At 40.2% G+C, this 60,948-nt stretch overlaps 1 protein-coding gene across 1 annotated transcript; it reads left to right on the top strand.

Moving 5' to 3' along the window:
- The first annotated feature begins 1,871 nt into the window (after positions 1-1,871).
- EPB41L5 (erythrocyte membrane protein band 4.1 like 5) lies at positions 1,872-58,366 on the top strand. Its single transcript, XM_082484227.1, has 26 exons — positions 1,872-1,935; positions 2,985-3,169; positions 13,619-13,723; positions 19,128-19,170; positions 20,304-20,382; positions 22,396-22,440; positions 22,762-22,814; positions 25,504-25,624; positions 26,026-26,113; positions 26,756-26,844; positions 28,313-28,382; positions 29,078-29,247; positions 30,385-30,491; positions 31,165-31,192; positions 33,636-33,678; positions 34,782-34,897; positions 45,339-45,505; positions 46,045-46,139; positions 51,414-51,542; positions 52,127-52,188; positions 52,844-52,954; positions 53,529-53,622; positions 54,565-54,642; positions 55,317-55,358; positions 55,754-55,884; positions 56,710-58,366. The coding sequence occupies exons 2-26, from the start codon at positions 2,990-2,992 to the stop codon at positions 56,765-56,767; spliced, it is 2,304 nt and encodes a 767-aa protein (XP_082340353.1). The 5' UTR covers positions 1,872-1,935; positions 2,985-2,989; the 3' UTR covers positions 56,768-58,366.
- The last annotated feature ends 2,582 nt before the right edge of the window (positions 58,367-60,948 follow it).

Below are 60,948 nucleotides of genomic sequence, written 5' to 3'. Positions count from 1 at the left end.
TTCCCCAAGCTTGCCTTGTTCCTTTTGCCTGTGGCAGGATTGGCCTGTTGTCCACAGAGGCGTGCTAAAATAACTGACATTTAACATTAAAATCAGCCTGTTGCTTTGTCAGCAAATACTGGGCAATTACCTGGCAGCTTTGTTTTTGCCATTTCAGCAAATGACATCAAGATAACTCGATGTATTTGGGCACTGGAGCCGATTTAGCCATATGGGTGTACTAAGAGGTTTCATTATGGCCATTCCTCTGTGTGGCAGGTGAGTGACCAGTTATCTCAGCCCGGGTTTCATAGACCAGGGTAGAAAATCATAGAATGGTTTAGGTTGGAAAGGACCTTGAAGATCATAGAGTTCCAACCCCTCTGCCATAGGCAGGGACACCTCCCACTAGACCAGGTTGCCCAAGGCCACGTCCAGCCTGGCCTTGAACACCTCCAGGGATGGGGCCTCAACAACCTCTCTGGGCAACCTGTTCCAGTGCCTCACCTCCCTCACAGTAAATAATTTCTTCCTAATATCTAGTCTAAATCTACCGTCTTTTGGTTTAAAACCATTACCCGCCGTCCTATCGCTACACTCCCTGATAGAGTCCCTCCCCATCTTTCCTTTGGGCCCCCTTTAAGTACTAGAAGGCTGCAATAAGGTCTCCCAAAGCCTTCTCTTCTCCAGGCTGAACAACCCCAACTCTCTCAGCCTGTCTTCATAGGAGAGGTGCTCCAGCCCTTGGATCATTTTCATGGCTCTCCTCTGGACCTGCTCCAACAGGTCCATGTCCTTATGTTGGGGGCTCCGGGGCTGGATGCAATACTCCAGGTGGGGTCTCACCAGAGTAGAGTAGAGGGGCAGAATCCCCTCCCTAAATGCGCATCACCGTTAGGAAAAGCACTCCCAGTCACAAGCCACAGTCCCCGCTGTCCCAGGCTCTCAGACAGGCTGGATTCCCAGCTCTCCTGGGCTTCTGATGGATCTTCCCCTTGGGCTGCAGGAACAAGAAAAACTATAAAAGCATCCACCATGGGGACTAACTACTTGTATGTCCAAAGGACTTTAGATCACAGACCGCATTTTGTCATCATGGTCTGCCCTGATAATCTTACTCCAGTCTGTTAATACCGACAGTGCTAGTTTGGGCGCAGTTCTGCTCTAGTTAGTACATTGCCACAGTTATCCTTTCAGGCAGTGTTTAAACACACGGTCGTCTTCTAAACTTCATAGTTTAAGAGCCTGAGGCTCCTTCTCCCTGCACAGAGCTGCTGAGGGAAAACTTCCGGAAATTTTAGCCAAATCATTTGAAAGCCACTCCGAAGGTTCGCATCGAAGCGCCGTCTCCTCAGCGCCTTCCCTGGTCGCCGTCGCCCCTGTTGTGTCACCCCCCTCACCCGGGCGGCTCTCTTCCCCGCCAGGCCCCATGTGGCGCTGCCCACCCACCCCACACACATACACCACCACACACCCCCCACCCGGGCAGCACGTGGGCCGCGCCGCTTCTCCCCCCCCCCCTCCCATCTCCGCGGCGGCCCTCGGCTGGGCGAAACCACCTGGCTCGGGGCGGGGGCGCCCCCTGCTCCGCTGGGATCCGCCCCTTTAAAGGGGCTCTGGTCACTCAGCACGGCGCGGACGGCAGCGCTCTCTTTACCCTCCTCCCGCCACTTATCCTTCCCTGCCGCCAGCCTCCTCCTCCATCTCCGCTCCTACGCCGAGCGGCAGAGAGCCCCGGCGGAAGCCGCCAGGTGAGTAAGCGTGGCGGGGAGGAAATAGGCGGCGAGTCGTTGCCCCTTTAAGGGCCTCCCACATCGCTCCGCCATGTTCGGACGCCCGCCCCCTCCCGGGGGCTCCCTCACCGCCCAGGGCCTTGAGGAGCCGCCGCGGGGACGTGCTCCCGGCCGCCCCCGGCTCCGCCGTTCCCGCCGCTCGGGCCGCGGGGCCGCCCGGCAGGTGAGAAGCGCGGGGGTACCCCTGCGACGTTCAGCGGCGGCGATACGGAAGGTCGGGGGGGAGGCGGGAGAGGACGCGGCGCGACCCCTGAGGCGAGGCGGGGCGGGAGCGGGCCGGGGCTGAGGGGAACGCCGGTCCTGGGGCCTTATGTAAGAGCCGGGGCACACCGGGAAGGGGGATTTGAGCGGCGCGGGGGCCGTTCCTTGCCGGAATCAAATCCCCCTTCCCGGTGAGTGGGGCTGTGCTGTGCTGGGTCGCGATCCGGGGGGGGACCGGGGAGGGGGACTGTTGGGTTTTCGGGGCCGTCACTCACGGCCCAGCGGCGGGTGTTTGCCGGTGAGAGGGCGGGAGACCGCCTGCCCCTGCCCGGCCGTGGCGGCGGAGAGACGGGAACCGCCTGTCCCTGCAAAGCCTTTCCCTGAGAAGGGGCTCCGGCAGCAGAGTCCCTGGTCTGTCAGCCGAGTTCTGGGGCGGGAAGGGCCGTTTATAACTTTATATTTTATTGTTTTCGATAACGGGGGGGGGGGGGGGGGGGAGTGTGTCCGCCAAGAAAATAGCTGGTGGTACGTAGTTCTTAGTTGCTTTCCAGCCTTGTGTTGGGAGAACGTCGCCTTCTCATCGAAGAGCGCGGTAGCGTTTCTGTTGCTGCAAGATTGCAATTAATTGCGTGAGAGCTACACAATCGCTGCTTTTTTTGCCCCTGGCGTGCTTTCAGGTTGTCCCAAAAATCACCCCAACCATCATCGAAGGTTTGAATTGAGTCTTTTTCAAAGAGCTTGGGTATTTAAATCCAAAGAAGTGAAATGGCTGTTGGTATCTTTAACAGTTCTTTACTAAACTCTGGCATTTTTCGAAGAACTTTTTTCTTTTTTTCCTGTGAAAAACTAGAATTGCAGAATGGTTTGGGTTGGAAGGGGCCTTAAAGATGATCTAGTTCCACCCCCCCCCTCCATGGGCAGGGACGCCTCCCACTAGACCAGGTTACTCAAAGCCCCATCCAACCTGGCCTTGATAACTAATGTGTTGTTTTTCTGTGCTGGATTTCGTAGCAAAGATGCTGAGCTTTTTTCGTCGAACCCTTGGGCGGCGGTCTATGCGTAAGCATGCGGAGAAGGAACGGCTAAGAGAGGCCCAAAGAGCTGCAACCCACATCCCTGCAGCTGGGGACGCAAAATCCATTATTACTTGCCGAGTAGCGCTGCTGGATGGAACAGATGTCAGCGTGGACTTACCGGTAGGAGTGATGAAGTTTGTTTTTTAAATCCTGTTGGCTTGTTTCAATCTGATTGTGCTCTTTGCTGTTTACAAGTTAGGTAAAAGTGTATCTGTTTGTTGTTGCAACTGACCCTGTGACTTGACATCCGCTAAGCTGCTGGTCATAAAAAGGTAGTGAAATAATAGTTAACTTTGTTATTCACTGAAACTAGAGAGTTTTGTTAGATGTCATTGCACCTTATACATAGAATGCTTTCTAGCATGTTAATGCAGTTGTTGTGCCAAAGCTTAATTTAGAGAGAGTAGCATTTTGAATTGATTGGATTTTCTTTTCAGGAAGCTATGTACGCATCTTGAGAAGTGAGGTAAATCTCTTGGTGTAATTTTGTTGAAGAGGAGGGATGAGCAGAAGTACTAGCAGTAACTTCCGTGTGGGTTTTGTTTGTTTTGATTTTGTGTCAGAGATGGATGGCGTTTTTAACGTTAACTTGAGAGGGGAAGGAAAGAGAAGAATTCTTCCTTCCCCTCCTCAGGGCAGATTATATAGCAGGGAATGTCTCATAGCATAGTGCTTTATTGGGAGTGAGGTGTTAGCCACTGTTTTACATTTCTAAAGCTTCCTTAATATACACGTGTCTGTTCTGCTCTGCTTAATTACATACCTGTTTTTTGCCAACAGGATGAACAGTAGCAATAGAAGCGATGTGCTCTGTTTTTCCATTACCATGTGTTGTAGTTGCTACTGACTTGTTTTGAGCTCATATAGCTGAGAGAAGCTGTGGGTCTGTGAGACCTTCTGACTAGTTCTGTAGGATTTGGGCTGCAATAACAGTTGCACTGACATTGGAGCTGCTGGCTAGAAAGAGCATGCAGAGCAGCCATTCTTGAAAAGGCTTTTCTTTCCTCCTTTCTTATTTTTAAGCACAATTTTAGAGTGTTTATAATTTTAGGTAGTCTGAGGAAGGCTCAACTTGTTAAAGTACTGAACGGTGTTGTTGACATAGTGAGTGGAAATAGCTCTTGTGATATCCAGAACCCAAAGTAATCTAGAGTTAAAGAAACAGCTTGCCATCTTTTTTTTTTTTTTTCAAAATTACTGTATAGATAGGTTTTTATAGAGGGCAGTAAAACTAATTTGTACATCTCTGAAACGAAGTAATGAACATACCCAGTGCTGCTTAGTGCCTAGGATGCTTGATTTGATGCCAGGAATGCCCACAAACACTTTATAGCAAGAGTTACACTTAAAAAGTACTCAAGTTTAAATTGGTGTCTCCACATAACCAGAGCAGTAATCTTTGGAGCTGGAGTTGGCTCTGTAGGCAAATTCCTGGCGCCTGTAACAACATTTCTTAGGCTTTGAGGAGCATAAATTGAACCTGAAGAAGTGTCACGACCTGCCATCTGGACTATAAAACTTAGATCAGGGTGCAACGGTAACTACTTATTTCTACAGGAAACTTTTTTCACTCTTGCTTCTTTTATAAGCCGACATAAAGCCTTGTCTGTGGGCATCTAAGTTATGAGTAACAGTAAACAAATATGCTAAATCTGCATAGCTATATGCAGTAATTACAGTGCATCATCAGTGGCTGATATGTACCAGTTGCTTTGGTGATTAAAATGCAATAAATTAAAAGTAGATTAAATGTTTCATTTCAGACTTCTTACTGTGTTTGTTCTTGTGTCTCCACTTGCATTGTTCGTATTTTGGGGTTGACTGTTAAAGAGGAAAGAAAAAAGGAGGGGGAGACAGGGGATGAAATGGAACGTACAAAATCCTGGCAAAACAACATTGCTTTCTAAAATCTAAAGCTAAGTTAAAAATACTTGTGTGTACATATATAGAGATTTTTTTTTTCTTTTACAAAACCTTTCCTTGAGAATCATTGTCCTCTTTGAGCTAACACCTTTTCCAAGACTGGTTCTGTTACTTTGTTGGCAGTAGTTTGGTTTCAAATGAACTCTTATCTCAAAGAGGTGCCCTCAGTCTGCTAGTTCAGTTGTGCATAGTCCCATTGTCTACCTAAGTTCTGTGAAGTTGTTTTATAAAAAAAAAAATAACAGAAAGTGTTTCTTAAGACTGAATCACTTTGCAAACAGGTTACTTCACAGCCAGAGAAAAAGTTGTCTTGGCAGGAACAAATGCGATACCTTTTTTAATCCATGGCTACATAAATACTTTACAGTGGCATAAGTTGTTGCTGCCACAGGAGGAAAAGATGTTGCCTTCATTATTGCATTTGTCTTTGTTTTCATGTATCCCCTGGCAGAAGAAACATTTTTTTTGGCAGCACGGCAGTAAGCTAAGTCAAGAAAATGCTGTGGCTGAAAATAATCAGTGTAATTTTCTTATGTTAGTTTCCAGCTGGAGCGATTCTCCAATCTGGTTCCCCATGTGCCTCCCCAAATGTGGTGAAGAAGCATGTAGAGGCGATATCAGGCTTATGTTTGCTTAAAATGTTTGTTGAGATATACCCTTACAGCGAATTTGCTACTGAAAGAAGAGTATTCTGGAGTTATGGTCCTTCATATAATTGAATCTGAGGTGGCTGAATTTCTGTTTAAATTATATTAAAAAAAATAAAAAAGGAAAAAAACAGACAAACAACCACAGGGAACATTATCATTTAAGCCAAACATATTTCAGAGTCTTATTAAGCAGCGAAGACTGATACTTTTTGAATATTGACAATGAGACAGAAGGGACATGTTGTAAATGATGCGGTTGAGATTAATTTATTAAACACAGAGCCAGGATTTGAGCAGTAACTCTGCTTTTTGTCCACTGATCTTATCTATGTTGTCTGTCAAGCCACTTAATCTGTCTGCTTTTCTATTTCTTCTGTTGTTTTTAATTACAAAATTGCCTGACTTGAACTGTTCATCAAAGCTACAGTCCTACATAGTACATAGACTGGATTCTTTTTAAGAATCTACTTGTTCAGTAGCCATGTCAAAGACTGAAGAATATCAGTGTTATGTATACTATTTACTGTCTCTTTGGTATGTTCAAAATGGGAGGCATGAACTACATGCCAGTTAGTAGTGTTCTTTCAGGGCAGATGGAAAGGTGTGGGTTTTTTTTTCCCCACCTTCATCTCGGATTCTAAAATGTTTCAACCTGGTAGTTTTCTTCATCTGTTACCACTTTTTTGAAGCTGTATATTTGCCCAAATGCATTCAGTGATTTTGACAGTTATGTGCTTAGTGAAACACTGAGACGCTTATTATTTTTTTTAATCTATGAAAAGTTTTTATAAAATATATGGTGTCTGTTAACTATGCTGCTGTTGATGTTGTTCATCATACGTGCTGTTTTACTGTTAACTTACCTCGAGTTCAACTTTGGACAAAAGTCAGGTTGTGCTTTTTCTTATAATTGTTTAAGATCTGTGGGTGGAATGTTTGTTTAGTGGTATGAGCAGTGAGCGGACAAGAACTCTGTTTTGCTGACATCCCTTATCTTACTTTTAATCCTGTTTCTATATGAAACTAAACTCCGTCTTCACCCACTGTACCTCTGGAGTTCCCAAAAGCTCAAAAGCCATGAACAGCCCTGGTTTAGTGCTTGAAGACTCCATCAGCCCAGTCATACCCATATGGGCTCCTGAGGGAACCCATCAACAGCTGGAATACCGGCTTTTCTGGTGGTCATGGTTCACGGGGAAAGACAGGTGAGGGGGAGGGAGGGCATCATGGAAGTATTTTTCCTTCAAAGCTGTTTTTAATTGAAGTCACCAACAGCTTATTAAATACTTGTGAACAAAAATTCAAGAATTTCAGATAAAGTGCTGTTTTGAGTACTGGAGAACTTCTGAGGATTTTTAAAACAGGAGAGTAAAAATTGAGTATTTGTTGTAGAGATAGTCAATTTCACGCTATTCATAGTAAAAATTGGGAGAGGGAAAAGATAACCTAAACAAAGTGGAAAGTTGGTAAAATGAATAAGGTAAATTAAATTACAGGGTTACACTTGGAATACACACCTTTTTTAAAATTTGTGGATAGCTTTCTGTGGGGGAACACAGTCAGCCTTACAATAGCAACAGATAGTAAGTGTGAGGTCTTACAGAAGCAGCACTGTACTTTGTGGAAGCCAGAGGTGTTTTGGTAAAAAAACCCTGACCCTGCTTAACCCACAATTTACATAATCTTCTCATGGATAATAGAGCGTTAATTGTATTCCAGTTTCTGTACATGCAACCTACGTTTCAGGCAAAAGCTTCCGAGTGGTACAAGGTGAAAGACACAAATTACGAGAATGGATGCTCTCTGGGTAGTTTTTCATCTTAAAATATTCCTTATTTACGCATGCATGAAATTTAATATGGAGATTGCAAAATGGATGTTTTTTCCCTTACTATAGTGAAGTATCATTAAAACAAGGTCTTATAAATGAATCCAAGAGCTCTGTGGAATAGCAGGAATTAGCTGAGCTGTTTACAATTTTGGAGTAATGCTTACAAAATAAGATAAAGAGGACTGTATTTGTAGTGATTATTTTAAATAGAATTAAAAAATCTATCTGGAATGCTAAAAATGTTGCTAGGAAACTGTTAACGAGTGCTGATGGCTTTTTGTGTGAAGGGAGATGATCTGTGTTGATCTGACTACAAGATCAGAGATGTATTGTGATAGTTGTTTTTACTCAGTAATCCACTTTGGTTTTTTTAAAAAGCTTGTAGAATATTTGTGGCTACTTGCTGAATATTTGTAGCTGTAAGTATGAAATACAGAATGCTGTCTGTGGCACAAATGCTGATTAAAAAGAAAATCTAGCAATGCTAAAAATGTTGGAATATCAGTCTGAATAAAATGAGTAATCTTGGTGTTCAAGGCTGGCCTTTAAATTTTCAAAATAAATCTCAGCTGATGAAAGGAATGAGTAAATATTTGCTTGCATGTGTGTGTTAATGCTATAAAGTTTTGGATTAAAACTTTTTTGCTATGTGGTCTTTGTCTTGAACTATTGAAATGCTTTTGATTATTTGCTTAAACTACTGAAAGACCTGTAGGGGGCTGAAACTGGAAAAATCAATCCCGAGCTGAGCATTACAAAGCAGAGGTGCTGTCTGTGTGGTGTAGGGGGGCCCAAGCTGTAGTGCAGGTTGATCAAGTGCTTCCTGAGGTGCCAGATAGATTTAAATGCATATTGAGATTGAATGTGAGACAGATGTAGTACATGCTGATTCGTTTCAGCGCTTCTGAGCAGCAGCAGCAGAATCGCAGACTGTGCCTGTACTGGGTGGTGCTGGGAGTCCAGTAGTTTTGGGTTAACAGCAGGTGAGCATTACAGAAAGGGAGGAAGGGAGCAGCTGGAAGCAAGCCAAGCAAGCCGGTGGCTGCTATGTTTGGCCCGAAGTGTTTCTGGGGACGGTGCTGCAGGCTGGTTTAGTTGCCTGAAGGTTTAGCATTCCTAACTCGCAGTGTAACAGCAAACTTTGTCTGAAGCCCTGCTTTGCTGCTGAACTGCCCCTGTAAAGAGCACAAAGACTGAGACTCTGGTATGCTCATAATCAAACTGCTCCTGAGAAAACTGCAGGTGGAACACCAAATAAAACTGAAGTGTTTGAGAATATACTGGGGAAAGTGTTTAGCCTCTAAACCTTCATGCGGGACAAGTAGTTTGGATGTATTCTGTATCAGAAAGAATATTAGGAGGTAGATTCAGAAATGGATTAAATCAAATGTGTAACCAGAAGATACAAACTTTCTGGGAGAGGAAAAATAAGAGACTTCTGGCAAAACAAACTGACAAGGATGAATGTTTTGAATCTTTATCTTTTTATGTATAGGGTCAACAAGCCTGAGCACAGTACATTAAAATCCTTCTATATAGTATTCTAGTAAACATACAGTTATGATGGGCATTGAAATAAATTCTTTATAAAGGTTTTTGGGACAGGCCTTTTTCTTTCTCCAGAGAATAACAGAACAAAATGTTTAGTCCCAAGTGCATATATTCCTATATTTGGGAGAGATTGGGTAAATAGAAGAATTGATAAGCTCTGTCTCTGGAGGTAGAAATTATTCTCTGCAGCCTTCCAGCCGGCAGGGCTTTTTACTCAATACAAGAATATATGGTACTTGTTAAAGGCTGGGGCTAAACCAGAGAGGGAAGCCAAACTGGTGTTTTGCTGCCAGTGACATCTTTAGATGAAGGAGAAAATTGGCTGGGAGTATGGAAAAGTTATTTGAGAGATTGATGCTTGGAGTTTGAGGAGAGGAGCAACTCCATTTGTAGGTCAGTACTTAAAGCCATAAGAAGATCAGGGTGATACAAATAATGTGTACTTCTAACACTGCCTTTGTAAAGATAAGGGGGTTTAACCCTCCAATTCTCCAGCAGACCTTAATGGTGTTAACTATAGATACTGTTGTCATGATACTGAGTTGAAGTCTTTTTCCTTTAAAGCTCAATGCTGGAGCTTTCTCGTGGCTTATTTTTTCAAAACGTGTTGTTTGGAAGAAGGGGGATTAACTTCATTAAAAAAAAAAAAAAAAAGGACAGGCTCATCTGCTGCTCCTGCACTGCCGTGGTCTGCAAACGTGCATAGGTGACATCCTAGCAGCTGGGTAGCTGTAAATCCTGAATATGGGTCCCTGGCTTCTTTGGGGTTGGGGGGTAAACGGGGTCTTTCTGAGGAAACTGGTATGAATGTGAATGGTAACCCTCCTAATGAGCTGACAAAAAACAGGAAGGGAGGTTTTTGCCCTTCAGTAGCTGCTGAAAGCAATAGCTACTGTTAATTATTGTTCATAAGCAATATAGCATCATCGTTTGAAGAAACCTCTGACAGTAAAGTGCAGCTGCAGAGACACAAGGGATGGTAAATCCCATGAAGGTAAAGCCTATTCATTTCCTTTTTTTTCAGAGCTCGTCTTATATAGGAGTCTCCTCTTCTTCCCAAAGAAAAGAAATAGAGGAGAAAATTCCTTTTCTGATAAGCATTTTAGTTAGTAAATTCATTAGGTGGACGTTTTGGTTTTATTTTTTTCAAGTTTTGGAAGTTTGAAGTACTTTGCTGTGATTAAAAACCTGATAATACTCATAAAAAGTGAGCCATTCAGCTGATGGCTGCCCAGCACAAGGGTTGCATCCCCAGCTGTTGTAAGCTGGTGTTGCTTAGCCAGTGCTGGTGTGTACTGGCTGTTGCTGGTGCTGAAAATGACTTTTAGATCAGACAGGCAAGTTGTGGAGCACCGAGTTGCTGGTTTGTGTTCTTGAATGTTTGTCCTTGAAATAACCTTTACCTCTGAGACCATGAAAAGAAGGTATAAATGCTGCCTCTGGTTTTAAGCGGTGACTGAGAATCCTGAGCCAAGTCGAATGTTTTTGTATCACTTCATCCTGGAGGATGACACCAGCCTTGCTGAGGCGAACGCTGGAGCTTGCTTTACCCAGCCTTGCTGCTGAGCTACCGGGGTTAAATCCAGCCTTTTAAACACCTACTCAGCCAGCAATTGCAGTTATTAAGTGTGGCATGAGATGTCATTAGAATGTAGTTGGGAGCAGCCCTTCAGGGTGGGGGGAAACATGATTCATACCAAAGTGATCAAAAGATGCTTTTATCTCATTCCAAAGTGCGGCAAGACCACTAGATGCCCAGCCCTCTGCAAGTGATATATTTTATTTAAGTTTCCCAGTTCAGTTGTTGACTCTCCTGCAGTGAGATGTTTGCTGATGCTTCCTACAGAGTATAGCAAACTGTATAAATCAAGTAGTCAGGTTTTATAGAATTACAAACCCATGAGGAGTTTAATTTGTGCCCTGAAGGGAGGACCAGCCACTAGCTGGACTGCTTGTAAGTGGAGTCATTAGTAATTCATCGGTAACCATTAAGCAGCTTGAAAATATTTGTCCTTTGAGAGTAACCTGAGGTCGCTGCAAGGAAAAAAAGGAGAAGAAGAAAAAAAAAAAAGGAAAAATAAAAGCATAGGGTAGCAGCGGGATAAAAATTTCATTTTAATTGAATGTTGCCACTACAGATTTAGGACTAACTTCTCACCAGCAAGTGTAATAGAAGCATATCTTTGGTATGTCTTTTGAAAACACTTGAGATCACAGGTTGTTGAATACAGAGACATTAACTTTGATTCCTAAAAATTGACCTGTTACAAAGCAATGCAATTTTTGGCAGCTGTTTCTTTCAATATAAGGAGGAAGGACTTTAGTAAGGCTGTAAGAAAGAATTTGAATTTAACATTAAAGCGTGTGTGAAACTTTTGCTGACTCACACCAAATACAGCACCTGATGGTTTAAGTCATATGCAAAGTACTGCATAATTAATTCCATGTTGACAGCCCTGGTGATTTAAGTCAGAAAACAAGCAGCAGCCCTGCAAACGTTTCCACAGCTGCTCCAGTGCTATTCTTCAGGGACTTTCTCCCACATTAGTCATTCTGGGTCCACTTGATCATTGAGTTCTTTGAGATTAGCAAAAAAGTGAATGTGCTCCAAAACTAATTTGATGCTGTGGAATTTTGAACAATAGTAAGTTTTGGTTGTTGGTAGTCTGAGATAATACGTGTAGTAATTCCAGGCTCAAGTTAAAATGCTCTATTGTCTGTCCCAGGGAGGGAATTTGCCTGATAACTGGTTAATTACATTTTTAAGAGGTGATTTACTGAGGAATTCAGAAGGCTCTAAAATGTTCTGTCCAATAAGGGGAGATTTTCCTCTAGTTGTAGACCAGGTCCAGAAAGCTTTGTGAAAAATAAAACATTTTTTTTTTGTTTTTCTGTTGCAAATGCTGAATTGATTTCACATGTATTAGTATATCTTCTTGTTTAAGCAGAAGATATCCTGTGCTGAGGGAAAATATCCAGAGTTCAAAGTCTTGCTGTTTGAAGAAAGAGACTACAGGCTCAAATCGTGGAAGAAATGTGTGGGTTTATATGTAGGTGATTTGCCTTAGGGCTTCTCTTAGGAGAGTCTTGCTGGTGTTTCTTAAATCTGCTATTTCCTGAGAAGTACTTTTTCTTGAAGTCAGCAGAAGAAGCTTGCCCTGAATGAGTTTGATGAGGTCTACATCTCAGCATTTTCATTATACAACATTTTGTAGATGCTGTGTGCATGTGAAGTTGCCTGCTAGTCTAATTGCCTTCCATTCCCCCTACCTCCCCAATACTTGGAAATAAATAACTGGGAGAACTTGCTTAGGCAGGTTCAGTTTACAGACTTTACTGAGATTTTACTTTGGCCTGTGAAATGTCATGTTGGATTTAACTGAAGCATTACAAAGTTGAATATAAAATACTTGAACATCAGGGTAGAGAAAGGTGACAAAAGTTATGCATGCTACTTTCCTTACATGGATATGACTTGGTGATTAAACTAGGTTATTTCAGAGAATAAGAATTTTGGCTGGCCCAAAATTTTGAGGGGTGGACAAAACCTACTCATTAGTAGCTTACTATAAAATATGCTTCGAAAGTCAGCCCATTTCTCAGGTTGTGAATGTATAACTATTAAAATAAAAGATTGCATTATGGAAATAGAGAAATCCTTAAATTGCTTGCAAAGTAAGCATAAATCCTGTCTGCATTTCTTTGCATTTAAAAACATTTTTTTCAACACACTCTGACCTACTAATTTATTCATGTATTTTATTATATTTAGGCATCTCAGGTATGACTACTAAGCTTTTCTTTCAGCGTATTACTATAAAGGAGTTCATAGCATGAAAAATGTATGTTGTGTAGAAACTGCCCAGTGCTATTTATGTGCCTTCTCTTTAAAAACAACTGTTTAATTTTTTAGATCATCACTGTAAAAATGATGTTTACGTAGGGCTAAAGCTAAGTTTTTTCGTAAGTTATGTATGAGCATATGCAGTGGCTCTTTGCACTTACAAGTGAGTTTTACAAACTCACTTTTGTAAATGCATTATCTAAGTACTATTTGTTAAAGTTGCTTGCCCCAGACTATTTCCAGTCAGTTGTTAAAAGCACTCGCTAATGGAATGGTATATCCTAATTCAATATACTTTGCTACCTGCTTCAAAATTGGTGAATTGCCTAGATATCAAACAGTAGTAAATTCTTAAGTAATTTGCTGTACTTTGCTCTGAAAATTTTCCAGTGCATTAGTCATTGCAATTGTTCTAGCTGTATTTCCAGTTCTATTGAACTTCCGTGAGTAAGGAAAGCCTAAAAGGCACAATGATAAAATGACATTTTAACACTCTCGGTCTTGTGCAAGTCAATGTTGACGCTTTCCAAAAAAGGAGATTATGCAAGTCCTTTAAGGGTGTTATGTGTACTTCTTGCGGGGTGTACGTTTGCCTTTCAGAAAAGCAGCCATCAAAATATGAGAGAAAAAAATAATTTCCACATGATATTTTCAGAAGGTTAATTTTGGGATTCTCTTACTTTTGGAATTACAATATAAAGTGTGCCTAGAAGAAAGTAGATGCTACAGTAAATCTACCTGTTAAGTACTAAATCCGTTTATATTTCCAGAAAAAAGCCAAAGGCCAGCTCCTGTTTGAACAGATCATGTATCATCTGGACCTTATAGAAAGCGACTACTTTGGATTAAGGTTCATGGATTCCGCACAAGTGGCGGTGAGTAGCAGTGCTCTTTTTCTTTCTTCACCCCCCTCACCCCCCCTCCAAGCAATAGTTTAAAAGTTAAATTCTAATATTGACAAAAATGCTGTAAGAAGGCTGCCTTTACTGAGTTAAGTTTTGTGCAGAAGCTCTGTGGTCTGCACGTTTGTGACCTCAAGTTTAATTCCACCTCGAGCACTCTAACATATTACAATGCTGTTGTTTCTTCCTTTCTTGTCTTTCACTTGTTCCTGTCACACCTTCTGTTGTCATTAGGTAGGCTGGTCAAATAGAGCCCCAGAGCCTGGTGCACCACGTAGAAATTCTTGATGCTGCTGATGCAGAGAGAAAGGGGCAAAACCAGAGTGTGTGCTTGGCCCTTCGTTATTCTGCAGAGTGGAGAAGTTTTCCTTTGCCAATGCCATCAACCGTCTCATCAGCAAAAGTCATCTTGTTAATGTCTGCTTGGGAAATAATCTTGTCAAGAAGGGTATACCTTGGATTTGCTCAAATTGGTTGTGACTCAGACCTGCAACTAGAAATTTTGGGGAGGATATAGGTGTGTATGTACTAGATAGTTTGAATAGAGGGTTCTTGCAAGCCTGAGTTTGTGAAGTTTGTAGTGTGTTTGTAAAAACGTGACTGCTTTTGAAAACAGAAGCAGGACATTGTTTGTCAGAAGCAACCACAGTTCTTTCACTTGCAGGCTGTGCAGTTTTATATAGATACTTCTTATGGCCAAGTACTTAATCCTGCCCACAAGGATAGCAGCAAGTTAAGTGAGGTGTTAGACAAGGAGTCTCTGTCCTGCATCCCTGTAACTTGAACCTGCATTCACTTATCTCAACACCCCCTGGTAGAATGAGATCTGAGTTTTCATACTGTGTATGTCAATGTTGTTTGTTAGGTGTATGACCTAATTGTTTCTGTGTTTCAAGTCCACTTCGCAATTATTTCATGATTAGGATGATAGAGTGGAAGCACAGATGGTTGCTGCTGAGCTAAATACCTGAATTGTTCGAGGTCAGCATGCAAAATAGAGGCAATGTCATATATGCCTTTACTTCTGTGAGGGTCTATGTCCAGAACAATTTGAAGGTGATATCTTAATTCTTACAGCTTTGTACAGCAAAAAAACCTCCCCGAACTTGAATATTAGAAACTGGCAGCTTTGGACAGTGTTACCCACTCCAAAGCATGCTTAGAACCTGATGGCTTCTTTTCAAAACTATTGCAATCGAGTTTTATGCTTAGCTTGTAATTGTAGAGTATATTCTCTTCAGAGAAAATAATTTGCGTTCAGCATCTGAAGCAAACTTCATGACTAGCAGGATCAGCTGCTGCTCAGCTGCAGTTTCCAGTGGTGAAAGTGGTCTCAAACCTTTTGCAGAACAGAGACATCGAACATTAAGGAGGAAAAGACCGTTACACTAACAGAGGGATGTCATTCAGAACTATGTACCTCCTACCAACAGAAATTAGAAAACAGCCCATTACATACCGTTTTATATTTATAAACACTGTGTTTGCTGCATTAAGCATGAGCAGTCTAGGATGTTGAGCATTGATAGTGAATGACTCTGTTGCATTTATTTTTTGGTTCAGGAAAAAAATACATTTCAGGTATCCTAACTCAATTTCTGCCATGTGGCTTCTGAAGTGTTTCCCGTGTGCCTCTAGGATCTCATGAGTTCACAGTGGGTTAGTTACAACTGGTGAAACTATCTGTACGGTAAACTTTTTTGTTTTACTGTTCTGTTAGCAAATAAAATAATTTCATCTTGAAATGGGGAAACGGGAGTTAATCTTTTCAGCCTCAGCAATGGCTCATGGCTTGCTTTTGTCCAGCAAATTGTTACTCGGATCTGAGTAGTTGATACTGCACAATCTACCAGGTACAAGCGATTTCGGTTTCAAACTTAGTTTGCTTCCTTTGCTTAACTATGTGTGACTGAAAAGAGGCAGAGCAGAGATAACAATCTGTTTAAACTGGACTTTAATGATACACTCTGTATAAAGAAGCAGAAAAGATTGCATTTTGCCAGAAGAGCTGAATATAACAGCCAGAGATAATTGCTTTAAGAAATGAAGAATTGCTGTGATGGCAGCCGTTCTTTCAAAGAGGAGCTGGCACATTCTAGCAGAAACCCAATCTGCTTCTGGAAACAAAGACAGAGACTAATCAAGTCACTTGTCAAAGATTATTCAGGAGACCTGTTAAATAAACAGCGTTAGGATCCAGTCCCTTACTGTGGACAGAATTGTCTGCTGGCTGCCAAGGAGATAATCTTTTCACTACCCAACTTGAATCTAAGTATATTGCCTTAGTAGTTAGTTGCACCTGATGATATAAAAACTGGCAAATTAGTAACATGCAGTTAAATAAAAAATTGAGAAGTTCCCCGCTTGTTTTAACTACAAATGAGTTATGAATAGATTCATTTTGAACAACTGAAGGGTAGCTTTTTTTACTTCTTTTGAGATGCTGAAGTGATTAATAGTTAGGTGTTTGAGTTTATGATGTACTGGGCAGTGCGGGGAACCCAGATAATACAAACGCTTTCCAACATTATGGATTTTAGGATTCAAATGCTTGCTTCTTTAAAGAAGTTCTTGAAACAATTTGTGAAGTGGAAAAATTGTCATTTTCATGTGATTTCTGTTTTCATTGCTAGTCTGATGACTAGGAATAGTTTCCCCCCTCCAAGTAAGGGGCAGGAGATGGCTAAAGGAGATATTTGCAAGACTGTCCAGTGTGTATCAGGCTTGGTCTGGCAGCCAAGGGAACAGGCTATTGTTAATTTGAGTAACTTTGATTCAGACAGACAATGAACAGCACAGCATGTCCAGTGACACAGAAGATAAAGATTGCTGTTAACTTGTTGTGCTATTTGGCTTTCTCTCTAGCAGTGCTGGAGAGATGTTTCTAGTAAGAAGGCATTGAACATGTACATGTAGCAAATTTCTAATTCTAACAGGTTGTAAACATCAAATACTTGCTTTTTCAAATGGAATTGTACAACACATCAGTTTGTTACATCAAACATCAGTGTTGTCTTATGTAGTGCTTAATGCTGAAAATTATTTGTATAGCATTGCAATAAGTATGCACCCATTAATTCCATAAAGTATGGGACCAATTTTAGCCTCACTGTCCTACTAAAAAAAAACCCTTATACCATACCTTCTTGAAATGTTGCTGGGGTTTTGCATTTGGTTTGGGTTTGCTGATTTGGGGTTATGGTTTGTGGTGTTTTTTTTTTTTTTAAATTTCTGAAGCAACAAACTGTTTTAGTAGGGACTTCCAGTACTCTATGCAGTCTGTTCATATTGCTTTTTGTTTAGCAAACTTTATCTCTGGATTTCAGCAGTAGACTGTGCTGAGCAAACTCTCATCAAAATCTAAGCTTCTGGCCAGGTCCACTTGAATTCCATTTTAATCACTTGGACTAAATCTCAAGTTTCCTGACGTCTGTGTGTGTCCATGTATGTGTTGGGTTTTTTTGGTTTTTTGGTTTTTGTTTTTTTTTTTTTCCCTCCATTTAAAAGCGGTTCTGTTTCCCTTCTTCCATGCACACCGTTACCATTCAGACGGGGCTCCTGTAGGCAGCAGTGGTAAGAGCTGAGCAGAGTAAAACACTATCAGTGAGTTTTGCAGGCCTCTCGGTTGCCTTCCCATGGAATGTGGAGGAGATGAGAGAAAACAGGAGGGAGATGAAACAGGCATGCACAGGAAGTTCTGGAGTCTAGAAATGGCTCTCTTTGTCATTCCTGTATCTAAATCACCTGTAAGCCTCCAAGTAGGTAGTTTGTGTATTTTTATAGTGGAGGAAGGAGTAAGTAAATTGTCTTCCAGCAAGTGAGTTTATGGAATAGGAAGAGACATTATATAATTTTCTTAAACAAACAAACAAAAAATTGCTCAACTCCATTTTGCTGGTAGTGTAAGCAAAGATGACATAAATATTTACTTCCTTCTTCATTAGGCTTTCTGCTTTATTTAAAAAATATATTAGATATGTTTCAAATAGCTTTCTGTAGCTACTTTGTTTTAGTAGGTAATGAGAGGATTTTCAGCTGTGTGCGCAGCAGGGGTAGATGGTTTGGTTGTTCTGATCTACAGCTGGTATATCAATCACTGCATATCCTGGCTGTATTACAGGCTGACTTTACATACTCTCTGCAGAATGCAGGGCTGCTGAATACAGGAATGTGTTTGCACTTGGCATTGCAACCTGAAAATACCGGTTCTTTCTCATACCCCTGTTGCTTTTCTGTCCTCCATGGGGCTCGCCGTGAACTTTATGGCACATAGTTTAACGAAAAGAGTGTTGCTAAGGATATAATTTATCTGTATTAGTTGCAAGGTGACATTTGGGATTGATCAAATGAAGTGGTGTTTCCTGGGTATTGTGAACTGTGCAGGACATGGCGTGCTAGGTAGTTTATTCTGGCTGTTGAGTCAATGCAATTATGTTGAATAGGGTGCCGTGTATACTGGTTAACTGAGTCACCTCCTTTGGAGGAGGGAGTTGTTCACTGTGCACAGCTCTCCAAAGTAGGTCTCTACCGCTAGCTGTATATTAGCTTTACAGCTTTATCTTTTAACTTCTGATGTAAACTCTTCAGCAGTGGGACTATATGCAATTATTTTAGGAAGCATAGCTTAGATGTTTCTCTCAACCTGCCATCTATAGTTTATTTTTCACATGCAGTTGTATGCAGTATAAGTGAAGCCATTATTTTGGCTTTATGTCTAGTATATAGCTTATAATTAGCATTAGTAGGTAGTAACTTCTGTCCTCCATGTGACAGTTTCTAAAATGTCACCTGTGAATAGATTTTGGAGAATTATGCAGAGCTGACCCTTACGTTCAGACATAGACAGCACTGCTGTTACTACACTTGAGTCATCTAAATAAAATGCCTGAAAGCCAACAATATTAATTTTGTCTCTCCCCTCCACCCCAAGTGAACATCACAAACAGCAGAGTGCCAGAGTCTCCAGCTATGATTTATGCCTCTCTGGCACATTGTTACTGGCTGACCTACTAATGTGTGAATTAAGTGTGTGTTTGTTTGGACAGGGTAAACGTTTTAGTAATTGAAGTGGTTTGTCAGTACTTTTTTTTTTTTTTTAAAGTAGATAATACTTTCTTGAAGATTGGCTTTAACTGCAGGATGTTTCTGTTGTTCAAACTGGCATTTTTGCATTACAAACTTTGAGTGAAAGGATCTTTGAGCACTGACAGCTGAGAATTTTAAAAGGTTTGGGTTAGTTTGTTTTGACAAACTACTTGTTATTCTAAGATAGTCTTCACTAATGAATAGGTTTTTTTCTTTCCTTTTTTGTGTTTTGTTTTTTTTTTTCTGTGAGATTTCTTTATTGATGATTCAATGAAAGTAATTTATTTTTCAGCATTGGTTGGACAACACAAAAAGCATTAAAAAGCAAGTTAAAAGTAAGTGTCCTTTTCGTTTTCTTTTGGGATCTCATGTTGAACATACAGGAGGTGGAGAGAGTTGAAAGGGGTGGGGGGGGCAATGTCCTATGAGGGGTGACAAGACACGGTTACAAAAGCCTGGCATGGTGCTGCTGATTGTTTAATGACCTTTTCCCTCTGTAGCTCATATTACTTTAGTGTAATGTCCTTAATTAAACATGTTAGAGGCTCATTAATTATTGTTTAAGTGGAGTCAAGGTAGCTGAAGATGCTTTAGTGTTATAGGTTGTTATCCTGACTATAGAAAAACTTGTCTTGGACGCTCCATCCCTTGGGGCAGTCCTAATTGCCCGAATCTTTGTTTGGTCCACCAAGTCCTTATCTGCTGCACAAGGGTTTAGTGTGGCCTGGTTTTTTCAGTGGTGCATCTTTGGGTAAACTGTGACATCAGCTGATTTTTGTTTAGCAGTTTCCTTGCTCTCCGCTGTGGGAAGTCTTCAGAGATTTGTGGTGCTTTGTTAATACAAGAGAGGTTTTGGAAGCACCGAGAGAGAGAAAATTCCTCCTGTCAGATGCAAGAATCAGCAGAGCACTGCACATTTTTAAAGAACTGTTAATCCATCCTTTTGCTGAATTAACTCTTTAGTTTCCAGAAAAGATGATTCTTCCACAGAAGGGTCTGTTAAATCCCCCTAAAATATGTCTAAACTTCAGTGGAATAAAGGGGCCAGCACTCCTCAGCAGTGGGTATTTCCCAGAGCCCTGGAAATGCATTAGAGAGACCAACAGAGTGCCTGGGGGTTTGCTCAACTGCAGAACCAAGATACACAACTTTCTTGGTGATGGATAGAGTCCTTAATTATAGGGATTAACCTAGATTTGTGTGCTTTTGGCAAGACAAATCAACTCAATGTGATATGACTGTTGAATTGACTTGTAACATATAAAACTATTTTGTGCATGTATTTGTGTCCTTTCACCCTGATGTTTTTCATGCATTTCCCTGTCACAAAGGAATTTCTGCCTTAAGACCATGTGGTAGGACAGAGCCAATTTCAGTCAAGTTTTGTGATATGATTCTGTGTAATAAAATAGTAAGATGTCTCATCCAGTAACTGTTACTATTGTCTTGAATTAATTCTGCTTTGCAGTTGGCCCACCGTATTGTCTTCATTTTCGTGTAAAGTTTTATTCATCAGAGCCCAACAATCTACGTGAAGAGTTGACAAGGTAAGAGGGATTTTGTGTGAGAATGAGGTATCCAAATAAGGCCAGGAAAATGTTTTTGTAGTATTTATTTAAACAGTTGTATGATGTTGAGTGTTGAATTGCAAGTTAGAGCTTCTCTTTGGCAAAAATAAGTTCAGTAAATATTTCATTACTTCTGTGGTCTTTGCAGAGGTTATACAAAATGGTATTTTACTGCTGTGTTGAGATGTGAGTCGACAGTACTGTATGTGTAGAATTGTGGTATCAGGTGAGCATGATTAAAGCATTTCACAAATCCATTCATAATGCTGCATTTCATGTTGGACTGAGACATACTTGGGGTGCTTTGAAAAAGAACACAACCTACCATCTGTCAGTATTATAAGTCTGTTGCAAAAGGCAGTGTTTCTTTGTGTTGTCACCTCCACTGATTATATGTTTTGAGGAGGAAACAAAGTCGTTATGTTTTCTTGATAGCTGTAGATGCTTCATACCCTCAGCCATTTGTAAGAGCATGAAGTGCATTTGTTTGTTGTTCAGGTTTATGTCTGCATGGATCTTCGATCTGCACTTTAGCCAAATCCCTAGGAGTGCTACCAGGAAGATTACAGTAGCATTACTCCTTGCAGCCATATGTACCCTGTGCAGCTTCATACTTACATGTGTTAACATAATGTTATAACTGCTCTTCTTTGTGCTTTCCTGACAATCTGGGAAGAATGTTTTACCTCCCCATTCATGTTCCTGAATAAACATTTAACTGTCTTTAAAAATAGTAACCATAAGCAAATTTCAGACCTACATCTGTGAATTGACCACTATGAAATGTTTTCATCCATCCTGAGTTCTGCCAGTCAGACCTCGCTATACAGGTTTTAGCATGGCAGATCTGAAACCCAAGGGCTTTTAAACCCTGTCTGTCTGCTTAGCTAATCCCCTAGAAGATGAGAGCAGCAAGTCTTTCTTCTGTCTTGAGACAACTTTATGCTTTAAAGAAGCAGTGGGAAGGGGAGCTCTGCTATGGATTATAGGTGTCACTAGCAGGGACTTGCTGAGGAAGTCCTTTTCTTTGTGCGACAGGACACCCAGTGGAGCCCCTTGTCAGCTTCCACAGGTGCAGCTTGCTCACATTTTCTGCCAGCTTCCCATCAGATGCCACCAGTCAGAGGTCATGTAACGTAGCCTAAGCACGGGAAGTATGTTTGAATTCTTTGCAAGTGTTATGTGGCTGATAAGCATGGACTGGTCACACCCACTGTACACTGGAGGCCTGTGCTCATTCTTTTGATATCTAGGGTCAGTACCAAACAAATTTATTCTCCATGTAGGGGCCAGTGTTCAAAAGGCTTTGGATAATAAATGGTTTGGCAAAGTATTTGTGAATTTCCAAGGGACCTGTAGGAAAAATGCCTGCATCTGTTTTGTGTCTGTGTATGCAAGTATGAGGAGACATAGGCACATGTTGAAATGGAAGCATCATCTTTGGCTTTGTGTGTAAGGCTTCTGTTCGTCTGTAGTAGAATTCAAACTGGATGCCATCACAGATGCCAGCATTTTAGTTGATGAGACTACTTTTCTTGTTAAAGGAAAGCTGTGTACCGTAGTGGAGCAAGAGGGCTACTCTTTGTGGGTATTGGATCGGAAGGATTGGTGTTGTGCATGAAAGGGATAGGAGCTTTGTATTCAATATTTGCCCAATTTCTAAGCATGAAGAGTACTGAATAAGCAAGGCAGTGAAGGAAAGTTGGCTCTGAAGAGTAAACAAGTTGAAAAGGCTGCAGCCCTACTGTTTGTTTGTCATTTTGCAGTCAGCTTTCTGGGTTGATTTTATCTCAGCAGTCCATATTAGGAACATTTACTTTTGAAGGACTTTAAAATATTCATTCTCTTATGAGATTGATGTGTCTATGAATAATGAAGAAATGTAAAAAGCAGAAAATGTTTGTATTTGTCAGGGTCTAACTTCCTCCTCTTGGCTGAGTCATACATTAGAACTATTAATCAATTACTTTTCTTTCTTATTTAATCCCACAGATATTTATTTGTTCTGCAGCTAAAACTGGACATTCTTAGTGGAAAGTAAGTATTCCCAATAAACAGTCTTTTAAACAATTACAGTGTGTTTAGCACAAGATTTATTAAAGTTATATTTGAATAATTAATACGTTTTGCTAAGTGATGTGATGTTATTTTTCCTCTAAAATATTACTTTCATATGCATGAGTAGCAGCAGAGGAATGCTTAAATAATGTGGTGCTTGTCTCTTGGTAATTTGCTGAAAATCTGTTAATCCTTTCCACTTCTTATCTCAAACATTTGCAGTTTCTTGCTGTTGGGTATATGAGTTGTCTACTAAATAGTGTCAGCTAAGGTTTTAACAAGACGCTTCTCTTACGGCAGATTGGAATGTCCTTTTGACACGGCCGTCCAGTTGGCAGCTTATAACATGCAAGGTGAGTAGGTGAGGAAGGATGAAGTTGCACGAACAGCTTTGTGTAGACTTTTATTACCTCTGTTAGTCTGTCATTGTTATGTCCAGAAAATAGGTTCTGCCCAGACATTAGTGATCTGACGTGAAACACAGCTGCTCTTGATTGTAATTTTGCTGAAAGCGTATGTAGAAAATTACTTAATTCCTCAGGAAACAGAACAAGGAGGTTCTGAACGTAAACAGCTTTGCCCAGAGCTTATTTTCTCAGGCGCTTGTGTGCAAACCTGTCCACTTTCACACAGGACACAAGGTCTGCAGTCTTCCTGAATTGCTTTGATACAGTAACACAGTTTGCTTGCTTTCATCACACAGTTTCTGCCCCGTGCTTTCTTCATCATACAAATCAGATACAAAATTTCTTTGGTTCTGCACTCAACTGAAAAGTCTTGTGTATAAAAAACACCCGGCTTTTGAATTCAGCTTAGTTGTGGAAACATTTTAGTGCCCCATGTCTCATCTCGTACGTGAGCATTTATGGTTGAAGTACACTTGTTGCTATTTCAGATCCTTCTTCAACTGAAAGAGTTGACATACTATGTTTTTTCTCAGCTATACAGCACTACGCTTGAGTCATCTGAGACTCTTATTAATGAGTCATCTTTGACTTCTCATTCCAGCTGAGAGTCCAGCATCCACAGCTTCTCTGAGAACTGTGGTCTGACCTTCAGTTGCTTGTATAGGTTGTGTATCACTGGTGTTCATGGCAAATGTCTTCTGTTGTTTGGATGAGGGTGCAATTTTAACAAATGTGAAGTTTGCTGTGGTTTCAAGCAGGGGAACTCCCAAAAGAAAGAGGGGATGCTTGAAGTTCTAGAATTGTCTTCTAGGGTAGGGTCCTTTTTGGAGGATATAGCAATGTGGCCTTGCTCAACCCAGTTTGAGTCTACAAAAAATTCCAGAACCTCTACTGTAAAGCTGTTGTACAGTCCTCTGATGAAGAGGGAATTTGGAGATGTGCCATGCATTTTATGCCGCACAAATTCTCTATACAATGTTCATCTTATCATCCAATGCATTGTTGTACTTTGCAGGAGTTAGGTAACAGGACTAAGTCACTGAAATTTTTACAGGTATTTTCCAAAACATGTTTTGTTCTTCAGGCAGGAACTATTAATGGCCCTGATGATGTGTAGGTATAGAGAGTTGGGATTAAACTGTAAAGATACCTGCCTTTTTGTGTGGAAGGAAAACAGTTAGAATACATTCCATAGTTTAAAAATTAGTATTGTTAGAGCCTTAAGATACAGGTTTGGCAGATAGATAAGTTTTTGGAAAAACAAAGTGATCTAATTAGGCCATATATCCATTGCTTTTTATGCTGGTCTTTTCTTTCCTCTCTCCACAATGAGGCCTGTAGCAGGGCTTTAATCTTACTGTCTGACAGCTGTGTACTTTTATTTAAATCAGCTGGAACCTAAGCTGGCTTTGACAGCATTCCTTTCAACAGAGGCAGGCGTTTTAGTGGGAGTAAATTATTATAGAACTACAGACTTCCTCAGTCAGCATTAAAAAAAAAAAAAAAAGGCTGGGGTAAAAAGACTGTTATTATGCTTGCAGCTTTCAGAATTCCAAGAAACAGGTTTTTAGATTGTATGTAGTTTTTTTACCTATGAAATATTGTGTGTATCTGACTTTCCTAGGTCTTCCCAAAGATGTCACTATTTTTTTCCCTACATAAACAGCTGTGGTTTCTTTTTTTCAGACAGAACAATTGTTGCCCTGTATCAGACACCCAAGCTTCAGGTTACAGAATTATTTCTAATTTTTTGGATATGAGCTAAACATTAAGAAGGCTCTTGTAGTTAGTGGGAGAAGCAAATGCTTAGTGACTCTGAAAATCTGGACATTTTTATAGAAGTTTCTAACTGTGAGTTACAGCATTTTAGGCATACCATCAGTCTTTAAAATGTCGGCTTGTTAGCATATGTGGAAAAAGGAGGTGGTGCTTTGGATGTGTCACACCCATTGACAAGTATGTTCCAGTATGCTCTCTAAGTAGCATCTCTTATTGCCCCTGTTGAGCATGCAGCAGTGGACTAGATGAGCCATTTGACTGACACAGTAGGGTGTTTATTATTTTCTTAGATGAAAAGGGGAGCGCCAAGTAATACCTTGCATGATTGTGCCCCTGACAGTAATTTTCGCAGGACAGGGGGACTTATAGTCATAAAACCAGAAACTGATTTTTAGAATGCACAAATATTTTTATGAAAAGTGTCAGAACTGGGTTTGCTTTTTACAAATCTCCAGAAATTTTATTTTAATAATTTAAGGCAAAATTTCATTGTAACTTTAGCTGTTGTCTCAATGGAGACTTCAGTGATAAAAATGCTGAAAACTTTCTGCAAGCAAAAAAAAAGGTGAGTTTCAAGGATGTTGATAACTTCCATTTATAGAAAGTGTGTTTATGAATATATTAGTAGCACTTTGTAAAAGTTAATGCAAAGCTTTTGTGCAGACAGCACAACCATTTAGTGTCCATAATTTCCCTGTCAAAAAAAGGTGACACTTCAAATATCAAGAGGACCGGAGAAGGGGGAACACGAAAAGAAATGTAGTATTTTAGATTACCTAGAAAAGTATGCAAAAGCTTCTGTTAATATCCACTGTGTTTATTGGGAACATTGCTTGACAACGCTGTTCTTTTGTAGCTGAACTTGGAGACTATGATCCTGCTGAACATGTCCCTGAACTGGTGTCTGAGTTCAGGTTTGTCCCCACTCAGACTGAAGAGATGGAACTAGCCATTTTTGAGAAATGGAAGGAATGCAGGTACTAGGTCATGCTAACCAGCTGTTTGCACTGATTTTTCTGTGAAGAGAATGTATTAAAAAGATACTGCTGATGCTTCTTCTGTGGTCTTGTTCAGAAATATAATTCTAATATGGTTCTGTCGTATTTTGTAAGAGGATTTAATAAGAAAAATGAAGCTTTCCAAAGGTCTGAGTATAATAATGAGATTGCAGAATCTTGAAATACAATGATTTTTGCAGCAGCGGTTTCAGATTAAAACTTACAAAAGTGACCTTGATGTTCATGAAAGTGAACAAGTGTCAGCAGTATTTAGGTTTTTCACAATCTCTCAGGAATTTCTTTTCGTCTTTCCTCATATACCAGTTTTTTCTTTGTGTGCTTTTTCAGGCATCTACCTAACACCAAAAAATTTATTTCAGGGGTCAAACACCAGCACAGGCTGAAACTAACTACTTAAACAAAGCTAAGTGGCTGGAAATGTATGGTGTAGACATGCACATAGTCAAGGTATGTTTAACCACAGCATGGTGACCTTTGGAAATGATAATGTTAGCTTTGTCCCAGTTTTCAACACTGTTTTTGCTTGGGGGGGGTGAGGAGGGGAGGGAGGAAAATTCATTGTATTCACTGTGTAACAAGTGATCTGGCTTTGCATCAACATTCCGCTTTATAGCGTAGATTTCTGGGAGGTATAACTGAAGTCCAAACATATCTGCTCTGTGTTAAATAAGAGATTGGTTTGTCAATATGTACTATGGTTTCTATTTAGACTAGGAGCTCTTTGAAAATCATAGTAATTAAATTTAAGTTGGCTGGGGTCCAGTCAGCTACCAGCTGAAAAACTGCAAGCAAAAATAGATCTCCTATGGAGAAGGAAGTGTAGAGAACTCCACAAGGAGGTCCTTATTACACAAACAAATCAAGAAACTTTAATTTTCCCCTTTAGTCAGCCTTATCAAAGGGCTGCATACTAGAAAAATCCGTTGCATAAGATCATCGAAACACTAACGAGAGTTTTGTTGTATAAAATAAGCAGATATATGTTTAATTGTAACACTGGGTAAATAAGCTACATTAATTACTGGAGTAATTTTGATAAAGGGTCGAGCACCAAAATGAACGTAATCATCTTTATTTTCTGGCAATTAGGCAAGAGACGGCAATGATTACAGCCTGGGACTAACACCTACAGGAGTTCTTGTTTTTGAAGGAGACACAAAGATTGGTTTGTTTTTCTGGTAAGGTCTCTGATTGTATGTTAAAACATATTTTAGATTTTTACTCTTTTCTTTCTTTTGCACTAGCCAAAAGAAATAATTGTTTGGCATATTGAGAGCACTGTGAATACTATGTGTCTGCAGAAATATTCTGTAGCCTGTGAGTGTTTTCATGGTGTCCAAAAAATATTCTTTCTTTTAATATTCATAGTTGGTATGGTAATAGGTTGTATATGTGTAACATGCTAGAGGCAGGTAAAAGATGGAATAACTTTGGGATGTTTTAATATTTTTTTTTTTATTGGGTGTTTGTTTCTGTATTTTGCACTGGGTTGCTTTGGAAATAGCGTGCACCCAGTCAGTGAAATGAAGCTTCTTCAGGCACTCTAGCCGAGTGTTACACCTTACTGTTGAAAAAGAGGCAGAAGCAATAGTACTAGTGCAGTTTTTACATGTAATGTCATCTGGGCAGGCTTTACATTGAGAAAATATGTCTCTGTGCCCAGTAAAGGGCAGCAGTGTCCATTTCTGCCCATCGATAAGGAGTAATTAAAAATAAACAAAAAAACCCAAATACTCTTTTCCCCCCTCCAAGTCTATATGTAGTCAGGGGATATAGATATAGAGCTTCCTTTAGTTTTTATGAACGTGTACTGCTTTATCTGTCAAATACCTGAATAACACCCCACGGTTTCTCAGAAGCATTCTGGTGCAATTTTGCAGGGCTTTACATAAAACACAAGGTGGTTTTGGTCTAGGTACACAGGCATTTATGGCTTTAAGTGCTTTATTCTGTTAATTCCCATCCAGTCTTTCAAAACTGTATATGAAGAACGAGTAGGCAGATGATGAGGTGAAATTTTATCATATGAATAGTTAGTTTGGGTTAGCCCAGTCCAGTGTTATAAGCTTCTCTGAAAAATACTCACTTTGTAGCAGAAATGTTATCTGTCTGTCTTGTCCTTCCACCATCAATTCTGGGTATTTTGGGGGAGGGCAGGGGGTGAAGTAGTTGCATTTTTGTGTCATGTCATGTTCACGTTGTCCTCTTTGGCTGGGACTTGCTGAAACAGAGTCATCATAGGAATTGATCTGTGATATATTGTACAGTGATTCTTTAATGAAGCAGAATTATTTTGGCCTGCCTTTGTGTCTCCAAGTTCAATTTTGTGGGCTTGAGGAAGAGTAGGCAAGCAGGAGTATTTGGTGGAGTTTGATTTCAGTGCAAGTAATTATTATTTTAAGTTCTGATAGAATTATCTCCTTAGAAGTTGCTGACTACTTTAAGTTTTCTAGTTAGATGTTAAATTTTGAAGTGATACATTGGTATCCACAGTATAATCAAGCCCTACTGCATGAACTTAAAACACCCACTAAAACAGGAAAAAAAAAATTTTGCTACAGAGGCTTGGACCAGCAAGTTGAACATACCTCTCAGTGAGTTACTAAGAGAGTTAGATGTAACCTGCTTTTTCTGCTCATCTTGCAGGCCAAAGATAACAAGGCTTGACTTCAAGAAGAACAAACTCACTCTAGTTGTTGTTGAAGATGATGAACAGGTAGATAACTGTCTGTTTAGTTACATCTCAGTCTTGATTATACAGTACTAGTACTCCTGATCTCTGTATTTAAGTTTTGAGAATTAACGTGGATGCCTTGCAAGATTTTTGATTGTGACTTGGGGGGAGAGGGGGAATGAAGGGACTTAGGCTCAATTACTTTTTTTTTCTCATCCTGTTTTTAAAAGCGGAATACCTTGTGAAACTAGTGTAGGCCAGATAATTTGGAAAAAGTGTGCTTGTTTTGCAAGAAAGTTTTAAAAATGGCCAGGTAGCACATTTAGTGGTATTAATTCCTTAAGCAGATACCAGAATTGTTCCCATGGGAAGAAATCTCAGAGCTGATATTACCAATGCTCACATTTTTACAATTTGAAGAAATCGGATTTGGAAGCAAGACCATATTAGCCTCATTGAAAAGTACCTTTCTATTATAATGATGTCTTTAATTTGTAGTTATTCAGAGGTTTGACTTGTTAAGTATATGGGCTCTAGCCCTTTCCAACTTCAGACAATGGAGCAGTTGTTCATTAAAGCTTCTGAAAAGGTTGGTTTTTCTGCCTTAAATGTTTTTTTTTTTTTAAACATACATTTCAGTTTTCATAAAAGCCAAATTTTATTTGGCTTACATTGAATTGTGGTTTTGACTTATTCAAGCCCCTTATAAATCATCCATGTGCTTTGTGTACTTTAAGGGAAAGGAACAGGAGCACACTTTCGTCTTTAGACTGGATCATCCCAAAGCCTGCAAGCACTTGTGGAAATGTGCAGTGGAACATCATGCCTTCTTCCGGCTCCGAGGTCCTGTCCAAAAAAGCTCAAGTCGCTCAGGCTTCATTCGGTTAGGATCCCGGTTCCGATACAGGTCAGTGTCATCTGTCATTTAGCACATATCTTCTGTCATTTCTTGCTTTTCTGGGATTATACATGGAAACAGGAGAGAACTTGGTATTCATTCACCTAGCACATATAGAGCAGTGAAACTTGCAAGCTGCGCGAGTTGCATTGTTGGTTTTATTAAATCATATATATTTTCACCCTGCATTTCCTGATTTATCTTTCAGTGATTCTGGTCTGTGCATTAGGAAACCAAAGGTTTCTCAAGATTTCTGTTCCTTACATAGCATGCATAGTACATTGTGTTTTATAGATCATCTTGAAAGCCTACCCTTTTTTAAAGGAACCGTAGAGGATGGACAATTGACTTGCACGATTGGGGACACTACAAGTCTTTTGACCCCTGAGTTCCTGACTCTGAGTGATGGTAGTGCTTCAGAAGCCTGAGATAATGCCCATTCCATGTTAGGCACTACCAGTGTATGTAACAGACTTCAGAATGGCTTGTGATCCCAGACTAGTCTGCAGGATGCTGTCAGTTGCCCCACCAGAGTTGGTGAGAACATATGGAAGGAGGTGGGGTGTGACCCCAGGCAGTATGCGTATACTTTGCTTCCATTTCCAGCAACTGCAGCAATACCATCTAAGTCTGCTTCAGAAGGGATCAGTGGTACCAAGGAGTCAGCAGAACATAAGGCTGCTACTGCTCTGGGGGCAGAGTCTGGCCAAACTTGGAGAAAAAAAATACTTGCATGGGAACAAGAACATCTAGATGCTGGTTTTTAGTCCTATTTTACCATCTTTCTCTATGACCTCTGGCACCATACCTTAAGATTTACTTTCTCCTAGAATTTTCAACCTCTCCCAAACAGCATGACCACAGAAATACGATAAGGACAAATGTGCTTTTTCAGCAACTTAACGTTAAAGGTTCAGCTTTTTGTCTTGGGAAAATGGGGTGAAGATTAGGATGTTTGTAAAACTCGTGTCTTTTTTGTGAAAGGCCTTCTGTAGTGTTGAGCTTGGGATTTTTTCAACAGAACTGAGATCAGATTATTAAACTATTAATTTAAAATAGAAATGTGATGTTTTGATGAGCAGTTTATGTATTTTGTCATTAAAAATAAGTTACTTATTATTTTGTACTTTTACATGGCATTATTAGTGGGAAAACAGAATATCAAACCACTAAGACAAACAAAGCCAGGAGATCAGCATCCTTTGAAAGGAGGCCCAGCAAGAGATATTCAAGACGAACACTACAAATGAAAGGTAAACTATATACCTTCAATTTTGAGAAGTATAATCCACTGTGAGAATCAAGTAATCATATCCTTTAAAGGTACTGCGTAAGAATTCTTCTGTAGATGCTTGTCCCCCTCTTTGAATTTTCAAAATTAGGTTTTGACTTATCTGGGAGACTACATATATTTACCAGAAAAAGCTTGTGTCCAAAGCATGTCATTCTAGGATGCCTGGCAGGTAAGACACATAAATATTGCACAGTAGGTCTCTGTAGGAAGACGGAAAACTTCGCTCCAGGAGACAGTGATGTATTAATGATAATACTTGAAATTTATTAATCAAGTTTGAAACTTTTGTCACTGAGATTTTTTCGTTGTTCTTAGGAGTTGCACTCTGTTGTTACAACCCAACAACGTGTGGTATTTAACTTGTCTCTTATTCCTACTCTTGCTTAGGTCAAGTGTGACCTCCATGCATGCTTGCTTAAATATAACTCTTTGGCTTGCTCTTCAGATTTTTTTATTTATCCAGTTTAGAATTTTATTTTTCACACATTATATGTGGGATATGTGCAACTTTTGCTCTTTTAGTTGCCTACTAGGCAGTGCTTAACTATTTTTATTAATAATATACTTAATATTTAATTGATAACCTAATTAGTTAAAATTAAATTTGTAATTAACACTTTCCATTTTTGCAGCACATTCTGCTAAACTTGAAGAAACAAGGTAAGATGCATCCCAATATTTAAATTTTGCTTTGATGTTTGCCACCTGTACTTGAGCACATGTCTGCAGAAGGGGGTTATAAGATTAGCTAAATGTAGAGCACGTTAACTTCATTAACTGCAGGTTTGCTCTGGGTTTTGTGTTTGTTTGCTTTACATAAAACCTACTGTTCGAAGCAAAACTCCTGTGTTGCTGTCACACTGAAGATTTTGCCAGATGGGCTTCCTAGCAGGCAAATATGTTTGTTTATGACTAGCTATGATTCTTGCTGGATATGAGCTGTTCTGTGTTCTGCCATGTAAAGAGATCAGGTAGAAAGCATGTGAGGATCTCTTCTTTGAGGTCTGCCTACTCTAGGTATGTGACTGAAATACATAATCAAGTGAAGTTCAGAGACAGGGAAAATAAGGCGAAATATATGTTTGAAATATTTTGATGGGTTTGTATTCTGTACTATACTTGCATTTCTTTGTATATACTAAGTATTTGTTTTTCTGTATTTATACTAAATTATCCATAACCAACATTGAGAGGGAGGCCTTTTGGTTCCTTATTTCTATACCAGAGTCTTCCTGCATGTGTAGGTTCATATTTGCTGTTCCAGTGTAAAATGTTCATATGAATCTGTATCACACAATCTTCATACCCTTCCTTAGGGGAAGAGAGGAAACCAGGCTAGAAAGAATTATCAGGTAGCGAAGGAACAGAGTCACTCGGTTCTGCTTTCAGTCCACTGCCCTAATAACTTGTGAAGGTTGCAATGATCAATTGCAACCAAAATATTTTTCAAAACTAGATACTTGTAGATGTTAAGAATTGTGATAGTCAGGAGCTGGGTAAGGAATGTCAAAATAACATTTCAGAACAACAAGCTTAATACAACCATACGTTTTCTGTTGGTAGCAGCAGGGTTGATTCTTGCGTGAGAGGGGGAGAAGTCTAGGAAGCGTGGGGACAAGACTGCAGTTACTTTAGTGGAGGTTTCTCTGTCTTGGCAACCTGCTGTATTGTCTTTTCCTTTTATAAAATGGGAAAGTACTCTTCAACATTGGTTGTTATTAAAGTGCTTAAAGAACCTCTGCATGCAAAACGTGACTGCCTGATTAATTAGTACTCTCGTCATGCTGTGTTGTCATGCCCTTCTCCCAGTTTCATGCTGCTGAGGTCATTGAGAGTGGGAAGAGAAACTTCGTATGCAGTTTCTCCTTCTGATAAGACAGCAATCTTCTGATCTGCAACTAGGTGTGGCACTGTTATGTTAGTCTCCAGAGCAATCTATGCCATTTCTGAAACTCTACACTCGAGCACTGCTAATTGAAATGCATCATGAAAGATGTATGTTGTTCCATTCTTTTGTGTTAACTCAGCAGAGGGGAATGTGCTACCTAGAAGGCATTCCTTAATATTTCTGTTAAAGGTGCACTATTCTGTGCTAACCTCCACATTCTCTCAATAGAGAAGGTGTGAATTTGGGAAACAGGCAAGGAACAGCTTGTTTGGTCTTGACTTTATGGTATTTAAGTAATACAGTTCTAAAGAATCACTGAAGTAGATGCAGAAATCTATTTGAATAGTCAGCTTGCCAGGTTGGATAGCTATTGTCCAGACTGTAAATCAAAATATTAATGGGTTGTAGGAGACTGGAACCATTTTTTAGAAGATTAGAAGTCTAGAAAAAAGTTTGCTTTGCATGAGATTTATAACGTGTAATTATTGTGCAGAGTGTTAATGCTTTTAAGTCTCTCAAAGATTTGAAAATGTGAAATGACTCTTGCAGATTCAGGAATAATCAGGAATGGGTATATAGGTCTTATTTAATTTATTTAATATATTAAATATTTAATAATATAAAATTATTATTAATGCTGTGCTGAGCTGCCGTGCACATAATTTTGAATGGCTGCTTTTAAGACTCTGAAGCAGTAATTCAGTCCATTAGAGGCTGCATGCAGAAGAAACTCATGAATTTTTCTGATAAACTTTTTGATGTGAAACCTCAAATCAGAGTAGTCCTAGTTATGGAACAAATATAGTATCTACAGCATGTAGGTGAGGTTTTGACAATGTCACGTTTTCCTGGGTGTTTAACTAAAACTATATCATTTTTCTTTTAAAAGTGCCACCCCACCTCACCCCCCGCCCTTACCGCTGAATCAGGCAGAATTTCTAAACTGAACTGGTTTAGGAAAGGAAAAGCTAAAACCAAATGAATTACAGATAAACTACAGTTTGAGCAAATAAAAAATAGTGTGATACCCGTAGTTACTTAGAGTGAGGCAGCTGACCTAAAATGTAAGTTTTTAAGTTTTCTTTTGAGAATAGTTAAGTGCTTTGGAAAGGTCTTTGTTAGACTTTGTGTTTCTTTCTGAAAATCCTTGCAGTTCTGCCAGCCTGCAAAAAGTTTGTTGATCTGATTCTGATTTAAATTCTTTTTATCTTTCAGTACTGCAAACAATGCTGTTATCAACCAAACTAATGGATCACAAGTAAGGACTCATTCTTTTTAAAGGTAGTTTTCATGTATTCCAACACACTTGGTGATTTTATTATTAAAATCCAGTAATTGACCAATTGAAAGTTACAATCGGTAACTACTAAATTGCATGCCAAGAAATGACTTAATTTACAAGCAAAATAATTGGTTAAGTTAGCTGGAGTAAGGAAGATACCCCATGCCCCAGTACTATAGAAACCATGCTATATATAGATAAAGATTTTCATAGGTACACAAAGTACCTTTGGGAGAGTTATTATCATCCAGAGCATATTAATTCTATATGCTAAGTAACATTAAAAAAAAAAAAAAAAGGAAGAAAAGAGGGGGGCATAATTCATCAGCTCCTATGTTGATTCCTGGTTACAGTATTTTTTTTTCTCTGAAAGAGGGGAATGCACGTGTGAATTAAAGAATACATTGTTAGCAAAAAGTCAGTGTTTTCTGAGTTTGAGAAGTAAATCAGACACACCTGTCCCCTCAGTACTCGTACACAGAATACCTTGTTTCACTGAAAAAGTATATTAGTGTACAGTAACTCTCCTTCTGAGAATCAGAAAACAGGATTTTGAGTTTGGAAAGACCCCGTCTCGCTTTCTGGAGCATTTCAGATGCAGATTACACCAGAAGAGGTCATGTATTGGTGGAAATGGGGTTATGGTTTGTTTTAACATTAAAATACTCTGCTGATAGATTGCTGCTCTGCCCAAGCTTTTGCCTTCTGTGCAAAAGGTGTTGGTTTTTCTCAGGAGCCGTTATGTTTCAGATGGCAGTCCAAAGGCCTGCAACCCAAAGGTGCCAATCAGTACTGCAAAGTTACCTACAGAAGAAAAGCATTACTGCATGATTTTAAAAAGGAAACCAACCGGCCATAGCTTTTTACTGAAATCCTTGAGCGGCCTTGGATTCATTATGATCCCAGTACTGTGTGCAGTACTGGAAAAGACATGGGCATCCAGTGCTGTGGAAGTACTGGAAGACAACAGCCTTGCTTTAGGTCTGTGCTTAAGGAGAAGTGGTGACGTGTTTTGCTTTGTATCATTGCTTCATTAATGTGTGTATAGTAACTAACTTGTTTATATTCTGTCTCCAAAGCGCTGGAATGCAAATCCAAACCTACCTGTCTTAACAGCGGTTCCTTCTGCCCCAGTCTTAGTGGAAATAGAAAACCTCCCAAGGACCCCAGGAGTCAGCCAGCAAGACAAGAAGTGGTACGTTCTGCTTTGCTGGGAAATGAATTTTGCTTGCTTATGCATGATTCAAGGGTCTGTTTCTTTATCTGCACTTAAATAAGCTGCCATCCTTGTATCTTTAACATAAGTTGACAGGCAAGTTAGTGATGATGCAGCTGATTTGTTGCTATGAATGTAGTGTGGGGAGATGATGACAACAGCATGAGTCACTGCCAACCAAAAGAAAATTTCTTCAGGGGCCGAGGAAATTATTATATCAGGAACAGCATTTTCAAGTCTTGGAGAGAGTTGGGTCCTTCTCATTTGCCATAATACTCCTTGTAACCCTTTGCTTGGTATCATGGGGCCCAAGGACTTACCTTGATCCTTAACAAAATGCAGAATCTTGTAAACCAGTATCCTTGTGCATCGTCTTTTGAACCTTTTGAAATGGGCAAGCTATTTTTTCATTTTCTTGGGTAGAATTGGGAGCTTGAGGAAAACGACACACGCTGAAGATAAGAGCTTTGATTTTGTGTAATCAGAGTATTTGTTTTATGGATTGGATGCATCTCAAAACAAGGATGATTTGCTTGAAGATAAATGTACATATAATTTATCTTTTCTTAAAGTAATTCTATACTGCAAAGCTATTTCAAAACCAAAACGGATGTATATCAACCCAGTACCTGTGCACATGTCATCTTAACTTTTTCAGCTTCTTGTGCATTCAGAGGCAGTATGACTTATCCTAGAATGGCAGTTCTGGTTTCTGTGAGACTCTTCAGGAGCAGCAGCAATGCAGTAGAGCGAGACCAAAGCTCTTATCCTAAGCAGTTTCAGCCCTCAAGATAAAAGGTCCTTCTCCCATTGTTGGGTATATGAACCTACTTTGCTTCAATATCTCTTAAAAGTAGATGGTATTGGTTTCTAACAATGTAACATATCTAACAAATGTACTTTAATTTTGTAAATCATTGATTGAAGAATTTTAATACTATGGATTTTGGATTATAAGGGGAATGGTAATTCTGCTTTATGTGTTACAATTTTTTGAAGTTTCCATCAGAACATGTGATCAATGCTGTTTTTCTTTCTTTTGCCCTTGATTTGTCTAGTATCTGAAATCTGTGCTTGTCTATGATGAGATCCTGTTGATCGCTCGATTCCTTCCGTGGTGGTGGGTGAAAGGTGGTGGTTTCTTTATTCTTCAGCATTCTCAATATGGTTTTATTTTTATTCTTTTGGTCTGATTGCAAGATGCGTGCTAGAACCCGGGATTTCCTTTGGTGGAAATGTTTGACTCTTGCTCCTAACAGCTCTTCTCGGGTATCTGATTTGTGCTAGCATTCTTGCTAGTATTTGCAAGGCTTCTGTTGCTTATTGAAATCCTGCTGCTTTTGTTCAGAGGCAGAGAGGGCTCTGTAGCCAATCTGTTTCAGTTTTGGTCTTGGTACGCCTGTTTTATGATTAAGAACTTGAGCCTGTCCGCCTTAATGTTGTCAAGGAATCTAAGCTTACATGCCTGCTGCTGCAGTATGTAGCCTTTCTACAGAAGAGTGGGAGTGAATATAAAATATACCTGCATGTAATGCAAAACAGTATGCCATACAGAAAACAAGCTTCTTGGCAATTGATGTGCTTTAATTGAGAGGGTAATGCTTGCACTGCATAGGTGTTATGTTTCTTAGAGACACATCATTATTATTGAAGGCAGTTGTCTTCTGGCAAAGAGGTTTTACTGTTTTCACAGGAAACAGTACTGCCTGTAATAAAGGGCAAATCCAGCTGTAGGAAGAAGACAACAGTTTGGAGCTGAGTCAGCAATTGAGCTACATTCTGGTTTCCTAGATGGGAAGTGGGGTTAGGTTAACATAATTGCCAGAACATACATATTTATTGCAGGGGCTGTGACTTGGCTATTGCGCCTTCAAGTCTTGGTGTCTCAATGCTGCTAACAAGATCTCTTCTCAACTGCTACTGTCTTTAATTGGCCTGTTTCTGCATGAATTATCTTTGCTTTCTGTCAGAAAAATAGTCTTCTTTTAGAGAGAGTTTGCCAAGGATTGTTGAGAACACCAAAATCTTTTGGACTGGGGATTTTGTAGATGGTTAGATTGAAGGGGTTTAGAAGTAAGGTCCCGACCTCATGAGTGTCTGTACTCTGCTTGGCACATGTCTGTATTGGCTACCTTGCAGCTTAGATCCCTTCCTAATGTCAATGTTTCCTTTAATTTAAAATGTTAATGCTGCAGCTGCCAACAGCAGTTGTGCCAGATTGTAGAAAGTACTTTGCCAGATAGGAAGGATTTTAGCATTTTTATTTTTCTTTGCTCCATTCCTGTAAAATTGCCAGTACTGGAAAACTGTACTGGTCTGTATGTTCTGAAAACAGTCTGGAATATTAGCTGCAAGGCTTATACACAATCAGTGTCTTTCTAACTTCAGTCTTTTCTGAAGAAGCTGTTTCTGTGCTAAGATAGGACAGGAGACAAAGGTTTAATAATTTTTTCCTTATTGTGGAATAAGTAGGGGATATTTTTTTTTTTGCTTGCTTGCTAGTGGATGAAGCTTTCACTTAACTGCTTAAATTAGAGAAATGGGAAAAATAATGTAACGAACTGTTGAGGATTGGAGCCTTCAGTGTTCATGGGTCACTTCCTCAGCATGTTTCACAAAAACCGAAACTCTGAATTTACCCATGGGTGACCTTCATATAAATCCTCTCTCTTTTCTAAAGGAGGACTATCCCTGAGTGTTAATCATTTACTGCTGTTGTGAATCCTGCATGCTTTTCTGCTTCCCTGCCTTAACATGTGTGATCTTCCAACCCATGCACTAGCTGCTCGGCTGTTCTGGCAGGGCTGGGAGTGTTAAATCAGGCTTTCTGGAACATGAGAAAGTGGAATTTGAGCTGGGGGCTGCCCAGGGACCCCTCTAGATGAACAGCAACAATGTTTCCACTTTGTTTAGATTTGGGTCATTAAATGTAGAATTTACATTAAACTGAGGGAATATGTTTGTTTTAGGAATTTCCTTGCTTGAGTGGTTTGTGAGAGTGCTTTTCTCCAAGCACTTTTTTGATACCTGACTGTACCTTTCATCAGCCTCTCTTAAAACATAACCAGTGAAGGATCCTAGTACCACACAGTCAACAGTTAACGGATCATTGTCCATTTTTTAAAGTCTTTTAAAATTCAACCATTTCAGTAAATTGCTTAGCCCTGATGCTTTGGAGATGCTTGTGCCTAAAGCCTTACAGTTTTCTAGCTAAGGGCTTCTGCATAAAAATATTTTTCAAAACACCGTTTAAAGTGATGAATATTCTCCCCTGCTCCTCTCTCTAGTTTTTGGAGGACTTTATTTCAGCTGTGGTATAGACTAGCCGTAACTGTGCATGGCATTTCTGTGGTTTTGATTTTAAGAATTCAAAATTTAAAATTTACAAACCATTATGCCTTCATATTAGAAAATTAGAAAGCAAGGTATTAATTTGTATTGTGACCTTTTTTAAAATGGTTCTTTTTCCAACAAAGTTTTTTGTGTTACTCAATATAGTTACAGTCAGGTTCTTCACTAGTATTTAGTCCCTGAGTCAACTAAATTGGGAATGATTTGTGTGTGCTCTACTGTTTGTACCTGCACAGTAATGCTTATTTTTCTGAATTTCTATTTTCTTCTTTTTTTTTAACTTGCATTAGAATCTACATTTTCTGATGTCTTTGAAAACTAGTGTTGCTTATAGATTCTTGTTTCGGGTGTACATTTAGAGCTGCCACTTAAACCCTTTCAGCTTCCTGCAAATTAAATGCTCTGTATACTTGGGAGGTCTATGCCTCCATCATGCTATTTTCTCTGTAAGACGTGCATCGTTCTTGCTCAGTTTTGTAAAGTCTTTGAAATATGAAGTGCTTTTTGTTTGCTAAGCGTAGACAATGTATACATGAGGTAGCTTAACTTGTCATTTCGGACTTCTGCGAAAATGTGCATGATACTGAGCAGAAAAGGGGTTTATTTGACAGTGTCGTCATGTGCACATATAATTGCATGTCTCTTTCCTTGAGTATTTGCCTTCCAGCAATGCCCTTTTTCCTTGCCTTTTCGCATCAATCTTCTTGTCTTTACCTTTGCTTTACTTTTCCACCCTCTTTCTCATCCGTACCTGTTTACTAATTGTGCCCCCTCCCGCTCCCCAATAATCCAGGCCCTTTGATGCTGCCGACCGCTGTCAACGTGGTGGAAGCCTGTGGGACGCGTGGGCCCCGCCGAGGACCCGCGCTGCGGACGGACAGTACACCGCTTTTGTCCATGAGCGCAATGTGAAGAATGCAGGAATGCATAGCGGTGCTGGTACCTATGCTGTCCAAACCACCATGACCAGTCTCTGAGACGGGGGCCTTTCTGGAGCTTGAGACTGCTTTCTAGCAGAGGCTGGAAAATTGTGTTTTGAGCTGTCTCTGAGATAAGGACAACGGACCCCAAGCTGACTATAGAGGGGCAAAAAAAGCTTTTATTACGAAGGCTCTGCATATCATGCTGTTGGTATTTAGTCTTTAAAGAAAAAATAAAACAGACCAGAAGCCACCCGTCACTCTTACACTGAAAAGAGTATATATATTTCTTTTTAATTGTGTTAATATTTTTCTTAATGATTTGAAAAAAAAATTTTTTTTAGCTGCGTTTAACTTTGAGAGCCGTGCAGGAAATCGCATTTGTAATAAAACTGCACGTGCATCCAGTGGGTTATAATGTGGTTTCAAAAATCTTAGCTAGAGGATTTAACTGCCCCTCTTTTTGAACCGTGATTATTTAAAAATATCTGAGAGATGGTTGATCTGAAAACTAACTTTTTTTTTTTAACAAGTCCTCTTCTGAAAAGTATTGTTTGGAAATGGGATAGAATTATTTTAATTTTTTAAGAATAAAATTATCAGTACTCCTGAAAAGGCAAAGAGTAATATTTTTTTTTTGGTTTCTAGAAAACTTTATTTCTTTGCTGCTGTGCTCCAGTTGAAATGAGACAGAAATATTTCCTGACAAACACCAGTCCTACCATATGATTCATGAGGTTAATTGTTAAGTCAGAGGTTAAGACTCTAGCTTCATGGCTCACTGGTGTTCTTGAGGGCCTTTAACAACGTGAAGAACTACCTTTACCCTTGAACACTGTTTTCACGTGTTTTCTGAAGTTAGTTGCTTTTAAATTGCAATATGATTTTCCTATATAAAAAAAAAAAGAGGAAAACTTGTGGTAGAGTGCTTTTAAAATTCACTTATATTTGGCTTTTAGGATAAGAATGTGTTTGAATGATTTTCAGATTGTTTGAGCGAGTTTCAAATTGCCACAGAGCCCAGAAATACAAAAACATTGTTTTCAGATATCCAGCTCCAAAGAACCAAGAAAGTAAGTCTCAGCTAGGACATAACTTAACATTGCCTGAGATATTTTGGCCTCCTCCCCCTTGCATCTGACAAGGGAAAGGAGATTGCTAATGAAATGAGAGTTTCTATTTTACGATTCTGCTTGAAAAATTAAGAAAAATAGAATATGCAAGCTACATATTAAAGATCTGTGGGATCAACAGAGGGAATTAGAGCAACCTGTCGTGCTATTCTTTGTTTTAGATTTTGCAAGGTGGATGTTGTAAACTCCTGGACCAAAGCAAACCTATTTGTTTCTTTATTATTTATAAAGTTGCATAAGAGTATGTAAATGAAAACAGGTGTTTTCATTTTAAGATATCATATAATTTCTGTGTATATGAGGGAGAAGAAGCCACTAATTTGAGTGAAGGAATTTGGCATAGTTTTGTATTTAAAATGCATGAACATTGTTGCAATAACAACTCACTGATTTATTGCAGAGGTGTAAGTTCAGATGTGCTTGTGGTAGCGGTCAGGCCTCTGCAAGTAGTGGCAGACTCCTCAGGTATCAGAAGTTTTGTGTAGCTATCATAGAATTAAAGAATAGTTGAGGTTGGAAGGCGCCTCTGGAGATCATGTAGTCCACCCCCATGCTAAAAGCAGGGTCGAGTAGAGCAGGTTGCTCAGGACCACGCCAGCCAGGTTTGATGTAACTCCAAGGATGGAGACTTCACACCCTCTCCGAGCAACCCGTTCTGATGTTTGACCAGCCTCACAGCAAAAAGGTTTTGGTTTTTTTTTTTCTTGTATTTAGGTGGAACATCCTGTATTCCAGTTTGTGCCCGCTGCCTCTTGTCCTGTCTGTGGGCTCTCTGGAGAAGAGTCTGGCTGTTGTCTTCACTGCCCCCATCAGGTTTTTATACACATGGATAAGATCCTCCTGAGCTTTCTCTTCTCCAGGCTGAAGAGTCCCAGCTGTCTCAGCCTTCCCTCATATGTCCAGTGCTCCAGACCCTTTATCATGTTCATGGCCCTTTGCTGCACTCCCTCCAGTATGTCCACGTCTCTCGTGTCTTGGGGAGCCCAGAGCTGGACACAGCACTTGAGGAGTATCTCACCAGTGCTGAGTAGAGGGCTGGGTGTCCCAGCTGCCTGCAGTGTGCTGACTGTCACCAACTGCCCTGGGATTAACTGCAAGTTTGGTAATTAAAGCTGTGGCTAAAGTTTTTGTAATATATTTTTTTGCATGACAGCAGAACTAGTTCAACTTCAGGGTAGTGCAAGCAACGCTGGTTGCCTGAAATCCATCTACCTTTAGAATTGGTTTGGTTTAGTGTGGTATATATGTTGCATGCTTTTTCCACATGGCTTTGAACCTTGCATACATCCCGAGAGTCAATTTTGCTGTCTGTTAGGCTTATTTTAGTATGGCTTCATTGACTTAGGGAGAATTATTATCCTGTTTTCCACTAGGGTAAGTGACAGCTCTCAATAGTAGACAGAAATCGTACCACACTAGTACCAGCAACACCTGGCTGCGTTTTTACACGGACAGATGACATGGTCAAGGAATAGCATTGAGGAAACACATGGATGTCTGTCTGAACAGCATGGTGGTGACAGATCTTTGTTTAATATCCACAAAGGTTCTGCAGCCAGCACCTTTTCCTAAGGATGTTTTCTTTCCTTTCCTGCAGTTGTTGGCTTGTATCCATTACGCTATGTCAGTATTTGGAATTATCTTCAAACAAATGGGAGACAGCAGAAGTCTTAGAATGTGGGACTCAGCCTGCTTGATTTGAAACTGAATGCACTTGAACAGTTTCCATTTGTAGCAGCATGCATCCCCAGGATTTTTTCTTTTGCTTTCCTCACTTTAAAAGGAAAAAGAAGTTCTTTTTTTCTGAATATTTTGTGGTTTTGTTTAATGGAAAAAAAAAAAATCTGAGAAGGTGACATGCTTAAATTTACTGCCCTTCCTACCTTCAGGTACAACATTGAATGCCCCAAAATGAAGGAAATGAACAAAGAATTTCATACTATTGTGCTACCTTGCAGTCACTACCAGTTTGAAAAAATAAATTAGCTCGTGTGGTGCTCCATGCTGGTTTAAATTAGAGTACTTGCAAAAGAATTATTTCTTTTGCCACAGACTCGGATAGTTACTGTATTTTGCAGATTGTATTTCACAAGCTAGAATGAAATATTGTTTTCCTTTTCAACTACGTGATTAAAAAAATGTACCCTTTGTAACTGACAGTTTTCTCAGTCATGTTATGCATTGTACACTGCATGGTACATACTAATTTTAATATATGTCAGGCAAAAAGAAGAAATAATGTAGTAGCTAACTCCCTTAACTGGGGGAGTTCTCTGAGCGTGTAACAACTTCTGTGTGATTTATTACTGGGGTGACAAACTTTTTCATGTACTAAAACCCTTTGATTATTCCTATACTCATAATTATTTGTATGGCTTGAACTTGTGGTATCATTTATCAGCTTTCCCCTCAGAATATTTCTTAAAATATGCTGATAGAAGTTCATTCTGAAGACATAAAGCCTGTCACTTCCTACTCTGCAAAGTTCAAATAGCCCTTTGTATGAGGGTAAATACAGGAACGTGGAAAGCTAATGCCCATTTCATTCTTGAGTACTGCACGCTGACTGTCGTAGAAGTCTTACTTTTCCTGTGAAGCCTTTTATTATTTCCCTTACGGTTCATGTGACTGTTCATCAGTGTTTTGTAAGAGAAGTCAGAAATTCTGTGAAGTGATAAAAATAGTATCTTGTGCTTTTTACTTCTGTAGTCTGGCCATTTATGAAGCCTGCGTGGTAGACTTCCTGCTGATGCTCTGAAGACGGTGAAGAATCTGGGTGGCCTTGAACAGTTTAATGCTCTTTGGGGAACTCTTCTTTTGTGCCTGCAAATGCCAATGGCTGAGGGTCTCTCTAGTAAGACATTCCTCTTGTAACTGCCTATCTCAGGGTGGCTGAGCAGGTGTTTCAGTGGGTCTGAAGGCGAAATGGGGTGAGTTTCTACTTGAATCTTGGCTTAGGAGGCTCTTCTTGAGTCTGCCTTTTAGTTTCCCCGAGGCCCCACTGTGATGCAGGGGTGAAGCTGCAGGAACCCACCCCAGTTGTCCTTGCTACCTCAGCTAGTCCTCCATCCCATGGCATGAATAGTAATAAGGTTTTCTACAAATTTCCATCACCTTAATGTTGATAGTACACTGCTTTTGGGGCAAGACTAGACATTGGGTGTGCCATTTGAATACGCCACCAGATTTCAAGACTGCCCTTATCTCTAGCGGGCAGGTTTTTGAATCGGCTCTCTTATCTGTCTAGTAAATGTTACTGCAGTTGTCATGGTCAGGGGGGAAAAGCTAGCGTTATCATCCTAGTGATTTTCTAATGAAGATAAATTTAATTTTTCATGCATTTTTCTCTCCACTGTGCTGCAGAAAGGCATTAGAAGATTACAGCACAGAGAAGTGTTAGTGGTGCTCTACATCCCCTCCCTTACGTGGAGTTCATAGGAGCATATACCTAGTTCCTTCAACATACGATGGCATCAGCACCTCTTTTTTCTGCAGGCAAAATCTGATCTTCATACACTGGTTGTATTAAACATTTGGGAGGCTATTTGCAGAAAACTGTCAGAAAATAGGAAGGAAAACGTTGCCTTCATGTGAAGATTATAAAACGTTTTCACTCATGCATAGGTGTCCTCTGATAGTAAAGTATGAGATTCAGTCTCACTTTCTTTGTTGCCTTAATTGGAAAAGCATCTATTCCTGCTTATTACTTCAATTATTAGAAGTTCCCTGTATCCAACATTCCCTGTTTGCAAGACTATCTGCTGCTTGCCATTTCCCATTAGTGGTGCACAGAGAGGCTGTGCAGTAGACTGAAAAGTTTCCTACTATTTGCTTTGCTAGTAGCTTCTTATTCCACTGCTTAAGAGACCCAAGCAAGTGACCTCGGTTTGCCTCACAGCAATTAATTGTCTTAAGATGATTCAGACATTATTAGCACTAAAACGGTGATATCCTGTAATCTGTTTCAGAGGTGTATATTTAACATTGGAAGGATACTTTTGGGTGCTTGAGCAGGAGGGAGTTTTTTTTCCTGGAGCCTCTAGTGACAACATGGGACTGCTTCCAAATTCCAGGGGCTGGAGGGAGGTGTGGGGCATTAACCGGGTAGCAATAAGGGAGAAGCTGGTCTGAACTGTTGAGTAGGAATCATCTGTGTCCGTGCATAAGGGTAAGTTCTGTTGTGGTGGCTACTTGCTTGGTATCATTGATCTCATATTTGGGACAGGACTTTCAAAAGTGATAGATTTTGTTTCTTCTTAAATCAATATTGCAACCAAACTCTATGTAAATTTGATTGCTGATTGAAATGGGTGACAATCAAACTACAGTTGTGTGCACAGGTTGTCTGATGAACCATCATGTTCTGCAGCAGCTGTTGTTCCCGTGTTTGTTACAGTTTGCTGTTAGGATAGCTTTAGTTGTTCCTGAACTTTGAAGAGAGGGATGAGATTCCTGACTGTTTGCACAACATAAGCATCATAATATAACTTCGTTTTTGTAATTGTTTTTCTATTTTCATTGTAAATACAGATGGTAGGATAAAATAAGAAGGAGATGTTTCCATTTGAAAGCGAAGGAGGTGAAACAAGTGATCCTAACAGGGCACAGTGTACATGCTGTAGTTCACTTACAATATTGTGACTGCTAAGGCTTCGTTCGTGTCTCTGCCCAAGTTAATAAAGCTGAAACTAGTTATAGGTGTGCTATAACCATAACATAGTGTCAGTGCAGACCTATGCAGTGCACCTGTCTGCCCTCTGTTCTGCTTACAAGTGTTGGGTGAAGTGCTGTACAAATAGATTTTTGTGAACGCTATCAACTTCCCTCCCCCTAACTTCTCTTTCTTGTATAAAAATCCTATGTCTATTAGTTACCTGAGGCGCTTTTTACAGAATGTGTCTGGTTACCAGAAGACAGCTTGAAAAAAAGAGATTGCATGTGTTAAAACTTTTTCTTGTTACCGAAAGAGCAGTAATGTGATTCTGTGTATCTCTGCCCATCTTTCTGCTTTTGCAGCGTACCTCTTGTTGATTTGCTAGACAGCACGGAATTGCCAGAAACTTGTGTTGATGATGCCATAGGCCGTCCAGCTGTTGGCTTGGCAACAGGAGATTCACAAGAAGATGTTTGTTGCCCTCATCCTGGCACAAAGGAGACTGCTGCTGAAAAAGCAGACCCTGATTGTAAGCAAGCTCACAGATTTTTCTCTATTATGATGTGTGCAGTCAAAGTTAACTGATTAGGTTGTTATGAGGTTGTTCCCTTACAAAAATCCAAAAGTGTTTTAGAAAGCTCCCTTTGATTGTATGCATGACAGTTCTACCCACCACTGGGACAACTAAGTTGGTCAGCTCTTCCTGTTTTGGCTGGAAGCAGCTTATTTCTAAGGACACAGGTGCAAGGGAAAAGTCACAGCTCTTCGTGGGATCTAACTTTAGCCACAAATACAGTGAAGTGCAACCATCTGAGCAATTAACTCTTGCTGCTTGCTTGTTCCCTGGGAGGATGGCTGGGTAAATGACCTTGCAGGAGTGCAGAGTGTTGTGATTAGGTACATACAGTCTGTAGAGTTGAGAGTTGCATTGGAGATTGAGCAAGTAGCTTCCCTCATCCCTGTGCTTTTTTCCACATCATATAATTTATGTTCAGGAATAATGCAAGTTACAAGTTGAATAACTCCACGGTGACATTAGCAAGATGATATCTTTTCTGTCTTTTTCAGCATTTGAAGACACATTCCTAAAACTGAAACAGCGGGAGACAGAGCACAGCAGTCCCGTGCCAACTGAGCGTCTCAACATAAACATAAATGTACAGGTACTTGGGCTTCATTCCTCTTGACAGAGTTGCTGAGTTTTGTTCAGATCATTCTGAAAAGTCTTCCGCTTACCTTGGTCCATTTAGCAAGATTTTTAAGAATATGAGTGAGTAATATTGGGGGATAGTAAGGGAAATACAAATGCTTTGTTAAACATAAACCTGTGTGTGACAGGGCAGTGAGATAAAGATGAGGGGCAGAGGTGCATGTGCATGTATGCAGGCTGCAGCCTGGTGAGATTTTCTAAAATCAGTGGGAGTAAAAGACATAAATGCTTGAAATGTTCCTCAGTTGCCTTTATCTGTAGGTTACTAACTGTAACCCCCCTCTCTTTAGAGGGGGTGAGCTGCTTTCCTGGTGTTTTTTCGGTTGCCTTTGGTAACCCTCCCGGAACAATGTGTTGATGTTTTGTTTTGAGTCAAGTTTGCTGGTGATCCCTCCCTCCTGTTAAGTAAACAGTTTTTACCTGCTCTCTGAAGTAGGTGTTAGTGCTGTGTGTGTTTACACGGAGAGGATTGATGTGGTTTGATTTAGTGCTCTCATAAATCCTTTCAAGCAAGTCAGGCTGCATTTTGACAGGCAGCTGAGCCAAAGTATGAGCTTCAGTGCTCTGAACAGGGCGAGGGCTCTCTTCTCCCTCACTCCTCTTTGCTCTTTGCTCCCAGGCTTCCCTCTCTCCTCTGTCACCTCCAGAAATCACTGCGTGTTTCAGTGAACCAATGTGGCCTACAAAATGGCAAACAAAAAAAATTCTGCCTTCTTTTGTTTTGATCTTTTTGTTAAAGTATTGGTTTTTTTTTGTTTGTTTTCGTTTGGTTTTTAAGTTGTTAAATAGTGAGTTATTTAGGTTCATGGAAGGGGTTGAAGAAATGTTAGAGCCATAGTGAAAATAAGTAGTGTTGCTTTAAGGGATGGAGGGGGCAGGATCTTACAACAGCAGTGAACTTTCATAGATTCACTGATTATCAGACAACTACACCCATGCAGGATAGTCTTTTTTTAATAAGCTTTAAAAAATTTGGAATTTAGGTTTTCTTCCAAGTTTGCCTGTAAATAAATCAAACATTTAGAATGGGGGGGGGGGGGAAGAAAAAAAAAATACAACTTACTCTGCTTCCCCTGTGTTAAAGCTTTAGGTGCTTGATTGCATTTTGAACAAGCAGAGAGCGCAAAACACCTGGCAGTGTTATTTCTGTTCATACTACCCTCCCTTCCAGTGAGGCCCGAGGATTTAGCTGACTTTCGGTGAAGCAGCTGTGATTTTTCTTGTTCCTTCAATAGTAAAATGAGCCAGGTGCCAAGAGGGGTGTTTCCCAGTGCGTGTTTGGGCTAAGCTCATTCCTGAGCATTTGTTCCCCCTTTCTGTGTGACAGAAGGCTGCTGCTTTGGTATGCTTGATGCTGCAGGCTGTTTTGCTCATGTCCCCTTTAAGGTCTGCTGTCAGGGATGCCTTGTGCACCTCTCTGCTTGGTGAGTGCATTACAAAGATTACCAAGTCTATAAGAAGATTAGTCAGTAGCCTATAGGTCCTGCTATGCCGAAACACTGCCTCTGCATAAACTAAAGCAAATGAACACAGCTTATTTCAGAGTATTTTTGCCTGATGAGCTCCGTTTTAGTTTGGACAGAGAGGGGAAAAAAACAGTTAATTGGTTAAATGAAATGAATGGAGCAGAAGTGTCTTAGAGGTTTTTAAATTGTGGCTGATATAGTGTAAGCAAGACAAGATCCCTGTAATAGGCTAATCTAATAAACAACTGCCAATACAGTGCAGTCACGGTTATCCAGCTGCTGTCGTGGGAGGTGCCGATTAACTTTGGATATTAGAGGTTACAGATACTGGATTGATAGTAACCTGATTAGAGAGCAAGAACATTTGCATAGGTGAGAGGTACACTAGGTATGGATCAACAGTATGCCAATATGAGTCTCTTTGGGTGAAAGAGATTTCAGCTTTCAAGAAGGAAGTGCAAATTGTATTATGAAAATTTAAGAGTAGATCATCAGTGGATTTCCTTGGGTAGAAAAGCTTTATTCAAGCTTTTCAGCCTATGATGTAGCTTACCAAGAGGTCACTTGAGATTGTTTAAAAAGGTGGACAAAGATTAGAGGCTGTCTCTGTATACTTTAAATTCTGTATGCTTCAAATTGCAAAGACGTGTAGGTTATAGTAGCACTGAATGAGCAACCCCAGTTGTGATTAGAGGTGAATGTGAATGGTTTGGAAGTAAGTCCTAAAAAGAATGACCTAAAAATAACTATTACAAACACTTTGTTTCCTGCTTTTGAAGGCTGCTTTAGAAAAAATACAAATTTCCACTTATGGTGTTTGTTACAAATTGGCTGTCCTCCTGCACATAGTTCTGCTCTCAATCTACTCGTAAAAGAGGTGTTCTTCTTCTGAGAACTGAATGGGACTGCAGTATATCCACTAAAACATTGCAGTGAGCTTAGCTCTCAGAGCTTGCTGTTACTTCAGATGAACAGTGTTCTCTCTGAAAGTGTGTGATCATGAATTTCAGCATGTCTCATCTTCTTCCTTAAGTTTTACCAGTATATAAAATACCTACCTCTGTAGAGACAGTTGCAGCACATAAAAGTTTAGTAAAATGCATCAAGGAAAAGCATTAGTTTTCTGCTTATGAAGGCAGAGCTGCATCCTGAACTTCCTAAGTGACACTGTCAAATGCCAACGAACTGTTCACTTCAGCTTTGTTAATTAAAAATCTTTATTTTCCGTCAGGGTCAGAGATGGCCAGGCAGCATCATCTTCATATAATTCTATACTTGCAGTCAAGCAATCTTGATTGATTTCTTTGATAGGGAAATATTTATCTAGCTATCTGTGTTCTTTTAGAGAAAAAGATAAATCTTTCTAGAATAAGAACTGGGAAGGGGGGAATGAATGGCTTCATTCTTCATCGCTGCTCCCTGCCAAAATCTGTTGGGATGGAAGAATGCGACTTTGTCCTTTCCCAGCTTTCACTGGCGCAGTGACCAGATCTGACAAAAGAGGGCAAATAGCTCTTAAATACACCGACGGTCCACTTTCATCAGCTTCTGAAATGAAATGAACAATAAAAAGTTTGCCCCTTTTGCCTGCGTTCAAAGTCTGCTCCAGAGTCAGAAATGCAAAGACGTGAGGGTTTTCTCTTTCTGAATTCGTTGTGATCTGTAAACATGTGGAAGTTGCTCCAAAATGTGCTTCCATCTCTCTGCACAAAGTGATTTTCAGTGGCACCAGGAACACTGCTCAAAAGCACAAAGGTTTGGGATTGCACACCCTGCTGCTGCCTTTAATCTTTCCTTCCCTTTTTACATTGCGGTTTAGCTCTGTATTTTGATTGAAGAATTAAGTACAAATATAGCTTGTCTAGTGTATGGAAACAATAAAAATTTGTAAGGAGCTAGAATATATTTACAAACCCCAGCAGCTTTACTCTTTCATGTGAACAACTAAATGTCTTGTAAATTGGACATCTTGAGGTGCCAAATGCTTTCCCCTCTAGCTATGTGCTCTTTCCATTAAAAAAAAACAAAAAACAACCCACAATAAAACACAAATCCTTTTTTTTCAGGCACCAAATAGAAAGGATTGAGAAAAATATATCTTTAATATTGATGGAAATATTTCCTTGGTGGTATAGAATTTACACTTGATTACATTAAAGTTCTTATTAATAACACTAAACTTTTCGAAAGTTGGGAATCTAATCACTAATAGACTAGAGTGACCTAATTAAACTGGTTGAGTTTAATTAGGAAGCTGAGAGGAAGTTAAACTATAAAACAGTCCTTAAAGCACCAGTGTAATGATGTGCTCAGTTAAAACAATCAAATTTACTCTATCACTGGTACTGGAATAATTCATTAGAAATTCTGTGCAGGGACTGTTATAGCCTGTTCGGTGAGGTCCAGTGTAAGGATTTAAGGATTATCACCGTTGGGTACTGTGGCTGTACAAATAATAATTCAGTCCTAATTATTCAAGATTTTTGGCAATTCCAGCAGCTTATCCTCTAAAATAAAAATACTTAAATGTTTAATAATTAATTGTTTTGTTAGTCTTCATGAATTATGTGAATGTGCATCTCTTAATATCTACTAACTAATGACTACATTAGCAACACTGGTTGTTGGTCCTCATCCCGTTGTTGACACTGACACATTGTTGATCACTGTTGACAGTGATCCTTGAAGATTTTGCAAATGTCTGTATTCGGTGCTGACTGGGGTCCAAATTTTAAAATGGGTTCTCCCTTAGATAGTCTCGTAAGTTTCTATTTGCATACCCTGAAAAGTGATTTAGAGGGAGAAAAGAAGAGGAAATGTTTTTCCCCTTTCTAAAGACCAATACCAAGAGGTTCTCACTACTGTTTCCAGTGAACAAAAGAAGCTGAAAGTGGATGGAGAGCAGTGTGGGGGAGAGGTATTCACGTCTTTCTAAATTCTCTCAATGCGATGGGCTTCATTCCTTCTGGACATGCTGCAGTTGGTGCGAGTAGGAGTGCAGCAGGACTGTGCCTGCTCTGGGCGTGCTGCAGGAACAGCACTCTCCTCCAGGGAAGAGCCCACCTCAGTCTGCGACAGTGGCATATGGCAGGGAAAGCAGGACTCTGTCTCCCCCTGCTGAGTCATACCCCGAGAAGAAAGGTCACAAGGTTTAGTTTCCACTCAGTTAATTAACTTCTGTCACTAATCAAATAGCAAGTAGTAGATTGAATGCTTAATTATCATTTTATAATTAAGAAATGCAATTCACATAATTAAATATAGTGTAGTGAAAGGTATCTCATTTTTAATTGTCTTCATTATGTATCTGGCTGCCAGTTTGCTCTGATATAATCAGTGATGGGAGAGGTAGCTAATAGCACATTAACCTGTTGTTCTAATTTATAAGTGGATTTTAAGGTAAAAATCTTCCAAACTTGCATTTGAGAGTAAATTATCAACTTATAGTTAGGCTATACTGATATGATATAATGTGATGGCTGCTATATTGATCTATCAGTAAACTAGGCTGCAAATTTAGTGTCCACTTCAGTTCTTGTACGCTGTATTTTTAGCACAGCACTTTGCATCTCCACTTCTAAGCATTGTGCTTTTTTTACATTATGTTTTGCTGTGACTTTACAACTGAGTTCCAAAATGTATGGGGGAAAAAAAATGTTTTTTCACTTCAGTATAAACCTGCTGACTTTCCTCTCACTCAGAGCCTTGTTGTTATTTTCCATGTGGGAACTGCTTCTAATAAAGATTTTTTTCATGTCTAGGATGAAGTGGTAAAGTTGACAGATAAGTGTCTTAACAATGCAATTGAGAGCCCAATCGCAGCAGCAACATGGCTTCCAGCAGATATCAAAAGCAATATCCTGAAGGCCCAGGCAGAAGCAGGGCACAAGGTAAATACTCAATTGATAAGGACTGTGGTGTTCTCAGATGTTTCATTTTTCTTCGGTTGCGTGGTGTTGGAGAAGGTGCCTTGCAGATAAGGGTGCTCCGAGAGCTGAAGTCCAAGGTAGAGTAAGAGAGCCTTTCAGCCTTCCTTCACAGTAATAGCGGTCCAGTACTGGAACGGTTGCCCAAGGGGGAATCTCCATCCTTGATGATACTCAACATGTAACTGAACAAGGCCCTGAACGAGCCCTGGTTTGAGTGGTGGTTGAGCCAGATAACCTCCAAAGGTTGCCTTCTAACCAAGAAATTATTGTGTGATTCCGTGACTAAGACCATGCTTCTACCATGTTCTAGTAAATTCTGTAGCCAATAATGTTGTTTTTTTTTTATTTGGCTACGTTGGTGAATTATTTTTATTTTTGCGCTGAGGTTTACACATAGAATTGATCTTTTAAGTCCCTGAGCAGCAGATGAACAGCACATTTCTGTGCTGGGAGGAAGCCGTTTGGCTCTTCTGTGAATCTCGGAACTGATACAAGATGGAAACAGGTATCAGAAATTTATATCTTTGTTCATGTTTTCCTCTCAGGTCGTAAGAGAAGACAGCCTGACAGGTGTCAAGAATTCCAATATTCAGGATGCTGCTGCCAGGTACTGAATAAATTTGAAGAAACACGTGATCTAGTTACCCAAGTACAGCACTGAGCATCTGCAGTTCTTGTGGTCTTTCAGTGGCTCAGTGTTCATTGCATTTTACCTTGCTTAGCATAGCTTAACCTGGTTAATGTGAAGTGTTCTTAAAATGAAAACCAGCAAGCACTATAGTTGCTAAGTTTTATTATATACAAGGTAGTCCAGATACTCTTTATTCTCCCATACTTTAATTTGATAAACATCGTTCCAACAGCAGGTTCAATCACTATAGTTAGTTCTGACCCGTGAACAACTTCACTATGGGGAGAGGGGAGGGGTCTGTTTACAGTAGCTGTTTTCTAGTGGAGAAAAAAGTTGTGTACAAAAACCTGACACTGCCAGTTGATTTCCTGAGAATTACTGAATGTCAAATGATTGCTAGTTCCAGCAGGGTTTCAGGCATTGAAAAAGTTAAAGGGTTACAACGTGTAATTTCTTGACCATTTGTGAAGGTGAGCCATGTGTCAGACCTCAAGAAAGCCCATGGGGATTATCGAATAAAATGTGCATCTAGCGATTACAAAAATATGCTGTAACAAGGGATTCATGAAGAGTTTTCGGTGGAAGGTTGTACCTGCTTTTTGTTTGGTTGATTTTTGTTGTTTTGTGCCAGGAACATTCTCCCATCAGGCAAAACACCAAGTAGTCCCCCAGCAACCAGTCCGGTATTTCAAGACCCAAGAGAGCTGCTGAAGGCAATCCCTGCCTCAAACACCTTTGTTCCGTAAGTGGTTCAGGAGAAACGTGTTTCTGGGGTAAGGGAACGATGTGGAGATTATCCTGAACAGGTCTGAGAAGATGAGGAACAGTTGCTGAGCGTTTAGGCTAAATCTAACTAAGCAGGTTTACCAATGCATCTTTAATTACTGTTGCAACAGTTAATCAGTGTAGGACAGGCCTCGGGGAGAGTATCCTAGCAAGCAGTAAGCGAACCTCTCTCATCTTCTAAAACGACTGAAATATCTGACATGCTGCTGCCCCTGGCTCTAAGGAGGAAGATAAGAGGATGGCAGGGAAGGCTTCAGGCAAATTAGAAACAAGGGCTGAAGAAGCTCCTTTGAGATGGCAGACATTGATACTGTTGGGTCTATGCTCAGCTCTAGCTGAAACCGTGAAAGGGAGCAGTAATCTGGGGAGGTTGTTGGAAGACATTTACTTCAGCATACTCACAAACATCAGCCTTTTGTCTTCCTCATGCAGAACTGGTGTTTTTGAGTTGTTGGGTTGAGCTGTCAGGGAAGCAGCACTGTTTCATGCTATCCAGGCAGTGTGCTGATGAGAATGCTTTCTCCTTTCAGTAATGCGTTAAATGAGGACAACGCTGCCTCTAACCACGAGGACCTGCTGATTCCAGCTAATCTGGCTGCAGCTGAGGAGGCTGCTGTTTCAAAGGTATCACCACCTGCCAGCCTGGAAGGCTTCTCTGCGTCATGTTGTGAGCTACCGATGCCTCCAGGCAAGCACAGCAGACCCTGCTGCATGCCTCTCATAACTCAGTGAATACCGGTGGTTGGTGAATGCCAAAGAGCGCTTTCTGGAGCAGACAGGGACACAGTACAGATCTCTCCAAAGGCCATTTCTGAGTGCCCTTTCAGGTTCTTTGCCTGACACTTATGTTTCTGATTGTTTTCCTGACACTGGTGGGGAGCCAGTGATTTGATGCTCCAGGAAAGAGACTGCAGGGGTGAAATTCTGACACAGCAATTCCTATCAAAGTAACCACAGAGAGAAAAGTTTAAAATTGAAATGTTTAATTGTTGTATTCTGGTTACCTTAAGGATACCTGGTTACCTTAAGGATAAGGTAATTTTTAATTGGACTCCATGAAATGCGCATAGTAATTCAGGGGTCAACTTTCCTTTGTCCCTTTCTAAAAGAAAAAGAGGAGTCCAACATTGGACTCTGCTGTTAGTTCAGCAGACCAAAGGGTTATTCTGGATCTCTAAAGCACCATGCCCTTTAACTGTTGTCCCTCTAAACCAGTATTATGTAGTTAATCCCACTGAATAATTACTGATTTCATCTTCTGAGTTCGAATACTCAGCTCACAGACCTCGCTGACTTTCTTGTCGAGTGGCTCAGTACCCCGTCTTCACACAGAAAAATGTGAGTTTCACAGCTTACATGGCAATGACGGTTGTTTCCAGTACGTTGATGAAAATAAGTGAAATGAAAAGGCTATTGTAAAAGATCACATGGATTTGAGAAAACAGACCTGATAAACAGTGGTGTTCATTAAGGATGCTGGTCTATAACTTGGGAAGCCACTGAAGTATTCAGCAGACCTATCTGGTTACTACTGGGCATTCAATTCAAAACTGATTTATTCCATAGAGCGCTCCAGATGACCAGGACGTTTCCTTAACATCATTGACAGAGAATCTAATTGACTTTACAGAAGCTACACCTCGGGTAAATGTATTTCAAAACCAAACTTCTTCCTTCGCACATACAGTGGTTTTTACTTGTAAAGTCTCCTCTGGCTTTAGTATCTCTCCACCAGGCTTGGATCTGCCACAGTAGAGCGAAGCGGTGATTGACCTGGATTGCTGCAGATGCGCCCTTGCGCTTGCAGGGTGACTGGCCTGGGGATGTAGGGCCTACAGCTGTGTGATGGAAGTGAAGGAACCTGACGAGTTAACTTGTATCTGTGCCACAAGAGCCTGTAGTCTTATTTTAGTGCACCTGCAAGTGCCAGCCTGCTTCTCAGGCTTTTGGGTATATGTAATACTTGAAAAATTATATGTAAATGTGTATTTACACACACAGATATATATATATCTGTGTGTGTATACATATATAACATAAATACTTGAAAAATAAACTTTCAGTTGCCTTTTGGAAGGGAGAGCTGTGCTGAAACTGCTACCAGTGAGGTTCTGTGAGTGAGCGGGTATTGGCTGTGTGCTGTGTGGGTGCCATTTACCTTTTGGTATGAAGTCACGTCCTCTGTAGCTAGTCACTAGTACAGTTCAAAGGCTAACGACGGACAAATATTCTAGATTGTTTGGGGAGGCAATACTGTTTTGAGAATGTTCTTAGCTAGTTCCAAGCTTTTCTAATGAGCATTTGTTTGCTTTTTGTAGGTGTCTTCCCAGCCCACAATCATGCCGAGGTGGATAGTGCCAGTGAGTTATTTGACTGTTCCTTAACAACAAAAAAAAAAAAAAAAAAAAAAGAAAAAAAAAAGAAAGCTTTTGTCATGATCAAGAAACAGGAGCTCAAGTAAAATAGTAAAATACAATAATTTGTAATAATTTGAAAGCCCGTACCAGACCAAAACTAATTCAGCTGTAGTAAATCAAACAAGATACATATCCTGTTAATATTTAAACTACATTTTTGCTGTGTTACATTATGAGTAAATGTCATAACGTTTCTTTAAGAACTTGCGTTTAGTGAAGCCTACTCTACCTGATGAGTCTTAGGTTTTCCTGTTATAAATAAACTATATTGAAAAATTAGCTTGTCTTGTCCTGGCAGGTTTTTATTTCAGTTTCCTGTTTCATTCTCCCCAATTCAGACTGGACTGGTTTCCAATGGGCCTTTGGGAAATGATGTTGCCTTGGCTATGAAGGCAGTGAAAGGCAGCACGGAGACTCTGTTGTCAGCTGGATTGGTGCCATCCCAGCAGACATCTGAGGTCCTTGCAAGGTAAGGTCTCCTCAGCGCTCAATTCAGAAGTGTACATAGGGTGGAAAGGAAGTATGTGCTCTTACTATTCCCACTTAGTTACAGTGGTCATTTAGACACAGTGCCTTGTTTTGCTGTGCTTATAAACTGTAGTTCTGTCTCACTTTATAGCATTTGAAATCTTATGAATACGTACAGTGGCTGATGTGTGTATATTTTTATATAACATTGTTTGAAGTGTAAGAAAACATTTTAATTCAAGTAAGTAAAGGAACAAAGCATACAAATTTAGCTGGAGTTGGTGGTAAACCTGTTGTCATTGTAAGTGCTATAAAATCAATTAATTCTTTTTAATTATCATTTCACTTCAGCTTCTTTCCTTATTTGCCAATACCTTTTCATACTGGACTAAAATTATGGTACAGATTAATTTTCTGAGAAATCTCTTTACAGCGTTTTAGTATCTGTCAGAGAATTGAGAGGGGGAGATGTCCCCCAGTTATTTCCAAGCCATAAGAAAGTCAGAGAACAGAATCTGTAGAACTTTTCCCCTTCCTATTCCATCTGCTGTGCTGGTGAGGCAGAATGATGGCAGTGATGATCAGGTCTTTCAGTGAACGTCTTATGGTGTGGATGGCAATGATGCTACTGCTGCACTGTGTCAGGTTGATCCGGTTTGCTCTTCTGCGGGTTGTCCGTTGGCGTCCTTAAATTACGAGGGGAACAATTATTAACACTCTTTGGAATAATACTCGTCTTTTTCTTTTTTAATCCATCATGGCAGATCTTTTTGGAGGAGTGTATTTACAGGGCCTCTTTTTTTTTTTTTTTTTTCCTCCCTTTTAGCCCAGTCACAGAGGATGCTACAGTAAGAACAAAATGTTTACTTACCACTGAACTCTAGAAGAAGGAGTTTCTGCACTTCCCACCTTGTGAAAACTCCAATCTTCTAACATATCCTTAAGGGATCCTTCTGAAAGACTTCCTTGGGATCAAACTCATGCTGAACGGGAGTCACACAGCCAGCTGGTTTGCTAGGATCCAGGAAGAGACTTCTACATTTATTGCAATCTAACTGGAATTACGGTCTAAACCAGGATATAAAACCACATGCACGTTTGATCTTCTGCCTCAGGAGAAGTGAAATACCACACTGGAGCTAGTTCTGAACACGAGGAACAGAATCTAGTTGTGTTCTGCTCACACTAGGTTTAGTCTTACTTTCCCTGTGCTGCCTCTCAAGTGTTAATGGAAAGCGTTCACTGTGACGTTAGCTGTGTAGTGTGTGAGCACAGTGTCCCTGACCCCTCTAGAGTCATATTGGAAAAATTAGAAGAACTTGTAGGGCCACCTTGTGGTCATTCGATGTGCGGTGGCTCACTGTAGCGATGGCTTTCATACGGCCAAGGACGTTCTCTTCTGTGTGATTATTCCCTCTTTCCTTCGTTTTACCAACACATACTCTGGCCTTAAACCCCTTAATATTTCTTGCACCTCCTGTTACAGTACCTGGGAAGAATGAAAATGTGAATCAGTGACCACCTATGTTGACTGGATTTGAGATGCTTGTTGTAACCAGGGAAAGGAAAATGAACCTGCCAAACAGCTTATATCATTAGCGCACCACAGCAGAGGTCCCACATTTTGACACTGATTATTTCATTTCCTATATGACTCAAATACATGCATTTTAGGCTGTCGATATGCATGTTTTAAATGCCGAAGTAGTGAAGGTATGAGTACAGCTTTCTTCAGGAACTGCTTATTGGTTAGTTTTGTTGCCATATAGGACTAAGAAGAAAAATAATTCTCTTGTTTCTGTTCATACTGTTTCTGGGTGTTGTTTCCAGATGCTGTGCTTTGGGAATACTTACCAGGTATGTTAGCAGCATGAGGGTACAGCTAGATCAGTTCTTAACACCACCTCGAATCCTGTTCCAAGTGTCATCTAGTAGTTGTATGTGGAACAAAGAATAGAAAGAATAAGGTGAAAACAGGAAAAAAAGATGAAAAGTTCCTGTAAGCAGTGCACTTCTTTGTGGAAGGAAAGTAGGAGCACTTGCGAGAGCACACTCTGCACAGCTGGTGAAGGTCTTTTGGTGCTCAGGTGAAGTATAGGATACAGTATGGCAGAGATCATTTGAGACCCGGGCAGCAGGGTCCTCATGGGGACGTGTAGAGGTGAGCACACGGACCCCGGGGATACAGCTGGTGAGAAAGGTCAGTGCGCAGTTAGAGGGAGGGGAAATACAGAAGCCCCGTGATGAGTTCCACATCTCCTAGCAGGGAAGCACAGCTGAAACAGCTGGGATCTTTCTTTCTTAGGAAGTGGTTTGTACATATGACTGGGGTTGAAGCGTGTTTTCTGCACAGTGCTGCTGTTCATAAATATTTATATACATGTGGGTCTTAGAAACAATTTAAAATGTGAAAGTCAGTTCTGAAACCTGTATGCGCATCAGCTTGCCTGCACGTCTCTCAGTGTAGACAAAGATTTGGACCAAACCACTGTAGGTTGTGCAGGCAAGCTGGTGCCGGGCTGGGCTGCTTCTCTCAAACTCGGGCGTTTTTAGTGCTGCTCTTGTTTGCAAAGACACTGAATGAGAATGTTAGGGAAGAAGCCACGTCGCATTCATATGGCCCACTGCCACTCCTCGAAACCCCCAAGGCCTTAATAGAGAAACACAGAAACCACAGGGAGCTCTTACGACTCACGTACCACAGTGACCCTCTGCAGATGATGATGTGTGGCCATTGCCTCAAGAACCTTGAGTCAAAGCTGGTGGCCGGCGCTTTAGGTGCCCCCTCCAGCCAGGGCCTGAGCCCCGCGCAGGCAGCTCCCTGCTCCCTGCACCGCCAGCCAGAGGGGAGCTGCTGTGCTGGACCAGGCAGAGTGCTTCTGCTCAACAGCTGTTCACCTCGGTCCGTGTTACTTCCAGTTGAGTATTGGCTTTTTTTTTTTTATATATATACTTTTAAGTTTGAGCCTTATTGCATCTTAAAATGTAGAAGGTTCCCGATGCAAATATCAAATGTCTTAGTCTGGATTAATAATACAGTTGCCAGCAAAGTTCCTGCAGGAAAAGGGAAGCTATGGCTGCAACAGTCTGCTTCCTGCACAAAGCCAGGACTGTGTGGGGAAACTTGGCACTTGCTGTCGATCTGTTTGCTCAGCAGCTGAGCTGGCGTTCGCCAGCTACATGTGTTGGGTTTGTAAATAGACAGAATGCAGCAGCGTTGTCTTTAAGGCATGTTTTGATATCTGACTCTTCCCATTGGGTTCAGGAGCTCTGTGAACTGTTAGCTTGAATCTCTCCCAAAAGTAAAATAACAGAAGTTTACAGTTTTACAGCACTGTGTTGAATACCATCCTTGGAGTCCTCCTGAGCGATCGCATACAGCAAATAACAAGTAAATAACACATGTGGCGAGTGTGTCCCCTGAAATCTAAATGGTTCCAAGTAGCCAACTATTATTTCAGCATGGCTGGGATAGGGGTGATTGGAGGGGAATGTTGTATTTACACACATGTGCACACATGAAAATTTCGCAGGGGCAAGGTTTTCCTCAGCCGCCTCCTTTTTGGAGGATGAATACTTGAAATTTTATTTAAAAATTCAAAATTTTCAACTGTTGCATTGAGGACTTGCAATTTCTAGTTGAATTGGGGCTGCAAACCCAACTCTTTCCTGTGACATTTAATACATGGAGCAAGTATTCACTCCATTTAACTCCACGTAGCTTATTTAGCTAATCCAAATCATTGTTCCTGTAGGGAGCCTGGTGAGACTAAGGCACCACAGTTCTGTGGTCTGAACGGACGTGTATGTCGGTATCCGAACAGCCTGTAGTTGGGCATCACTATTTTGCTTTAAAACTATAGGTATTGTGTTGTGTCATGACTGGCTAACATGTAAGGCAGCATTACTCATCACCCGCATTTTATCTAACACAAATAGGCATAATATCTCCTACAGTTAAGTGTTATAAACTATTAATGCCTGTGTGACACTGAGAAAAAGGGATTTTCTTACTGTTGCTATACTATTGATTGATTGGCTATATGGTCCAATTATCCTCTAAAAGGGTTTTTTTGGTATTTTTTTAAAGAGGTTTAGAAATAAAACTTTTATATGAATCTGGTGTTGGGATGTTGGCTGGTCTGCCAGCCACTTAAAAGCTTTAAGAGTTGACAGGAATGAACAAATACATCTTCTGTTGCACTCATTTGGAAAAAGCCAGTAATTTTTTTTTTTTCCCTAACACAGTTATCCCCTACTGACTTACTAATGCCTGTCCCAGCCTGTTCTCGGTAACTGGCCTTGTACCCTTCTGCTGGGTGCACATGTAATGCTGATCAGAGGTGGATGCTTTTTTTAACTCTATGATTAAAAAAATGGAAACTTAAAACATGAATGATTGGATCTAAAAGTAAAAGTGATTTCACTGCAGTTACACTCCATAAGTGATTGGAGTAAAAGATTTTATACAAATCTTAACATTTATAATAATAAAAAAAACACCACCCCATATCTCAGACGAATTAATCTTAGGGAGATGCTGGATCTCAGAACTGCGTTTCAGCCTTACCCATTGAGGCCAACAGGAAGAGACCAGAGTCTGCATGTGCTGAGTACCTGGTAATCGTCCTGCGAGGTTTTGGAATAGGTATTAAAATGTGAGAGTTTGGGCCCTCGTACGCTTGAATTAAGGGAATCTCGTCTTTAGTTCAGTGGTAATGGTGTTTAGTATTAGGTAAGTCATAAAATAACTGCTTACCTGGTAATCAGTCATGGTTAACGAATTAGCTTGAATGTATTCAATTTTAAACTTAAATCCCACATATACTTTGTCAAAGCCAGATGGTGGTGTAAGAGCTGTGTTTTGGACACAACTTTGGCAAGAAAACTCGCAACATTGGAAGAGGAGCTCGGGTGAACAGTCCAGTTACATTCAGGTCTCTTCCCACAAACTTTTTTCGGCCTTTGCCCGTTATCCCTTTGTCTGCACTCTGCTCATTCTCGTTTCATGAAGCAAAGGTGCACTGTTGAGATCAGCGTGTCCTTCACAGGCAGTACTGGATAT

The sequence above is a fragment of the Vanellus vanellus genome (genome assembly GCF_965231255.1).
Source record: "Vanellus vanellus genome assembly, chromosome: 5".
In the NCBI taxonomy this organism is placed as follows: Eukaryota; Metazoa; Chordata; class Aves; order Charadriiformes; family Charadriidae; genus Vanellus; species Vanellus vanellus.
The sequence above is the reverse complement of the archived record's forward strand: the minus strand, read 5'-3'. Positions and strand labels throughout refer to the sequence as shown.

What these genes read in the sequence shown, in the direction of transcription:
- EPB41L5 (XM_082484227.1), top strand. Translation starts at nt 2,990, where the DNA reads ATGCTGAGCTTTTTTCGTCGAACCCTTGGGCGGCGGTCTATGCGTAAG. An exon ending in AAGATTGGTTTGTTTTTCTG is followed by an intron (nt 26,845 to 28,312) that starts GTAAGGTCTCTG and finishes CTCATCTTGCAG; the next exon opens with GCCAAAGATAACAAGGCTTG. An exon ending in ACGAACACTACAAATGAAAG is followed by an intron (nt 30,492 to 31,164) that starts GTAAACTATATA and finishes CCATTTTTGCAG; the next exon opens with CACATTCTGCTAAACTTGAA.